This window comes from Lactuca sativa, chromosome 5 (assembly GCF_002870075.4).
Source record: "Lactuca sativa cultivar Salinas chromosome 5, Lsat_Salinas_v11, whole genome shotgun sequence".
Lineage (NCBI taxonomy): Eukaryota > Viridiplantae > Streptophyta > Magnoliopsida > Asterales > Asteraceae > Lactuca > Lactuca sativa.
Window position 1 is genome coordinate 161,434,566 of NC_056627.2, and position 72,089 is coordinate 161,506,654.

The following is a 72,089-nucleotide window of genomic DNA, read 5'->3' on the forward strand; positions in this document are numbered from 1 at the left end:
TAGTCGTGGAATTCAAGACTTAGGTACTCTCCTCCTCGATCGGATCGAAGCATCTTGATTTTCCTGCCCAATTGATTCTCCACTTCATTCTTGAACTCTTTGAACTTTTCAAACGTTTCTGACTTTTTCTTGATTAAGTAGATATACCCATATCTACTATAGTCATCGGTAAAAGTCACATAGAAGCGGTTCCCATCCTTAGTGGTTGATCTAAACGGTCCACATACATCGGTATGTATGAGGTCCAATAGACCCTCACCCCTTTCACATGTACTAGTGAAGGGTGACTTGGTCATCTTTCCAAGTAAACAAGACTCGCATGTGTCATCTTCCCTAAGGTCGAATGACTCCAACACTCCATCCTTTTGGAGTTGGGCTATGTGCTTCTTGTTGACATGTCCAAGACGACAATGCCACAAGGATGCTCTATCCATACCATTGGAAGAATCCATGCATAAAACATGATTTCCTAAGTTATCTACAATCATAACGGTTTCATAAATTCCATTACATGGTATAGCTTCAAAATATAAGACACCATTTAGATAAGAATAAATAGAACCATTCTCATTATTAAAAGAAAATCTAAAACCTTGTCTAAACAAACCATGAAATGAAATGATGTTTCTTGCCATTTCTGGCGAATAGCGACAATTGTTCAAATCTAAACATAAACCATTCCTAAGCACTAAAGAATACACTCCAATCTTGGTCACAGGCGACGATCTTCTGTTCCCCATGATTAGATTTATTCTTTCATGCTCCACATCCCTATTTCTTCTTAGTCCCTCAAATTCAGAACAAACATGGTAACCACAACCGGTATCAAGGACCTAAGAAATAGCATGAGATGAATCGTTAGATTTAATTGTGTATATACCTGCGAAAGATGGCTTGATCTTTCCTTCCCTTATGGCTTGCAGGTAGTCTGGGCAGCTTCTCTTCCAATGCCCTATTTTATGGCAATGATGGCACTCTGCCTCCATAGGTTTAGGGTTAGGCTTAGCGGGATCAACTTTGGTCCCACTAGAGGAGGAACCATCTCGGGACTTTCCCTTACGGTGGCTCTTAGACGGAGCCTTCCTCTTCTTGCCTCTTCCTTGCCCAATGGCCAAAACAGGAGCAGCGGGTGGATTGGGAGTGGGTGCAACAGACTTGTCCTTGAGGTTGCTTTCAGCAACCCTAAGGAGACCTTGGAGCTTACTCAGGGTGACCTCTTCTTTGTTCATGTGGTAGGTCATCCTAAATTGATTGTAACACGGAGGCAAAGAGTGAAGCACCATGTCGATCGCCAAGTCTTCCCCAAAGTCAACATTCAACTTGTGAAGACGATCGACATACCTTTGCATCTTTTGCAGGTGCACGGTAAGAGATTCTCCATGACCCATTTTGGCGGAAATCATGTTAGTGAAAATCTCGTAATGCTCTTGCCTCGCGTTTTGGTGGTATCTCTCCAGCAAGTCTTGGTGCATTTCGTATGGATACATGTCCTCATAGGACTTTTGGAATTCGGCATTCATGGTGGCTATCATGATGCAATGTACCTTCGTTGCATCACACTTGTGAGTTTCAAAATCAGTCATTTTAGCCGGAATAGCGATTTCAGGGTTGATTTTCTCGAGCTTCTCATCGAGGACATACTCCTTGTCCTCGTAGCGAGCAATTGTGCGAATGTATCTTATCCATTCGCTAAATTTCGTCCCATCCAAAGTCACCTTTTGACAAAGGCTCATGAATGTGAATGAACTAACAGCAGCGTTGTTAGCGTTCGACATCTACAAATAGAAAGGACAAAGATATATTAGAATTTGAATCCCTAATTATCACCCAATAAGAAAAATTAGGGCTAGGATCCAACAACAATATTTACATATTAGAAAAGGGATGTCGTAATCTAACATGCAAACAATTTGAAGGTAAGTGAATGACGATTCACTAATTCTCCACCATAAAAACATAACTTTAAGTTCTAAATGTATTGAGAATTCCTAGGTTTGGATGAGATTCATTGAAACTTTTCAATGGCATGTTTAAATCTCGATATGCCCCTCTCGTTTGTGACTGGGATATCGAGGATCACAAAGTGGGTGTGAATTGCCATGCAAATTCACATGGTGCCTTCATTGTAACGATCACCTATTCGATGTGCCGGTAAACCACACACGCTCCATCGAACTATGATAAACAATGAATCACCCTTTGCCACCTTTGCTTAGAACCAATTAGTGTGCCAGTAAACCACACACGCTCCACTAACTTCTTAGCAAGGGTGCAAAGTGTAATTTCATGGGATTGCATCAATTCACTTTTCTTAAAGTAACTAGGATTGGGAAATTTTGAAAAACATGTAGTTACTTTGTAATTCATATTATACTTTTAATGAAAAGATGAGGTTGCCCTATCCTACCCGTTCGGCTAACGACCCTCCACCGATCAAGCAAGCGGTGGGTGAGAGTGTTCACCCATTAAGCGCCATTTTATAGGCGGCAACCTTATACCCACCTTATAGATTGGCTTCGTAAATGAGGACTACTAACGGTAAGACTAACATTTTTAATTATACATACATATATATATATATATATATATATATATATATATATATATATATATATATTAATCTTGTAATATTATATTAGTATAGGGTTGAATTTTAAACTTGTAAAATTCTAGGGTTTGAAATTTAAATTGTCTAAATTAAACTTTTAATCACAAAATATAAATTTCAAAACTTGAGGGCAAGTTTTTAAACTTTTTAAAACATGAGGGATCAAATAACAAATAATCCAAATTAACATTTAATCACATAATTATCCATATTTGATTTATTTAATGATTTCTTGCAAAACAATTTACCAATTTAATAAAAATAATTAATCAATTATCACATAAGGAAATAAATATTTTATTAATTGATAAATATCTTCAATTAGGTCAAGAATATACTCATATATATCAAAAAATCGGATTTATATTGATCTAATATGATAAAGGCAAGTATCTCAAAGATAAACAGCAAGAAATCCCGAAGTTATCTCTTTCTGACGCTCGAACTCGCTGAGTACCCAGATGGACTCGTCGAGTTCATTAAGCAGAGGACAAAAAACAATTTTTCAAGCAACAAACAAGCAATCAATGTATCAATTCAATAGAAACCAATCTAGGCTCTGATACCACTGGTGGGTTTTAGCCATATGAACATTCCTATGTGCACATGCAACCCTAATGCTTGGATCTAGGTTTCTCTAATTGAACATACATTGAATCCAAGACTTCTAATAGCTAATAGAGTATAATAACGATATGAAATCAGAAATTAGAAGTTTACCTTGAATCACTTACTTGATCTTCTTGTCCTTGAGGCTTTAGAGTCACAATTGTCACTCCTCTAATGGCTTACAAACACCAACTAGCAAGAAGATGATTTAGGAGAGAGGAGAGGGGATCAAATCGGCCAGGGTTTCTTCTCAAAGCACAAGTGATGATTTCTCTTGACCCCTAGGATCTATTTATACTAGTTAGGCTCCTAGGGTTTCACCCTTAAACCCTAATTGGATAACTTAAGCCCTAATCAATCCTAATCCCTTCATGATAAGCCTTTGGACGATTTTAAGACCTATCCAAAGTCCTTAAAACCGGCCACCCTTTATCCATAAGGGATTTATAGCCCAAACTATAACTATCCAAAGTCACAATATATATATATATATATATATATATATATATATATATATATATCGTGACTTTTACGAGTTGACAACTATGATTACTAGGTAAATAATAAAGTACTTGCGAAATATGAAATACCACCCTGGTCATTAATGTGGTGTAAAGGACGTGAAAACAAAGCAGGCGAAATAGAAGATGATAATGTAAAACTCATGGCAGAAAACTAGTAAGTTATTGAAACTTTCTCATTGGTTATTTGATTACTATACTAAATGTGACTTGTTAAATAAATATTGACGATGCTATTTTGATATCTTTTTGTGTACAAGTGGAACATAAAAAACAAATTAAATATGGAGATGCGAAGCTTGATCCTAGGATGGATGCCATGTCATTAGTCTTTGGCAAGGATAATGGTGGATTCTTAAAAGGGGTTGGCACAGGTGTGACTGCTAGTAGATATTTCAATATTCCTAGAACCAAAGGATCTTCAAAAGAACAAATTGCGGACCTAAAGTTTGAACTACAGAATGAGAGACTTGAGCTTAAGAAAAAAGATGAAGAACTTAAAGCATTGTCAACAAAGGTAAGAGAACAAGATAAAACACTAAAGCTAGTTTTAGCTCATATTGGATCACAAGGAACAATGATACCAAATCTAACATCTCATCCGAATCAGTCTCCAACACAAGTAAGTGAATTATTATTGTTTTTGCAAAATGCATTTATTGCATAAATTGACCCTTTTCCTTCAATTTTGTAGGTCTTTTCAGTGGACAAGAATGTTAAATCTCATGGTACTCCTGTTACTAATACTATCATAGAGAAAACACTTATCACAGATAAAGCATTGACAAATGAACCAGTTACACGAGTAAGTAATTATTTGATAAGTTCATTGATTTTAATATTTTTTTTGTAGTACTTTATAAGTAATTATTTGACAAATTCATTGATTTTAATATTTTTTGTAGTATTTTCTGATTTCCATATATTATTGAATTATTGTTTTCTAGGTAATGACAAAAACCGGCAAAATAACTGTTGAATGTAAGAGTTTGACAACAAATTCACATCCAAAAAGAAAAGATACTCATTCACCAAAACTCCCACAGGTATGTATTTTAAAATGCAAATATAAATATGTGTTTATTCTTTTATATCTAAATATGTGCAATCATTGTAGACAATGAAGACGATGAAGTGCATTCTACAATATCCAGATAACAGATGCAACGTTGCTTATGGTACAATTTACATCTCTTCAGAAAGACAAGCCATTCATGGAGTTCCACTTCAAGACGACTGCTATAAAGTATCAACTAATGAAGTGATAAAGGGAGCTGCATTTTTACCATATCAAAACGGTGATATCAAAACAGTTGAGGAGGCACATAAAACTTTTGTTGCATGGCCAAAATACCTTGTCAAATGTGACAAAAATGTTTGTTTCTTCTATTAACTACTTTATGCATTAAAATTTTTTCCTTTGGAAAATAGTTTTTTAAATTATTAGTTATTCAAGTTTGGTTCAATGTTGCTACAGATACCATGAATCAGATCAACTCAAGATGATGAATGTAAAAGCTCCAAGAAGCAAAAAAAAAAAGTTTTATAACGAGAGATAGCATTGGCAAGCATACAATGAGCACTTTCAGCAAGACTAAACAAATCTAGTTTTTGGTTTATGCCTTTTTTCCTTTCTTTAGCATATTTAAGTAAACTTGTTTTGATTACAAGGATTTTTACCTTTTAACTAGGGAAATTATATATGAGAATTTTCATTTGTATTATTATTAATATTGATCTTTTTTTGTCGTTTCACATTGTCCATTTATGGTTATATTTATTTAACATTGTTTTTTATTCCTTGTGTTTGTAATAATTTTACCATCATGTTTTATTATGTTTTGTCACTAAAATGTAAATAATTGTTACTTTACAAAAAAATGTGCCGTGTGACTAAAGGGTTAACAATAGTCATGATAGAAACTCAATATGTGTCTACAAGTGTTTTACAGTCACTTTTAATTAAACATATGTGACTAAAAGTAAAAGAAATACAACATTGAAAATTTTTGTGTCTTGGAAAAGATAGACATTTCACTCTATTTAATAATCATGTGACTATAAGTAATATCACAATAGGGTAAATGTAGTCACGGTGAATGAATTTGAGTGTCGATACAACACTAATGGTTACGATTGTATTGATTCGCGATATCTAAATTATGATCAATAGCCACATTGAAAACTATAGGTGTGTCTAAAGGATAACAAATGTTATGGTTATGAAAAATTTGTGTGGCTAAACACTAAACAATAAGGACAATAAACATTAGTTGTGTATCTACAATGATTTTATAGTCATGCTTCAATTTAATATACATGACTAAAAACTAAATAGTATTGTCAATGTAGATAAATGTGTGTCAAAATCTTAACATATGTCACTTATTTCTACATTCATGTGGCTGTATGTTCTATAATAGTCATAGTTATAAAAACATTATGTAACTATACGACATTTACAACTATGGTTTAAGTATGTATATGTGACTATAATAAAAACAATAGTCACACTCTGTAATTTTTTAATGTCTAAATGATAAACCGGTCATACTTAAAACAAATTGTTATGTTCATAAGATGAATATTAGCCACTGTTATATATACTTTTGTGTCTATAAATCAATTACAGTCATGTTCAACTGATTTTCTATGTAGAAAACATATAAAATAGCCACACTTACAACTTTTTATATGTTTGAATCATAACAATGGTCATGATAAATTATACATATGTGGCTGAAAGTTATTGAATGAACATAATTAAAAAAAAAATAGTATGTCTTTAAAATACTTTTGGTCATTGAAATTATAAATTTATGTGACCATTTTGGGAACATGGTCATGATTTATTTTATTATGAGCGTGTCTAAAAGATTGTTAATAGTCATATTTTTTTTTTGTGTGACAAATTATTAGCAAAACGTGATAGTGCAAATAAATTCATGTGGCCATTCGTTGAATATGGTCATGTTTCGCTTAATTTTGTGTCTCTAAACAATAGTCAATAGTCATAATGAACATTTCTTTGTGTGATGAGTTATTATCAATACGCCACAGTGAAAATAACTTCATGTGACCATTCCATGAAAGATTGTCACTAAAATAACTAGAAGGTGTGTCTATAAAGGGTTTACAGTCACAATATTGGATAAAATGATAGATTACAACAACAAAAAACTTCACCCTATAGCCACACTTTTATGCTATGGTCACAGTTTTTCATATGATATAGCTACTAAACTTAAAAGTGGTTGTATGGTGCCTAAAATGGCATGGCCTTCGGTGACACTTTCAATGAAAAAAAAGTGTGACTATAGGCATATGGTCATAATTTTTTGGTGTGACCATAACCCATTTTTGTACTAGTGACAGTAGCATTAGATTTTTGCCTTTTTCAATTGATGAACATGATAGAGATTGCAATTGACTGTTTCAACTTTTAAGTACCAAGGTTTTGTTTTTTAGAAATGAGTAAAACATATCATTTGGTTATTTTATTTTCTTCCATAGTTTTATATATCTAATGTAAATTTATTTGATAATTTATTTATTTTATGTTAATAAATGTAAATCTATTTAGTTTACCATAAATTTAATTTTTATATATAATGTGAATTTATTTGGTAATTGATCGATTAAAGTATCAATGTTTTATATTAAAGACCACAAATAGATTTTTTTTTTCAAAATATAAAAACACTTCTCAAGACATTACTTGTATTTTATATTATGTCTTATCTTTGCTTAATAAAATTAATATTATACTTGTGTGAGATTATTGACAAGACGACCCATCAACCAAAAAGGTTTGACATGTTTGTTTTCTCATATCATTTAAGTGGACACAAGTGGACACATGTGAGTTTTAATTATAGATTAGTTACTTTATTAAAACTATGAGTTTTGTATATTAAGCTGTGATTTTTGTGTTTTAAACTGTAAATTGATTGCATTAAGCTGTGAATTTTCAGTTTAAATTATGAATTGACTATATTAAGCTGTAAATTTCATGTATGATGCTGTGAATTTATTGTATTAAACTGTGAATTTATTATGTTAACCTGTGAAGTTTATGTATTAAACTGTGAATTGAATGTATTAAGAGTTTTAAGTTGATAGTATGGCATTGAATTTATATATTTTGTGTATTAAATTGTGAGTTTATTGTATTAAGCTATAAATTTTGTATATTAAACTGTGATTTTTGCGTTTTAAGCTTTGAATTAACTATATTAAGCTATAAATTTTCTGTTTAAAATATGATTTGACTTTATGAAGTTGTGAATTTTATGTATTAACTTGTGATATTTGTGTTAAATTATGAATATTTTATGTATGAATTATATTAATTTCTTGTGAATATACTTAGTTTTTTGTTGTATAAAAATGTAAAAGGTATTAGGTTTTATAATAATTTTGCATTAAAATCTAAATAAGTAAACTAATGGGTTTATTAAATTGTGAATATATTATTTCAGCCGTGAATCAATAATCTATATACAAATTTGATTTGGAAGAAGAGATGATTGCGACGGTGGCACAGATGGTTGGTGGTGATGTTGGTAGTTGGTCATGGTGGTGGTGGGAGTGTTTGAGTTTGACTTCTTTAAATATGTGAATTAGTGTATAATGGAGTGTATTATGTTATGTTGTGAATTTTATGTATTAAACTAAAAATGGACTGTATTAAGATGTACATTTTATATAAATTTTATATTAAAATATGAAAGAAGGTATGCAACAAAATATTGAAATGTGTATTAGTGAATTATTATGTTTATTAAACTGTGAATATTTTTTATACACGATATATTTTTTTAAAGAAATATACAATTTAGAAAAAGAAAATTGATTTTTTCAAGACATAATTATTTTTTTTTTACTATAATTTTGTATATTTTAGCTAGAAAAATAAAAAGTATTACAAAAAATGGAACATATAATGTTTGTTCTATTAAGATGATAATACGACCAGAACAATGTCACTGAATTTAATGTTAGTCCGGCGTTGATCGGGCTATGGTCCGATGGTGGTCCAATTACATATGACAAGTAGTTTTGTAAAGTAGGGAATGAAAAAGTGTGCTTAATACAATAAAAATGTTGGATTTGTCCAAAATGCGCTTAATAAAGACATTTTAAAAAAAATGGTTCGTAGGGTTCTCACTCTTTTTGGTTTCTAATTTGAATACTATATATATATATATATATATACATATATATATATATATATATATATATATATATATATATATATATATATATATATATATATATATATATATATATATATATATGAATAAGCTCTAATAGAGGATGTAAGAATGATGGTAGAGATAGTTGATTGTAGAGATCTTGAGATTCAACCTAAGTCATACATTTCTCATCTGCCGCTCTAACGCTCCAGGGTACCAACAACAACAACAGTGTATGTGTAATCATAAATGATTATACATGTATGTTTGTTCACTGAGTAATCATATATGATTATCACAGTTGATGGCAGAAACAGTGGTGGTGACAGAGGTGGCAGTAGTATAAGCGACGGAGGTGACAGTGGTGGGGTCGGTTGGTGTCAGAGGTGGTGGTTGTGGTGGCAATGGCGGTTGTGGTGGTGGGGATGGTGGGGAAGGAGAAATGGACGGACGACGCTATATAATCATTTATGATTATAACAGACCTGTCACGCCGGTATGCCAGAGGGTTAGAGCGGCAGACTTGAAATATGTGGATGAGGTTGTATCTCAAAATCTCTATTTATTTTTAATCTCATCGGAACCTACCTATCTCTCTCTCTCTCTCTCTTTATATATATATATATATATATATATATATATATATATATATATATATATATATATATATATATATATATATATATATATAAAAGAAAACCATTGGTTTTTTTGCAACATATCCACGTCATCTAATTTTACTTGGGTTGGTACATTGGACTCCATACAATGGGCTATCTACGATACTTTATATCTTCTTTTTGGGCTATGGGATTGTCTTTTACTTTCTATTTTCGTTTAAATATTTCTTTTTTAATTTTTTTTACATATTTTCTACACTATTCTTCGATTCCACAAGCTATTTTATAGGCAGTTAATCCAAGACCATCTCCAAACCATTTTCATTCCCCCCCCCCCCCCCCCCCCTCCTAAAAAAAAAAAAATTGAGTAAAAAAATTGGGTAAATAGTGTTTCATCTCCAACTCTACTCTATTTTTTACCCCATTTTTACTCTCAAAAAGTATATTCTATTCTTAAATTGTCAAATACATCTATTCTATTAATTTGGTTTTAACAAATATATAATCTATATTTTTTTTCATTACAATAATATTAAATAAATAAGATTATATTTATAATACGTAATTATAAGCTTTTGTAAAACACATTATTGTGTTTTAAAATTTCAATATGTATTTAAATTTTAATATGAATTTGATAAACGAAAAAAATATATATTTATAATTAATTAATATAATTTAATATATAACACAATATTATAAGTGTTAAATATTACATTTAAATAATAATTAGTAGATAAAATAACTAGAAATGTATAAATATATAAAATGAGGGATTAAAACCGACAACTAAGAGTTCATCCCCATTTTGAGGGAAATGAATAGTATAACACCATATTTGGTGTTATACTAGTCATTTACCCCAAAATTGGGGAATAAATGGGGTAGAGTTGGAGAGGAAAGGGGAAAGAAATGGGAGGAAATAATAAAGAATGAGAGTGGGTTGGAGATGCTTTAACATACAAAATTTTTAGTACAGTCTTCTCATCTTAACCTTTATCTCACAAGAAATTGGCGACCTCTGCTTCCCATCCCAGAAGGAACCTTCTGGTATTCGACTATTACACTTGAAGAACAAGATGAAAACCTTTTGTTATTTGGCTATTACCCTTGAAAAACAAGACAGATACCTAAACCTTCCTCTTTGTTTGTCACGCACACCTTCTTCTTCTTTCTCTACAAACGAATTTATCCTATTCTTTGCCCAAAAAACAAAAATTCTAATCCATCTACCAGTTGTCTTGCTACAGTTGCTTTATGTACAACATCTAAAGCAGTTTTGATGCTACGCATCTACATCTTTTCCTCACCTAGAAAATCCATTTTCTGCTTTTCGTTGAAACATGTTTCTCTCTAATTTCTTTTTAAGGTATGTTTTCTTAATATCAACCTTCTCGATACGAGGTTATTCTGTAACAAATTTGTTTTCTTTTTTTAACCCTAATCGTTCCACCATTTGCATTTATCGTTCCGCTTGGTTCAGTTTTTTTCTTTATATACTTTTAAGGGATAATGACTTAAAAGGGTAACGAACTTTCGACTTTGTTCACATTTAGTCACTAAACTTTTTTTCGTTATCTATTTGTCACTGAACTATTGTTTTCTCACTAAACTTTCTTCCGAATTGAGTGTTTTCTCATTCCATTTTTGGTTTTATAATCATTTTTCGATTATAAAAAGGGGAGAGATTTAGATATGGAAATTCGAAAGTTGAATTTTTCATATTATGCGGACTTGAAGACCGAAGTGACCTCGAGTATTTGAATTTTATGAAATGATTCGATTGGAGATTCGGAAGTGATTTCGGTTCATGATAGGTTTGGACTTATTGAAGATTTTTGGAGTGTGTATAAATGCTGAAAATTTTGGTAATTTTTTGAAGAATGAGAAACTCCTAATTACCTTTTGATGCTCGGTTTGTATGGTCTCACATGTGTCATGGATGAATTGAAGATTTGATGCTCATCTCTACATGTGTCACATTTGAGGCTCGGTTCGTGAAGTTGCTCAAGTTTGGAAGATTTGAAGCAGGTCATCCATTCCTAACTTTGAGGGGGAGAATGTTGGGTACAGAGTTATCCATGTATGACTTTGTAAATGGTTTGACTTTTGTAAACTCACTTGCATGTGGTAAAGTAGCCTTATGACATGAGAGAGAGAGAGAGAGAGAGATAGAGAGATTGGTTTTTTTATTTCGGTTTTGTTTTTTTTTAATATATTTTTCGGGGTTTTTGTTTTTCTATTTCATAGATTTCTTCATCAACAAATGTTGCTAGAATTTAACAAAAAGAAATAATTTGCTAAAACATAATTCCAGAGGAAGTTTGTTCACATTTAGTCATTAAACTTTTTAGAGGGAAACGAACTTTCGACTTTGTTCATATATAGTCACTAAACTTTTTTTCATTATCTATTTGTCACTGAACTACTGAAACTGTTCACATTTTACCCTTATGACCATTTACAACCGGTCATTAGGGTAAAATATGAACAATTTCACTAGTTTAATGACAAATAGATAACGAAAAAAAGTTTAGTGACTAAATGTGAAAAAAAGTCGAAAGTTCGTTACCCTTTCAAGTCATTATCCCTATTTTTAATCAAAAGGGTCATCAATCAAAGTAAATCAAATTTGCATCGTCTGTCGGGTCTAAAAAAATGGAAAAAACTCGTGGATTCTATAATTTCTAAATAAGTCAATAAATATATATCTACTTTATAATTCCAGATCATTAATCAATCACTTGATGCGTTGTAGTCTCATATACTCGCCACGTTTTCTAATACGACTCTTTCACCGTCCTCTAACACCCCCTGTTCAAAAATTTAATTTATATCTTTCATTAGTTCATAACCCGTGAGAACCATGGTTATAAAATTAATTAAACTTTCATATTAAAAAATCAAAAATATTAATCAACTATTTTAAATAAATTATTACTTAAAAGATATTCGTTTTAGTTATATATAAAATTATAATAGTTGATTTAAATAAATACGTGAAGTTATATCACCTTATAATCCATATAATTTTTATTTTATTTTTAAATCTAATTTTATTAATTTAATATAATTAAATGAAAAAATTTTAAATTTGAAATTTAAAATTTAATGTAATGAGGGTGCAAATTTAAACTTTGAAATTGATAATTAATATGTTGACAAGTGTCATGATAGAGGACATATAATATTAATGAGGAGTTTTGATATAATAATACTTGTCATGAAAATAAATCTATTCATTTATTAGAATAGGGATATTTATTCTACCTTTCCATATACGCTCCAACCACTTGCATCTTTCAATTCATCTTCATGTCTCCCAACTTTCTTCCTCTTTCTCTCTCAGCCATTGTTCCTGCCATTGAAGACTCAGTCAATCTATCCTGTACTTCAAATAAAAAAGGCAAGTAGTTTTTTATTTATAAATTCAATGGGCCTTAATAACCTTGTCCTACTTTTTACTTGAAGGTTTCAGTTATTGTGAGAAGAATTTACTTTGTTTTTTAAGAATAATATATTGTTCAATCGATAATTGGAAGTTTACCATGGTTGGATATAAGAGAAAATTTACAAAATGTGATAAAATATACTCCGTATGTGACTAAAAAAGATGGTCAAAGTACTTTAAATTTTACTATCTCTGTTTATGTAGAGAATAATGATGCAACAAGATTTTATAAGAGTATGGGAGAAGAGCAATTCTAATATGGAAGGGTAAAAGAAGTAGATCCATATGTTAACATGTCCGGTTTACGTGAAACATTGACCGTTAGGTTAAAATAGTTGAATAATAGCACTAAAACTCATTCCAGTTCTTCAAGTGAAACATCAAAAAGTGTAAAAGGAAAACATAAATGTAAAAAAGGAAGAGAATTATTGAAGTTTATTCCTTCTGTTGCTGATAGACTTCGTAATGTTGCAAATTGTTGCTATTGTGGTGCTATAAAGTTTTATTCAAAAACAAATTACATCTGGCTCAGATGGTTCTATTGTTTTATCAAATAATGAACCACCGGTTGTTATGCACGACCTTTTATGTTCAATGTCATAGGAAGCAAAAATGTTTAGACCATATGTAAGATCGTACAATAATGTATTTTCATTTACTTCAATTCCTTTGGTGTTAAAGTAGACAAAGCTCTTGCTAAGAGAAACAAAGGAATTTCCACATTCAGGGTACAAGGCTAAGTATACCATTTCATAAATGACTTAGTGCCTTAGAATGATAGCTCAAAAAGTCTCCCGTTGTACTTTCACAATACTGAGCATGAAATAGAAAATCACATTTCCACTTGTCCATGTTTGTCGGAAGATTTGATTGGAAAATGTGTTAAATATCTTGATCAAAATCCTTATGCTCGCTTTTTCAGATATTTAAGAGATGTTCCTGTTTTGGATAATTATAAGATTATTCTTAAGACAATCCACGGTCAGGATCAACGAGTATATAAAAAACCATAGGTTTCACAAGTTGCAACGATCTGGATAAATGGAGAAGATAATGAGGATTATGGTACTAGAAGTATTGAGGTGAAAACACATAACAATGAATCTAAGAGCGTTCAATACTATTTTGGTTGTTATGACCCTTTACATTACCCTTTGATGTTCCCATTCGGAGAGCTAGGTTGGCATCAAGGTATTCTTAAGAGTTAAGAAGAGTGAAACTGACAAGAACAAATGAGGAAGAATTATTTCCGTAGCTAAGAAGGTTATTTCCCCCACAAAGTTTTGTAAATGCAGAAGATTTGCTAAGCATGGAAGAAAATAGTAAGATATATTCTCCTTAACTACATTAGTTGTATTTCACATAATTGTAAATTATTTTCTTTTTCTTTTGCAATATTAGCAAAGAAATCTTATAACCCAAAGTTCGTTTCAGTTAGAGAATATTATGCTTACAAATTAGAAATAAGTCCCCGTGACAAGTCTTGCTTTATGAAGAATGCTAGGGAAGTCATTCACCATCATAGCCAAATTTTGTAATCACTTCAATAGCTATGTATATTGGTATATATAGATATATACATCTAGCCTACTCATACGCTAATATATGTTTTGTGAAGCACCAAAAAACAACATTCTACTATGCAATGAATGTGAATATATATATATATATATATATATATATATATATATATATATGTGTGTGTGTGTGTGTGTGTGTTAGACCCGAGTAGAATACCCTTACTCTTGACACGTAACGCATCATGCAATATATATATATATATATATGTGTGTGTGTGTGTGTGTGTGTTAGACCCAAGTAGAATACCCTTACTCTTGACACGTAACGCATCATGCAATATATATATATATATATATATATATATATATATATATATATATATATATATATATATATATATATATATATACATATGTGTGTGCGTGTGTTAGACCCAAGTAGAATACCCTTACTCTTGACACGTACGCATCATGCAATATATATTAGACCCGAATAGAATACCCTTACTCTTGACACGTAATGCATCATGACAATGTGTTATCCTTTGGACGGCACTTGGAATTACCTAGTGTGTGTGTGTGTGTGTGTGTGTGTGTGTATATATATATATATATATATATATATATATATATATATATATATTAAAGGTTGTAAAAAACGTTCGACGTTAGCTAGTCGATGGCTGGGGTTAAGGGATTAATCAGTTATTCAGAGATTAATCGGTGACCATTAATTGGTAATTTGTTGAATTTTAAAAAATTAAATAGGAGTAATATCATATCAAAGTTTGTAAATACCAGTAATATGATAACAAAATAGGTTAATATGATTAATAAAACACTAATCATGCCTCAAATAGTTTCCATTGAGATAAAACTTTTTCAAAAGGTTTCACTCATTATGTATGCAAGAATTAATCGATAGGCGCCCTTTAATCACTCGAGTAGCGCCTAGGGATTAATCGGGACTTAGTCGTGATTTTTACAATAGTGATATATATATATATATATATATATATATATATATATATATATATATATATATATATATAGAGAGAGAGAGAGAGAGAGAGAGAGAGAGGAAGGATCATTTGAGAACTCATAGGTTCCTAAGAACCCGAGAGCTAAAAGTGGAACGTTAGATCAAAATTTTTAATGACCTAGATCAAAGATAGCATAATTGTAATTAAAAACAACTTCATTGGTAACTTAGACTTTTAAAATAAAATCACAGTTATATTGGGTATGAAAAATATAATTAGTAATTGTTTTAATTAATTTAGAAAACCATTTCTTTCATTATTCAACACCGATTCTTATCTTCTCTTTCTTTCTTTCTTTCTTTCTTTCTCTCTCTCTCTCTCACACACACACACAAGTCTTCATCGTTGTTGCTTCGTCTTCACGGTGGCGGTGCCTTCGCCAGGCAAAGCATCCACAAGAGATTGAGAGATCCTCCAACCTCTCCTTCGATGATCAGAACTACATCGGTGTGCCATTATCTCCGTCGATGATTCCCCAGCCTCCCTCCCCTCTCTGCTAACCATCGATAACAGAGATCTGATCCACCTATATCCCTTCGAATTGATTTCTACGTCTGCCTCTAGGCCTTCATTTTGACTTCAAGGTACGTCTCTCTTTTCCTCCGCCGCTACCCTTCGTCAACGCGTTTTCCATATATCCTCTAAAATATACGACTACAGAACTCATTAGGGTTCTAATTGAGAAATTTCGATTGTAGAATTACGTTTCGAGTTCTGATAATTACACAATTCCACATTATCACCTGAACTTCTATTTCTCTTTTTCACTGTGGTTAATTTGGAGTTATATGGACTGATTTTTTTTGTTAACATGATTTAGGTGAAGCCACTGTTCATAATTGAATCGATTTATGCGTAATAAACTGTGCTGAAACTTAAAATTTTAGAAATGAGTGTGGTTGGGTTTGATATTGGGAATGAAAACTGTGTAATCGTTGCAGCAAAAAACTGTGGGATTGATGTATTATTGAATGAAAAATCAAATCGCAAGACACCTGTTGTGGTGAGTTTTGGTGAGAAGCAAAAGTTTTTGGGTTCTGCTAGAGTTGCATCTGCTACTATGAAACCTAAATCTAATATTCTCAAGTTAAAAGGTTAATTGGAAGTGAATACAAGAATCCACTAGTGCAGGATGATCTTAAGTTACTACCTTTTGAAACCAGTGAAGCTTCTGATGGTGGTGTTTTGATTCTCGTACAATACTTGAATGAGAAACACACTTATAGACCTATGCAGATTTTGGGAACGTTGAAAACCATGTTACAAGCTGTGTGACCGGGATTCCATCATATTTCATAGACTTACAAAGGTGAGCTTATCTTGATGCTGCACATATTGCAGGTTTGAGATTAATGCACGATTGCACTGCAATTGCATCAAGTTATGGAATAATGCATGATTCCATCATATTTTATGACATTTATAAAATAGTTGGTAGTTTCTTTTAACTGAATATAAATTTAATTTTGTAGGAATCCACAAGTGGATTTGCAAGCTCAGGATCGTGCTCACAAAATTGGGCAGAAGAAAGAAGTTCAAGTGTTTCGATTTTGCACAAAGATTCCTTTAGCTTCTTTCCTTTCCATTTGATTAATAGTTGAAATGTTTGTTTGCTAATTTTAATCGACTATAAACAGTACACTATAGAGGATAAAAGTCATTGAAATTGTGGTATACTTACGCTATTATAGATGACAAGGCTGCTCGACATTCTAGAAGATTACTTGATGTTTCGTGGATATTTATACTATCGTATTGATGGAAACACTGGAGGTGAAGATTGTGATGCCTCTATTGACGCTTTTAATAAACCAGAAAGTGAAAAGTTTGTGTTTTTATTATCAACAAGAGCTGGAGGCCTTGGTATCAATCTTTCCACTGTAGATATTGTCATTTTGTATGATAATGACCGGTAAGACATGGATTTTCCGATTCACGAACTACAAATGTGATGTTTGTTGATATTGTAATTAAAAAAAGATTAATAAAACTACAAAGGAGCAAAATTTACATTATATTTTATCTATTAGCTAATTAACCACATATTATTTGTGGTAATTGCTTCTCAATTAAGCTTCATCTTGTGATTCACACGTGAATCACTTGTGATTCTTTATTCTTTATCTTGTGAATCACTTGTGATTCACATGTGAACCACTTGTGATTCTTTATTATTTATTTTAATTTGTTTCCTTTTAGCGATTCACATATAATTTACATGTAATTCACATGTGAATGACATATGATTCATATGTGAATCACATGTGATTCATATGTGAATCACATGTGATTTACATATGATGTCATAAGTAAATGTGATTCATATGTGAATCGGATGTGATTCATATGAGAATCGCATGTGATTCATATGTTAATCACATAAAAATCACATATATACTTTTGTGAGTGTTTTTGCATCAATCATTTTTTTTCTTGTAGATTTGGAAGAAATTTATGGTGAATATTGAAGAGGTGAAAAATGATAAATTGAAGAAAATAAGGAAATATCGACACGAAGACGAAAATGCTTTGAAATTTGTAGCATTTTTTATTTTTTTGTATTTTATTTTGTATCAAAAAAAATACTTGTACTATTATGTTTATAGATTAATTAAAAAAATGAGATTTTTTGTGATTTACTTACGAATATTATAGTATAAGAAATATACATATATGCATTTGAAAAAATATGTATATATTCACCTAAAAATTTACTATTTTTAATAAAAAAATGCAGTTTTTTTTGAAAAATTGTAGTTTTTTTTTTCAATGCAGTTTTTTTTGAAAAAAAAATGTAACTATTTTAGAAAAACTTGAAGTTTTTTTTGAAAAAATTGCAGTTTTTTTAATTAAAAATGCAGTTTTTTTTTTGAAAAAATTGTAGTTTTCATTAGAAAAATTGTAGGAAAATGTTTTTTTTTAATTGCAGTTTTTTGAAAAAATTGTAGTTTTTTTTAAAAGAATTTTTTTTTTCAAATATTCATGTTTTCTATAAAAAATTAAAAAATCTGCATTTTAAAAAAAATGAAAAATAATATATTTTAAAAAAATCTGAAAATTTGATTTATGATGTAAATTTTTGGACATTTATATTAATATATTAAATGACACAAAAAAAAATTAAACATTAAATAAAATTGGTAAGATAACGATCATGTCCTTAATGAATTACTTTTGATCCAACGCTCCACTTTTAGTTCTCGGGTTCTCGGGAAAATATGAGTTCTCAACCGATCTCAACCCTATATATATGCTTAGGTTATTTTGTTTCTACTAATTATTGTGTGCCTGAATGCATAGATCTTGACCATCGGATAGAATATAATCAAAAGTCATGATATAAGAGACTATGATATTACAATAGGGTAACATGCACCATATGATCACACAATGTTAAGCATAAGGGTATTTTAGTCAATTTACCTATATTAAAAAAGGAAATTTCTGGGATTTAAGGGATAATTAATTCCTTTATTTTTAAAAATTTCAATAATTTAAATTAATTCAAATTAAAAAATCCGATTTTAGTATATCAGAATGACAGAATGTCAACCATAAACTAGTAAATATATTTTTGGTTTTATTCTTGCAGAATACATTTCCAATGCACTTATATTTGATAATTTACCTGATTTAAGAATAAGATATTATTCATATACATCCAACTTGGGTCTATGATTTTATTCTTAATATTCATCCGAAGTTAAATACAAATTCATACATATTTTTACAAACTAATATACTTATACATTTTAATATAGTTATATAGATTCTAACAGAATATCATCAAAATGAATAAAATTCTTAAGTAATAGCATTCTTGAATATACAATTATTGAATAAATACACTTGGGCTGCTCATACACTTGATCCTCTTCAATAGTTCAAATAATCAACTTGATCTTCACATATATACTTGTTGTTGAACTCGATTCCAAATATTTCTCTAGTATGATCAATATTGAATTCCTTCTCCATGCAATTCTGAAAGAATAACATACATTAGTCGTTAGTATTACCAGTTAAACAAATATACTTGTTGTTAACAAACATTCTCAAAGACATTCTAACATAATTTATTTATATAAATAAATTCTAACAGAATACATTACATAATGCACTTAAATCATAGTCTTTTCTTCTATATCCATAAACATTCTAAAGCATGTATAAATGTATTCTGTCAGAATTACTAGCAACACATGTTTTGTGTAATATTTATATTCTCATAGAATGAACATGTGTTTGCATTCTGATATGAAAAAAATTAAAGAATAAAATTTCGAGTTCATTCTTAGAGAACAATCATTGTAAAAGAATAAAATTAAAGCTTCCCTACCTTTTTTGGTTGTCTAGGTTTGATCAATTTGCAGGATTACATGTGAAGAATATTTAACTTCTTCATTCTGAAAGAATAGTAGCCTTCCTCAAACTAAAGCCTTCTTTATTCTAAAAGAATATTGCCCTCATTCTGAAAGAATTTACAGGTCAATTCTTACGAAAATGACATTCTATGAGAATAACATCGGTAAGAAAGATTGAAATTACAAAAAACGCAATAAGCTAGTTTCTCAAAGAATACCTACAAAAAAAGCAATAAAACCTATTATACAAATATCACCTGGAAATAATTGAAATTACAATGTCTTTCACAATTGAGTGATAAGATAAAAAGTTGTAACTCCACCATCAAGTTATTTATTTTCTACAAATTGCTCATCATTGACTTGTAAAAAATGTAACAGTGGCCATGTTTTGATTGTTCATTGCATTGGTGTTGCACATACACACGAATTTACATAACATTTTGATTAAACTTAATGTCAAAAATAGGAATTAGTAAGAAATAATAGCATAGGTCCTTTTTTCATCGATTTGACTATGTAGAAACAAAGCATATTTAATCTAAGTCTAGTCTAGTATAAGAAGCTCTGTTGATTCTAAGTATACAAATATTAATATAAAGAGTCTAGTGGGGTTGTTTGTGATATATTCAAGAATTCACTCCTAAACATAAGAACCCATATTCCACCTCCTAAACATAAGAACTCATATTCAACATACAAAACTAATAAAGTCATTAAATCCAATAGCTTTCGTTCTATTTTCCCCAATCATACAATTGTGTTCAATACCAGAAAAGAATTTAAATGCAAATACAATATGCAATCAAGAAGGCCGTAAAGTACAGTGTACTCCGTAATGTATAGATCTGTAGAAAAGGCCAAAAGGGGCTTAAGACATAAATACTATAATACCCTGAAATGATTTATTTAATGATTTATTTTTTCCTAAATTCCTATTGGTGCATTCATGCACACAATAGTTGCTAGAAACATTTAAACCTAGCTCTCTCTCTCTCTGTCTCTGTCTCTCTCTCTCTCTCTTTATATATATATATATATATATATATATATATATATATATATATATATATATATATATGTGTGTGTGTGTGTGTGTGTGTGTATTAGTTATTCCAAAATTATCTATGGGCAGCTAACAACACTGACCCCATCCTAAGTCTCCCATATAACCACGCTTTCAAACATCCTAAACAAACATTTATAATGTATTCAAACATCCTAAACAAACATTTCTAATGTAAATCATAAATTTAAGGAATCAAATATCATTAGTCGAAACTAAAGGGCACCATATGTAAATAGTTGTAACCAACTATCTCATTAACTTTTGCAAGTGGATATTATAAGAATAATTGGAAGATATTTATTTTTTTAGAAAAATAAACTCATTACAATTGAAAATTTTGAGCCAAAGAAGGCTAAGTTTCATTATTAATAAAAGGTGAATGTACAATGGAAAAAGAAAAAGAAATTATATATAGAACAAAATTAGGATAATCAAATTAAGAAAATTTGTTGAAATTTCATTATAGAAAGTACAAAATAAGTGTGGATGCATACAACATAGAAATTAAACATTAACTATATGATTGTTACTTAAAGAATGCCATTATCAAGCCACCTCATAAGCATGCTTAAACATTCTTTAGGTTTATACTCCGGAGCTGTATGGCCTCCTCCCTTTAACAACATTAAAAATTGTCAACTATCAAGATCACATCAACTTATTTTTCTTTTGCCTCATGAAATTTTCAAAACATAGGTTCATAATGTTTTTTACTGCATAGTTGGTTTCAGGATAGTATACTTGCATTGGGTTGAAGTTTCAGTAGCTAACAAGTGTGGGAGTGATTCTTTGTGGGCACTCGGTGTTTATGCCAACCACCAATAGATTACTATTTTATGCTCTTTTGATGATATGATATGGTCAAGCTCAGTGTTGCTAGGAAAATAATCCTTTTGTATATTTTGTTGTAGTTGTCAAAGTCAACCTCTTTTAGTAAGTCAAACATTGAAATTTTCATGACGCAAGAGAAGCGGTGAGTGAGGAGAGGATATGAGGAAGATATCTCACCTTTACAGTAGCATATGTCAAGTTGTAGTTCTTGTTTGAGTATTTCATGGTGTATCTGTAACAAAATAAGATAACAACATATTTTTTAAAAACAAAATACTTCTATTTTTAACATTCTTAGATGATTAAAAGCCAATGAAAATACAACTAACCCGGCTACTTGTTCATCAACAAAAAAAGGTCTCCAATCATTCACAATTAATAGATTTAACGATTCAATCCAGTTAATCGTAGCCATATATGGAATAACCATGTCATGATCTCCACTGTAAATGTAAAGGTTTGCATTAAAGTTCTCAAAATACCACATTCTTCATGAAAAAGGTCGACAACAAGTGAACTCTAGTTTTATATATAAGTGTTATTGTTCCACCAACATGGCTTACACCAAATATCATGTGAGATATAAATCAAGTAAATAATGGCCCATTAGGTATGTGACATATTGTCAGGTATATAATACATATTACATGGGTACATAAAAGAGTCTAGTGCCCACAAGAAGTTAAATCTACATTAGAATTAAAACCCCCACATTGAAGTTGTTTTGACTCAAATCGTTAACTTTTTTTTTCCATAAATACCACTAGGGAACCAAGTTTTATGCATCATTCGGGGTCAAGTGACTCTAGTTTTAGGTTAAAAAGAATAGATATAAAATAATAGGAGAAAGAGATGGATGAAGAGTAACACCTATATACAAGAGCTCGACAATGTTTATCAATAAGCTTTTGATGATAAGAAACTGCACTTATGACATTGTGCGTGTAAGATATTGGTTCCGTATCAGTACTAAAAACCAAGGTTTCATTGCATCGTACCCACTCAATTCCATTTAACTCCTGGTGACCATGAAAAGTATCATATATGATCAAGTTGAATATAAGTAATAGAACTCGTTGTGAACTACAAACCTCAGGAATGTGAAGAGCCTCTTGCACATCTCTTCTATTAGCCCATATTGAGGAGTACACATAGTTGTCATCCTGCCACAAGTAAAAAAAAAATAAAAAGAATAAATGAATGATACTTGTGAATATCTCATATGTAAATGCATACTACCAAAAAAAAATTGCATCTTTTTCTTGTTAAAAAACAAGAAAAGAAAAGCGATAAAACGACACAAAGAATTAACGTGGATGTGACGTACAACGAGCAGGATCTAGATAACTCTTCAATTACTCTTGGCTATTTTCAAAGTGATTACATTGGAATCCATATCTATGAATACTTATAACCATAAAACCCAAAAAACTATTGCGACAAGCCAATAAACAAGAAATATAGAATAACTAAGCAGGTCCAAACATGTATCCCTTTGAAATCACCATTCGGATTTCTTCACTTTGTCTGGGATTGGGTTGCTTATTTCACTCATTAAAATCCAAGCCACACTCTAAAATCTTCACCGTGAATTGAAGTCTGCTTAACGATGAAGGATTCCAAATAGTCATCTCCTTCCTGCTGGTTTGCCTCAAAATGACTTATCTCTTGAGAATATTTGCAAATAGAACTAATACTTGAACTTATTCCTTGCTAGCGCCTTTGTTAACATATTTTTCAGGTTCTCTTTAGTAGCTATATTCAAAATAGAGAACCTATCTTCTTCAAGAACATCATGAATGAAATTCATCATGACATAAATATTCTTTGTTTTATTAGAATAAAATATATTCTTTTCCAGGACTAAAGCAGGATTAAAGCTGGTTGTTACAATACGAAGTATGATTCTCCAACTTCACATCAAGACTCCATGTAACCATGTATCCATATGCATTTTGTAATCCCTACGGTGAATGACATGTAATACACCTCAGTTGTTAACAAGGCAACCGTTAGCTGTAATGTTTCCTTCCAACTAATATCACACCCAAACAAGGTAACAATATAGAATGTAAATGATTGTATATTCATCAAGTGTCCACCACAATATGAGTCTACATAGACAATAAAACCATCACTACCTTTTCTAAGCTAGACATATATTAGGCATTCCTTTTTAGTATCACATAATCCATTGACTGCTTTCCAGGGAGTCTTCCCCAAATTACTCATAAACTTGTTACTTAGTGTATAAGCCATATCAAATCTAGTACAAACATATCATACATAAGGCTTCCAACAACATTGGAATATGGAACTTTTCTCATGTAACATTTCTTCTCATATGTATTTGGTATTGTGTTGTGGTCAAGTTTAAAGTGTGCCACTAAAGGTGTACATACTGATTTGGATAGGTCAATAAAATAATTTTAAGACTTCCTCAATATATGTTTGTTGAAAAACTTATAAGACTTCCTCAATCTATATTCTTATAACAACCATGCTCTTCTATCTATCCAAATATCTATGCCTAGTATCTTCTTTGTTGCATCTAAATCCTTCATCTTGAACGAATTTTATAGTAAAGTTTTCAAGTCATTAGTTGCATCTATATTGTTAATTGAAATTAACATGCCATCCACATATAGAAAAAATATATATATGAACCATCAATAATTTTTTTTTCATGTAGACACAATTATCATACTAGTTTCAATAATAGCCATGAGAAACCATTAATGAATCAAATATATGGTACCACTGTCTTAGGGACTATTTCATGTTGAAAGTTAATCTAGACTTAAGGGCATTTTGTAAACTAACTTAATTAGTAGTTATGGAGGTTATCTGAACCGCCAGAGTTAAAAGGGTGTTATCGTTCATCAAGAGTTGCAATGTTTCATGCTGTGTCTGTATAAATATTATGTCCATGTATCAATGTAAAAAGTGCCGATACTGTGATTAATAATAAAATCCTGTTTTTTTGCACAAGAGTTTTTTCTGTTTTATCTTTTGTCTTTAATGTTTCTCCAACATTTCAAACCATAACGATATTTCTGCAATAATCACACATTATCATTCTTGGTATCAATAAACTATTAAATGCGCCAACCATGGCCAATATAGCCTGAATTGTTCTTGTGCTATCAAATAGGTAAGAAAATTTCGTGATAGTTGATCCCTTCATTTTGTGAGAAATCCTTTACCACCAGACTTTCTTTTAATCTCGTTGATACAACACCCATAATTCATTCTTTCCTTTCAAGGACCTATTTGCATGCTACTGGTTATGCTCTATTTTTAACAATACTAGATCCCATGTTTGCTTTTTCTCTAACAGTTGTATTTATGTGTTCATTTCTACTAACCAATATGATGCTTCTTTACATAAAATAAAATCTTTACATGATCTCATCCCATCCGAATTGATATTACTTGCAACTGCCAATGCATATGCAATTGAATATGTCACAAGTATTGACACATCGTGTATATTTTGCAGGCTTCTAAATTTTCGTCTTTTGCTTCCTTTTCATTATAGATTCTGACTCATTTTCTTCATTCTCATCATCACCTGTGACTAGGCTCTCCCTCTTTATGTTCTTCTTGGGACTCTTCTTTCCTAGTATGTTCATCATGGAGTTGTTATTCATCATCTATCACAACCTTATTTGGAGTTCGTGTTTCAAACTTCACCTTTTACGTAGCACCATGGTCTTTTACCCATACAATATTTATAATTTCTGATCTCTAATCACACATAGAAGATTCATAAAACGCAACATCTATGCTAATTATAAATATTAGATATTTACCTTCTTCTGTATGTTATAGTCGATAACCTTTAACTCTAGCATCAAATCTTAGAAATATGCACTTCATAACTCTCAGCTCCAGTTTACCATCATTAAATGAGCATAAACAAGGAAAAAATATACATCGATGATAAGAACAAGGTCTAATTAATAGAGTAGAATATTCTAGATTTATGTATAATTGTTATTTATTTGTATAGATCCTATTATTTAGAATATCTTGTTGTAATATTCTTATATATATATATATATATATATATATATATATATATATATATATATATATATATATATATATATATAGATTAATGATATACACCGATCTCACGGTGATTCATTCTAAATCTCTCATGGTATCAGCCTAAAACACGATTCTGGCCGTACTCCCCCCCTCCTTCTTCTTCTTCCTCTGCTAATGTTCTCATGGCCACCGATGATGCGCCCCTCTCTCTTTCCACAATCATTCATATGCTCAACATTAAGCTAAACTCCACCAACTATCTGTTATGGAGTAAACAAATGTTGCCCTTATTAACCTATCAACAATTATTGCCCTATGTTGATGGTTCCTCACCTAAACCGGCGGCCACCATTGTTTCTGGCGACACCTCCACTGGAAATCCTTCCTATGCCAAATGGATCGCTGCTGATCAAAAAGCCTTAATTCTCCTTCAAGCTTCTCTAAAGAAGCTATGGCCGAAGCCCTAGGCCATAATACCTCTCATGCACTTTGGACTACCCTTGCCTCCACCTACAGTCATGATTCTCTCGAGCGCACTCACACCCCCAAGGATTCTCTCCGGCACTTAAAAAAGGTACTTCTACTGTTGCTGAGTACTCTCGTAAATTTAAAAGCATATGTGATCAGCTTACTTCTATCCGCCACTCTCTTGCTAATGATGACAAGTGTCACTGGTTCTTGTGTGGACTGGGTTCTTCCTTTGAGACATTCTCGACAACACAATGCCTCATCACACCTTGTCCAAATTTCCGTGATCTTGTCTCCCAAGCAGAAAGTCATGAATTGTTTCTTCAATCGGTGAGTGATTCCTCTGTCCCTCCTGTTGCCTTTAATACCACTTCCTCGTACAGCTCCAACAACTCTACCTCTTCACGAGGCCGAGGTCGCGGCTTCAACAACTCCTTTCGTGGCAATTCTCAACGTGGTAGAGGCAGAGGTAATAGAAGACCACCTCATTGCCAATTATGCAGGAAAGATGGACATTATGCGAATCAATGCCCCGATTTGCAAACCTTTGCTTCACGACCACCTTCTCTTGACGCAAATCCTGTTGAGGCTTTTCAATCCCAATGTAACACATCTACTTCGGATTGGTTTGTTGACACCGGTGCATCTGCCCACATGACACCAAATCCTTCCAATCTTGATGGCTCTACAGCTTATAAAGGTAATGCTTCTGTGTTTCTTGGCAATGATCAACATGCTTCTATTTCTCATATTGGAAAATCTTCAACTTTTCCTAATATATCATTACTTGATGTTCTTGTGGTTCCAAATATTACCAAAAGTTTGCTATCTGTTAGCAAATAACCGAAGACAATGAAGTTGATGTTGTATTTTCTAATCCAAATTTTCTGATTCAGAATCGTCATTCCTAGGAAACTCTAGCACAAGGAAGGCGTAAAAATGGCTTATATGTTTTAGATCGTGGTCACCTAGATTTTTTGGCAAAAATATCTTCTAGACGTTTACATGCATCTTTTGAACTTTGGCATTGTCGTTTGGGTCATGTTTCATATGACATTATTTCATGTTTAAATAAATTGGGTTGTTTGTCTCTTACATCTATTTTGCCACATACAAATGCATGCTCTCCTTGTCAATTGTCTAAAAATAAAAGGCTTTCATTTGATCTTAATGACCAACATTCCTTGCATGTCCTTGATTTGATTCATTGTGATCTTTGGGGACCTTCACCGGTTACATCTATGGATGGTTTTCGATATTATGTTATTTTTGTTGATGATTTTTCGAGATTCACATGGTTTTATCCGTTGAAGAAGAAATCAGATTTCTATGATGTCCTTGAAGTGTTCATTGTTTTTGTTCAAACACAATTTTCAAGCAAGATTAAGGTTTTTCAATCTGATGGCGGTACTGAATTTGTTAACAATAGGGTTTGATCTATATTTACCGCTAATGGTACACATCATCGTATGTCTTGTCCTTACACACCTCAGCAAAATGGACGAGCAGAACGTAAACATCGCCATATCACTGAAACTGGGCTAGCTATGATGTTTCATTCTCATATTCCTGCTACTTTATGGACACATGCCTTCAGCTCTACTACTTATATCATAAATCGACTGCCATCCAAGCTACTTGACACCAAATCTCCATATGAGCTGCTTTTTTCATCACAACCAAATTATGGTAATTTTCGTGTGTTTGGTTGTTGCGTATACCCTTATTTGCGGGATTACTCATCTCACAAGCTTGCTCATCGTAGTTCTCCATGTGTTTTCATTGGGTATCATACCCAACACAAGGGATATCAGTGTCTTGATCCCTCTACGTGGCATATTTATATTACTTGTCATGCTCAATTTGACGAAAAATTGTTCCCCTTCTCTAATAACAAAACAGCCTCTCCTCATGCGAGCCTCTTGCTGTCCACCTATTGCGATGACTATGTTTTTCCATATCCTCCTTCACAACCGGTCTCTCCTACCTCTAATTCGGTATCATCAGCAGCCCCGTGTCAACTATGTAGTGATCATCCGCAACCTCCTCCTGAACCTGATCATCAGCAGAAAAATCATCCATCATCGCCGATCCATACTCCACTTGCTTCGCCTCCACCCACGCCACCAGCTTCTCCGACTGCTGCTGCACCTCCACAAGGACATCCTATGATAACTCGAGCCAAATTTGGTATTTTTAAGCCTCGTCATCGTGCTGATTTGTCTTATGTTTTGTCATCTCCTATTCACCATGCCTTATTTGCTGCAAAAGAGCCTAAAGGTTTCAAAACGGTTGCCAAAGATCCCAAGTGGTTTTCAGCCATGTGTGATGAAATGCATGCATTAAAATTAAATTCCACATGGGATCCTGTACCTCGTCCATGACATACCAACATTGTTCGTTCCAAGTGGGTTTTTCGTGCCAAGTTTCATGCTGATGGTTCGATTGATAAGTTTAAAGCTCGTCTTGTTGCTCAAGGGTTTACTCGATCAGGTTCCAGGGCTCGATTATTCTGCCACCTTTAGTCCTGTTGTTAAAGCTTCTACTGTTTGTATTATCTTATCTCTTGCAGTTCTTAACAAATGGCCATTGCATCAACTTGATGTTAAAAATGCTTTTTTGCATGGTGATTTATCTAATACTGTCTTCATGGAGCAACCACCTGGGTTTGTTGACTCACGCTTTCCTAATCATGTTTGTCGTTTAAAAAAGGCTCTTTATGGCCTCAAGCAAGCACCTAGAGCCTGGTTTCAACGTCTCAGTGCTTTTCTCTTAAGTCTTGGATTCTCATGCAGTAGAGCTGATCCGTCGTTGTTCGTTTTTAAAAAGGATTCGACTCTTCTCTACTTATTAGTCTATGTTGAAGATATTATTCTCACCGGCATAATCCCTCTATTATACGAACTTTCATCAATCGTTTGAATAAGGAATTTCTTATCATTGATCTTGGAAAGCTTAATTACTTTCTTAGATGACACTGGTCTTTTTCTTAGCCAATCGAAGTATGCCCATGATATTCTATCTCGTGCTCACATGTTGGATGCTAAACCGGTTTCTACACCACTTTCTACTACGAATTATTTCACAAGTCAGGGTACTCCATTTTCTGATGCCACTTTATATCAGTCTCTAGTTGGTGCATTACAGTACCTCACAATCACTCGTCCTGACTTGTTTTATGCCGTTAATCAAGTGAGTCAATTCTTACATGCTCCTATGGTTGATCGCTTTAATGCTATCAAACGTATCTTACGTTATGTCAAAGGCACTCTCTCATATGGGCTTTCATTCTCTCATGCATCGTCTCCTTCTATTTTGGGGTATCTGATGCTGAGTGGGCACGTTGTATCGAGACACGACGATCTACTTATGGTTACTCTATCTTTTTTGGGGGAAATTTGGTTTCCTGGAGTGCTAAGAAACAACCCACCGTGTCTCGCTCTAGTTGTGAGTCGGAATATCGAGCTCTTGCCAACACTGCTTCAGAGGTTATTTGGATTATTCACTTACTTTATGAATTATATGTTCTGCCTTCTGAACGTCCAACAATTATGTGTGACAATCGCAGTGCTATTTTTCTTAGTCAAAATCCTGTTTCTCACAAACATGCCAAGCATATAGATATCGATTATCACTTTGTTCGTGAATTGGTTCTTTCTGGCAAGCTGCATACTAAGTATGTCTCTACTCATCTTCAACTTGCGGATATTTTCACGAAAAGCTTACCCAGACCTTTATTTGAGGATTTTCGTTCCAAGTTTTGGGTCGGTCCTTGCCCGACTTCGCTTGGGGGGGGGGGGGGGGGGGTAATAGAGTAGAATATTCTAGATTTATGTTTAATTGTTATTTATTTGTATAGATCCTATTATTTAGGATATCTTGTTGTAATCTTCTTTTATATATATTGATTAATGATATACACTGATATCACGGTGATTCATTCTAAATCTCTCACTAATGGACTAAACATCTTTAGGAGTCTTCCATCATTTGTAATTGATAGAGATCTATTTACTAGATATCAAGTAATATTCAATGCTTTGGCCCAAAAATATTTTGATATACCAATATATATATATATATATATATATATATATATATATATATATATATATATACGTATTCTATGTTGCGTTAGTGTTTTGTACCTTTGTTCTGCAACCCCATTTTGTTGTAGAGTGTATCGTACAATATAGTACCAGAATATACCTACCTTTTACACAAGTGATCAGTGCATTGTAAAACTCTAATCCATTATTTGTTTTGAGTGTCTTGACATGTTTCCCTATTCGTTTTTCAACCATGGTCTTCCGCTCCATGAACCGCCCAACACCTTATTTTTTGTTTTAGAAAATACAACCAAACATTTCTTGAGTAGTTATCAATAAAATTCATGAAATCTGAGCATCCACCACATGAATTCATTGGAGAAGTTCCATATAAATTTGAATGAATATTCTCAAGGATTTATTTGTCATATGCTTACCAGATCTGAAATTCACCATGTGTTGCTTTGCCGTGACACAAGCTTTATAGTATTTCATCTTCCCAGTTATGTCGACCAAGCAATTCATGTTTATCCGAAATTGAAATTCCCTTCTTGCTCATGTGACTCGTCGTTAATGCCATAATTTTGACTATCATCACACTTTTTCAAATATTAACAAACAACCACCTTTCATGTCACTAAGTTATCTTCCAGAAAGTAATCCCATGTTATAGTTTCCTTTTTCATCACCATGAGTGCACTTTTGTGAATTTTAACCGATCATCTTCATCATAATACCTGTGTACATGTTTGAATAAATATTCAACAGAAATCAAATTAATCAGAAGATCTGGAATACACTAGCAATCTAGGTTTTTGACCATACCGTTATGCATTTTAATCTTTAATATGCCATTGTTCTTGATACTCCATATCCCATCATCACCAAACTTTACTGTGCCAGTCTTTTTCTTGAAAGAAAAATAGATTGAGTGAGAAAGTCATATGATGAGATACATATTTGTCCAAAATCGAAGTGTCTGCAAAACCAACCATACATACAACTATAATGTCACTTAAGTCTCATTGTGTTGTGGACAATCCCTTTTGAAGTATCCTTATCTTTACATGATAACATTTAAATTCCATGGATACATTAGACTTAGATCGTGAATTTCCCCTGTTTCCACCCTCCCTGTTTTGTATTTTACTGTTGCCAACAAACAAAAATGAACTGAAACCCCCTCATTACCAAAAACCCCACGTTTCAGTTCCTTGGACAACAAGGTATCCTTCCGGTCAAAGGTAGTAATCTTTGTTCTACTATATAACATGGTATCAAGAAATTCTCATATAATTTCGACAAGAACACACAAAAAAGAAAGATCTTGATCCTCATTTTTGAAGTTACCATCACCACCTTGTATATCAAGAATAATATGACTAACATTGTCCTGATGATCTATTACATCAGTACTTTCTTTCATCGAATGGTATACAGATGTTTATGATACAACCAATCCGTGAGAGAGTTATTATAATACTTGTCCCAAAGTTTCTCCCAATGCCCAAAAGCAGTTGATTGGTCCACAACCTCCTATAGCACTTCATCAGTTGCACTATGTGCTTTTGCCAAAACATTTACTTCGCATCGGCCGTCATATCCTTCGGCAATTTTGCCTCTCCTTCCAATGTCACTGCACAACCCTATTGAATAAAGAGCCTTCATCCTCATCTTCCACATCATGTTCATTCGAACATATTTAGCCACTCGAACAACCGAGACTATGATACAAGTTGTGAAGAAAGCAAGCAAAGAAAGCAATAAAACGACATAAAGTATTAACATGGTTTCATTGATGTGACCTACATCCACACGTAGGAATCAGAGAAGTCTTTTATTCCTCATGATTGTTTTCAAAGTGATTACACTGGGATCCCTAGCTATGAATACCTATAGCCGTAAACCCTTAAAACTATAGCGCTGAGCCCATAGGATAAGTATTTTTTTAATGTACGGCTTCGAGCCTATTGACTCTTGGTCTACTCCAAACACTTATCCTTTTGAAAATAGCCATTCCTGTTTCTTCACTTTGTTCTAGGTGAGATTAATATCCAAGTCAAACTCTAACATTGGTCTCATTCTAAAAAACACATTTTCTCCTAAAAATAAATGAACCATTTAATTCACTAAATCTTTCTTTTAATTTGATCACTCTGACATATTCGAGTTTTGAATGTAAATGAGTTTTTCCTAAAAAAATTGAAATATTACTTTTTGAAAGGATAAAAATGTAAGTTGTTTTGATTTTAATATGTCACTAAAGCTATTGTGTTATTTTAAAAGTAAGTGTCTAATATGATGGTCACAAAACTGAATCACCTTTAATTTATTAGAGACAAAATTAAAAGTTTTTAGATAGAGTAATACACGACACCATTGTTTCTGAAGTCGAGGAACATCCGCAGAAGTTTTGTCAAGAGATCTTAAGTCCGTCTTGAAGAGATGAAATTTTAAGGCATTTGAAGTGTCACAAACTGGCTCTAAAATGTGGGGCATGCAAATTCCTTCAAGGAACTGCAAATCGAAATAATAAAGCTTAATTAAACAGAAATATAAAGATTGTGAAACATTAGGTAACAGATAGTATACGATCCATGTTCAAGTCTACTCTGGCACCTTATCTACCACTTGAAGATCATGTACACATCGAGTATTGTTGGGATCCACATTTAAGTACTCTCCATGACAAGTTTCTTTAGTTGACTGCAAAAACATGCACTTTACTTAATTCCTTGATGTATTCAATTATGTATGGGCAGACAACTCAAGTGTATTTATTTACATTGTAGATTGCATCTGATAAAAGTGCCATACGATGAGCAAATGGTATTCTTGAATTGTAGTCACCATTTGTGTCTGCTAGAGGATTACCAATCACATACCCCTATGTTTGAAAACATACATAAATATATCAGGCAAAGCATTTTCAAATCAAGTCATGCACACCAACATTTTTTCAAATGATTGATCGATCAATTCGTACTTTGATGTTGATCTGTGGCCCTTCTCCAACTTCATTACCTACAAAATAGGGAAACAAGAAAGACTTTATTTAGTCAAAAAAATGCTTTAGCAGAATAAACAAGATGGCTGTAAAATTTAGTGAATCATATACTTGTGTTTTTGAAACCATCTTTATAGCAAGTATTTGAATATACCGTTATATATTTCCAAAAGAATCATTGGCACCACTAGGCCAGAGTAGGAATCGGCACAAATATATAATGGATTTTTCAGAAATGTAGGATGGTCCACAAGCCACTGTTAATTTGAATAGACATAGCAAGCAAACATTAATGATCTTAGTTCGTATCTAAAACAAATTTCAAAGACACAAATCGAACATGTGAGTATGCCTTTAAATATGTAAAAGTAATCCTTTAGATTCATCAGGAAATTAACTACCTTATCCTTACCTTCCTTAGAAAATGGTAAATCTGCACTGTTGATAATGTATCATTTGTTATATAAGCTTCGGGAGTTTTTGCATAGGAGAATCCAGACCCGGCAGGTTGATCAAGAAATATAATGTTGGCAGCCTAAAATGTAATACTTGTTTCATTAGTTATATCATGAAGAAACTTGTACTCATTGGCTTGTTGACATCAAACATATTAGAAATTTTAAAACGAAATCAACAAGTAAAAGGATACCTTTGTCCAACTGTGAGGGTTTATCTCGAGCATTACGTTCTCCACAGTGGAATTTACATAGTTAATAGTGAACGGGCCTACAACCAACAAGAAGTTAAATAAAATCTATCTAAATTTATGATGGAAATACACATAATTTGGCATTAGTTTATGATATTGGCATATTAAGTTAACAGAGAGTATGTGAAACCTTACACATTACTTGCCATGAACTTTTAAATAAAATCTACCATGACACACATGAATTAAGTAACAAACAAAATTAACAACACCGATTTGTTCTCCATCACTTCTAAGGCATATGACAAATCATTTTTGACTAAATCATGGGATTGTCATCTTAAAAAATGCACTGAAGAACCTTTTGAATGATGGTGAATGGAAATTTTACTCTTTGTTTGCAAATAATGTAAATAACCCGCACACTTCACAGTAATATCAAATTCAAAAATAAATATTTTTAGTGTATATATATATATATATATATATATATATATATATATATATATATATATATATATATATATATATAACAACTTCAGATCTTAGAAGTACCTATTTCATACAAAAGGCCAGAAAGACCAGAACAGCCAGGCCCTCCTGTAAGCCAAAGCATGAGAGGGTCGTCTTTTGGGTTTCCTTCTGACTCAACGAAATAGTAAAATAGTTGCACCTCATCATATTCTCCTACCCCAATGTAACTTGAACCATATTGTTGTCTTAAGAGTTAGTATATCTTTCATACTAAATAAAGGATAATAATAACAACAATAACAATATGCACAAAGGTTAAATGCAAGAAATAGCAACGGCATAAATGAATATGTTCATTATAACATTCTACTTCCATATTTTCCTATAATATGGTACTTTGAAAAATCTATCCGGTTATTAAAAGGTCATAAAAAAAACAATTTATGTTTAGTAAGAAAATGATTAAAGGTACAAAGTTAAATTGGTGTAGATTTTTCAGAATATAATGACTTAATAAAATTGAATTAAAGCATAGTTTTATACTAAATTAGAAATATGTTATTTCTTGCATTTAGTCATATATAATGAAACCTTAGTAAATTAAATCAACACATTTTTATTTCAAAGGACAGGGTCTTACCCAGTTTCGAGTGTGAAAGGAAGATCGCCAGGCAAACCTGGCAGAGTCTTAACCAAGAACTGTGATTCAGTAACCTCCAAGAAAACTAGCAGCAATAAAAACACGACACTGCTCCAGTTGTTAAAGCGGATCCATTGTTGAAGATAAGATAGTGACTGTGGTTTCATATTGCTTCTAAGCAAACAGTAAAAATAAATAAATTATATACACAGGTTAATTTCCATACAACGAGATTTATAAGTTAGAACCATGACTAGCACATTGGTAATAATTTGTCATCAACCACCACCCATTACATGCACAAATGAAGAAATTGCAGTGATCCAATTTCCAAAATATGGGCCCTATTTATGAAAGCTGACATGTTCGTCAAGTTTAAATCTGGATCATGAATTCTGGACAAAAATGGACAGTATAATGTCGCATTTAATATAAATGATACTTTCCACCTATTATCTTTCTTAGGAACTAATAACAAAATCTTATGGTGGAAGCTTGGGAATGTAAATTGTATACCTTATGAATTGAATTGAAGTGTATGCCATGAACAAAATGAAACAGGTTCCCGCTGATGATCGGACGACTTCCGGCTGACTAGTGTTGTTACTTGTGCAATCTAGTGTTAAACCGACCATAAGAGTTTCTGGATATAGTCTCTAATCGTTAAAGTTGATATAAGAAGTTGTGGACAAAAGAGTCCTATAGCACGTTAATTTTTCAATAGATTCCACGTAGGTATCCACGTTTTAATTGTTATCATTCATTTCCATTTTATAAATACGAAATATGTCACAAATTTCAAATATTTCAATGATCAAAAGCAAAATTGTAAATTAGATGAAATTACCTGAATGGTCGCCATAGTTTAGTGTGAACATTTTGTCCCTTACGAAAATATCTCCCTTTTAATTAAAAGATTAAATCTTTTTAAAACCTTTATTATTCTTTTAAAATAATTATTTGTGCAAAAACACGGTCACATAGTCTTAGTATTTGATATGTTTTTTTAAACAAAAGATTTAAGTAGGAGTGTTGTTCAATTTTAATATCATTACTGTAAATGGTTATCATTCTCATGACCTACTTAATACACATACACGATAATATATATATATATATATATATATATATATATATATATATATATATATATATATATATATATATATATATATATATATATATATATATATATATATATATATATATTCAGGTTAATTTGAAACCATACTAATTTTGTAAGACCGTGAGACCAAATCTAAAAATAATATTAAAATACAAAATAAAACCAAAAATTCTTTTTTTTATTATTATTTTCGGAATTTTATTTAACTAAAAAATAAATAAAAAAATTACCGTTTTTTTTTAATAATACGTGAAATATTATAATAGAATATTACAATATACATATTGTAATATGAATTTTAGAATGTTTAGAATATTCTATTAGATTTGCCAGATATATAGAATATTCTAAATATTCTACTAAAATATGTAAGAAAAATGTATTTATTTTTTTTATTTTTTTGGTATTTTTTTTATTTTTTTTGTTGGAAAATATATATTCCTAAACTAATATTGGAAAAAAAATTTCGAAAATTTTCAATTATGTTGCATTTTAAAAATGTTTTTGTTTTATTTAATAAATGAGTGGCTTAGATTGCGTCTCACGGTCTTACAAAATTAGGTCGTCTCACATGAACCTAACCCTATATATATATATATATATATATATATATATATATATATATATATATATATATATATATATATATATGGAGGATCAATTATTTGGATGGCTTAGATGATTTGTGGCATAATATGTAAATACGCTCAAATCTGATGGGTTTTTGTGTTTAAAATTGAAGGATGTGAGGGTAATCTGGGTAAAATATAATTTGAATAAGATACTGATTATCTAAAGTTATCTCTCTCACGCACAGAAATTCTATGTCCCCCCAAATATCTATGCCTCACATATTTATCGCCTTCCTCGGTTCCTCCTGCCTCCATCAATTGTCATCGTTGCAGATTTTCTGATCAGACAGGTAAACGAAGATGAAGAAAGAGAAAGTCGGATGGCTGTGATGGTGGCATTTGTTCTGAGTTATGACGTCTTCCAATCCATAATACCTAATCTTCAAATCATCGATAGCTAATCGGTGAATAAACAAATCGCATCATTCCACAAATCAATATATCTAATATATGCTCGAATCTCCTTCACTACCTTCAACGAACCGATATTTCCATTGTTATGACAAGTCTTTCCTCTGTCGACAAGGGACATTGCTGGCTATGAAATTATCGCTTCTATTTCTGGATGATTTTCCAATCAGACGACCAACAACGACTTCCAATCCACAATCGTCAGTCTCTAATCATTGACAACAAATCCATAAATCAACAGATCGACATCGTTCCATAGATCCTGATCTAATTCACGTGTAAGTCTTCATTCTCCCCTGTCCACTAAAAGTATTTTTCAGAGATGTGAATTAAAAAACAGTTTGATTCCTTCTTCAGATCGCCAGATGTATGCTTGAATTTCGTCTTCATTCATGTTACTTGTCAGTACCTATTTTCTAAAATGAGAACAAACTTCTTAAAATTGTTAACAATTAATCTGATCGTTGAAATATGTTGATGATGCGTTTTTTTTTTATGAATTTGAGTTTAAAGGAAAATAGGAACCAAATCATTGACTTGAAATTGTAATGGCCTTGAATAAACATAAGTTTTGTCGAATCAAATCAAATATGAATATGAGAAACCATAATTTGCATAAACTTATTGCCTTAAGGACAAAGATTCAATGAAATCTAATTACGTTAACCTAAATTGAGGAGATCTGTGGCTTTATATTGCATTTCCGTATACATTTTTAATCAATGATTCTTTTTGAGATGATGAAATCATCTCGTATACTCACTGAATTTATAATGAATGGTGGTTATATTTGATCTGATGGTGAAACACTATGATACTCATACTTAACAAAATAAGCTATTAATTTGCACAACTGTCATTTCATTCATAGCTCTCTGAAATATATTGTTTTGATGATAGTAGTCTATGAAAAAAAATTCATAAATATGTTGCATGTTATTCTCTGTTTTAGGAGATTTATATCTCTTCTTTGGGTAATATTTGTTTTTTATGGTCAGTCACTTATTTGTTATTTAGTCAGCAAGTGATGATAATGAATGAACAAGTTTGTATAAATATTAGATAAATAAAGTACCTTTACAGAGATGTAAAAGTTTGTGTTTGTGGTAAATAGCCATAATGCAACATCAGGGCAATAAGAGCCTAAGTAGACTTTTAAAGACCTCTTAATAATATAAAAGTCAATCATGATATTATAAGTCACATCATCTGGATGATACCCATGTGACATGAATTTTTTGAATTCATTTATCGCTTTTTGACCTTATATTTAATGCAGGATAACATGTTATTAATAACATACAACAAGTAGCAACCTAATTTTATGTATCTATTTATTGCATATTTTATCGTTTGTTTTCTTTATATTATTTTGTTTCTCATTTGTGATGTTTGCAGTAAAAATCATGAATCTTTTACTTTATATTAATTTGGTTCTTATGGATCATTTATGTGTTTTTGATGTTAATTTGCAGGATGGATCAGTGTCGAGGGTAATTTGGTCATTTTTTATGTTAATTTTCATGTTGAACTAGCATTACATGGGCAATTTGGTCATTTTTGGAAAGTAATTCACGTATGAATCACATTTACATATGACATCATATGCGATTCACATGTAAATCACAAATGATTTACATATGAATCACATTTGATTCACATGTAAATCAAATGTGATTCACATGTAAATCACATGTGATTCACATATGAATCACATTTACATATGACATCATATGTGATTCACATGTGAATCACATATGATTCACATATTAATCGCATGTGATTCACATGTCAATTGTTAGAAATCAGGCCCTCTCTACTGCTATAAATCTGCACACAAACGAAATAGAGAGATAGAGAAATATAAGAAGGAAAAAGTATCTGCAAAAGTTACTCTTATTATTTCTTCATGCTATCACTTAAAGGCTATATATAAGCCTTCCATACATCACGTGGGAGCTACAAAAGAAAACAATCAAACTACTATTCTTTCCTAAAACCCTGGTAAGTGGAGTGACTTCTTCTACCACTCAATACACTCCCTAAGACTCGGTTATAGCTTTACCATATCCTTTTATTCAAAAATAAACATGCATAATAAACCTACATGACCCATGAACCAAATGAACTTGACCCATCTGGATTACCCAATTAACCTGACTTGAAACTGCATCAAGATTAACCCAACATTCACCCCCTTAATCTTGATAATTTTGATCTTGCTTTTCTTGCTATTTGAATCTTTTGATTCAATCTTGCTATTTGCTTTAAGAACACACAGTTCTTCTATCTTGCTCAAGAAGTATACTTCTTGATGCCTCATGCATTATGTTTCTTATTTGCTACTTGCTACAAACCTGAAACTATCTTCTTGCTATTGCCTGCTACTTGCTACAAACTTCTTCTGGTTTGCTACTTGCTACAAATCTATTGCTTGATATCTTTCTTTTCTTGTGATCAACAAAGCATGATCAACCTTGCTACTTGCTTCTTTTTTCTTGCTACTTCTTTCTTTTCTTCTTTCTTCTTGCTACTTGCTTTCTTGCTTTATTGCTGACTGAATCTTGCTAACATATAACAACCTTCAGCTGCTGCATCTTTCTTCCTCTGCACCTGCTTGCTATCTTCGGGATTACACCATCCCAGCCGGACTGTCAACACCACTGTGAGCCATTAACTCCACAGCAGAGCCGGAACACACCATAGTAAAAAAACACCCTGATTTGATCCTCCTTTCTGTGTTTCTTTCTTTCTTCTTGCTTCTTTTGTTTTCCACCTTCTTCTTTCTGCCTTTCTGTCTTTCTTCTTTCTTCTTTCTTCTTTCTTCATTCTTCATTCTTCTTTCTAATTTGCTGCTGTGCAGCGGTCTTTCTTCTTTCTGCTACAAAATAGTTATGACCCTTCCTCTTGGTTGTGACTGAGTACATCTTGGTCTTCAAAACTTCTGGGGTTTTCACTTGACTCAACCCCTTCATCTTCTTCTTCTTCTGCTTCTTCTCTCCCTTCACCATTTTATCTGCTGATCTCACATGCTTCTTCTTTTTCGTTCTTAGCCCTACAGCCAAGGGCTGCTCCTCCTTTCTCTACACCGACTCTCAAACCTGCAGCTTCAACCCGCTCTGATACCAAATGTTAGAAATCAGGTCCTCTCTATTGCTATAAATCTGCACACAAACGAAATAGAGAGATAGAGAAATATAAGAAGGAAAAAGTATTTGCAAAAGTTACTCTTATTATTTCTTAATGCTATCACTTAAAGGCTATATATAAGCCTTCCATACATCACGTGGGAGCTACAAAAGATAACAATCAAACTACTATTCTTTCCTAAAAACCTGGTAAGTGGAGTGACTTCTTCTACCACTCAATACACTCCCTAAGACTCGGTCATAGCTTTACCATATCCTTTTATTCAAAAATAAACATGCATAATAAACCTACATGACCCATGAACCAAATGAACTTGACCCATCTGGATTACCCAATTAACCTGACTTGAAACTGCATCAAGATTAACCCAACATTCAACATGTCAATCACATGTGATTTACATGTAAATCATATATGATTCACATATGAACCCCATGTGAATCACATGTGATTTATATGTAAATCATATTGATTCGCATGTGAATCACATATGATGTCATAGTTAAATGTGATTCATATGTGAATCACATGTGATTCATATGTTAATCACATATGTATTTTTGTGAGTGTTTTTACGTCAATAATTTTTTTTAATTTTCTTGTAGATTTGGAAGAAATTGTGGTGAATATTGAAGAGGTGAAAATGATAAATTGAAGAAAATATGGAAATATTGACACGAAGACATGAAAACACTATGAAATTTTGTAGCATTTTTTTGTTTTTTATATTTTTTGTATCGAATAAAATACTTATTCTATTGTGTTTAGAGATTAGTAAATAAAATGAGTTTTCTTATGATTTCCTTACAAATATTATAATATATGGAATATGCATATATGCATTTGTAAAAAAATATGCATATATGTATTTAAAATGTTGATTTTTTTGCTTAAAATTTATAGTATTTTTTAAATATTCCATTTTTTTTAAATATTGATTTTTAAATGCTTTTAAAAAATTGCAGTGTTTTTTAAAAAAAAAAAAATTTTCAATTTTTTTTAAAAAAAATTCATGTTTTCGATAAAAAAAATAAAAAATCTACACTTTTTTATAAAAAATCAAAAATACTATTTACAAAAAAAATTCAAAAATTTGATTTATTATGTAAATTTTTAGACATTTCTATTAATATTGCATATAACACAAAAAAATTAAACATTAAATGAGATTGGTTAGATGATGATCATGTCCTTAATGAATTAATTTTGATCTAAAGCTCCACTTTTAATTCTCGGGTTGTCGGGAATCTTTGATTTCTCAACCGATCTGACCCATATATATATATATATATATATATATATATATATATATATATATATATATATATATATATATATATATATATATATATATATATATATATATAACTAGCTAGTTGGTCATATGGTCATATAATGAATCTTTCATCAAACAAAAGTCACACGAGAAAAAAGTAATTGAACTAAAAATCTGAGTATCAGAGAATACTTTCGTTTTATTTCATTTATGTTCTAAAATTTAAATAAATAAACAACAATTTTCAGTCATGTAATATAATAAAAACCCGTCCTAAAACTTCTTAGTTGTCAAAAGTGGTAACAATTTAATCTCTATTAGGCGGGACCGACTGCAAGATTTCGGAGGCTCTGTCCAATTTAACAAAAAAAAGACCCTAAAACTTAAAGAATCTAAAAAAATAACCAAAAACAATTATAATTTTCATTTTATAGTGCAAAATACATAAATTAAATTTTCATTAAAAATAATACACGAAAAAATATTTCTACTTAAAACAACTATCCTTTTATTTGGAGACATACATCCACACTCCAAAGAAATTTAATTCCGAAACTTCTTAACGTGAAACTTGTTCTGGATTCAAGAAAATATGAATAAAAAAGAATGAAAGAAAACAACACTGTTTTACGTCTTATAAGCAAATTTTGAGGACAAAGAATACCTTCTGATTTTTGAATTCTGATTTCTGAATTACAGCCTATAACAAATAATTTGAATTCTAGAAAAAAAAAAAAGAATGATAAATTACACCACAGAAACTCTAAACAATATCACAAATGTTTCGTGTGTGTGTGTGCATATATATATATATATATATATATATATATATATATATATATATATATATATATATATATATATATATATATATATATATATATATATATATATAATACCTTTTAATTTTCTCTGAGACAGATTTTGATTTTCCAAACCTTGCCCTAGTTTCAATTTCCTTAAGATCTTTGAAGGTTTCAAGATTCAAGGTTTCTGATTTGATTGTAATTTAATACTTTGAATAATTGTGAAGAGAAAAGTAAGAATGAAGAAGTATGAACTCAAAGCTTTGATATCCTTCTGATTTTCGAGTATCAAAGCTTTTGATTTCTTTCTTCAAAAATTTTGATTTTTAGAAAATACGAAGTAAAAAGACCGTTGCTTCTAAGCATCATTAATTCGTAATAAGTATACGCTAGAATGAAGGAACATCGTTTTCCTTTTCCTAAAAATTTTTGATTCCTGTAACAATCGGCAAAAATAGGAACTATTGTACAATGTCATATATTGTTTATAAGCAATTGAAGTATATTATCAAAAATTGTTTAAGAAATTAATCATGTTCATTTGAATAATAGAAAAGCTTTATGAAAACAAGAAGTGTGATTATATATTCTATTCATGTCCGTGTTAATTTGAATTGGAAACGGTTTCGCAAAAATCATCAAATAAAGAACAGTTGAACGCAAAATTCTAATCGTTCGTCAACACCGCCTCGAACATCGGAGAAATGTGATTCCGTGATTCTATTTGGAATTATTACGTTTGATTCCATAAACGAACTTATATACGGCATTATGAAAAATCCAATCGAACTATTTATGAACTAAGACGACGGAAAATAATAACAATATTATAAAACGTTTATGACAACTTAACAATAAATTTAGACATTTCTTTTATATATGTACTATAAAAAATAATATAATATAAGTTAGTTATGTTGTATAAATAAAAATTATATATATATATATATATATATATATATATATATATATATATATATATATATATATATTTATTGATAGAAATCTAACTACTTATATACATATATGTATATACATGAAAAATATTAAAAATAAAGGAGTTTTGTGCAAATGAAAACATGTGAGAATAAAATGTCAAGTATATTATAATGTTTCCTAAATAACCATTTGAAAAATTACTAGTTATTTTCTATAGCCTCATACCTTCACCCAAATTTCATCCATCAATACATACACATGCATAAAACAACTATAGATGCTAAGAGTACCACCAAATATATGAGAATATAATGAGGCACATGGGCATAACTAGCAACAAACTAATCCTAAAACTAGATCCTACAATCTCATTAGTTGACTTTCTCTCATACTCTCTCAAATCTAGTTTATTAAATCCAACCTACACATGCACAAGTAACTATTAGTAAAAAGCAAATCTTAGATAAATCTTGAAGTACCACAAGTTGATCTTTAAAAATATTTACTAGCTTCCTTCCTTTTTCCTTCCTATCAAAAACTCACGATATATCCCTCTATATTCCTCTATTTCTATCTCTTTCCAGCACTATCAGATAGACTCTATCATTCACTCAAACCCATTCACCTTTCCAACCCCTCCCTCACTACGAAACTGACTAGAAATTGGGAGAAAAAGAGGAGCTTTTGCCCTCTGGGTTCAAGCAAAGGATCCAAGGTAGCCATAGCTGCTGCCCTCTTCCTTTTTTTGCTTTCGGTTCAACTGCACTTCCCATCGTTTTGAACAGATCCACAAGCCACGAAAGTAACTTCCATCGCCACTCCTTTCTACTTACTTATGACTCAACAAAAACCATTCAAACGTCCCCTTTCTTTCTGAGATTTTGAGAACCAAACCACCCAAAACAGTGGCTACATCAAGTGAACTAAAATGACCAAGAAACCTTCTATTTTTACTTCCATGATCAATGTAACAATTGGCAAAAATATAGACTTTTGTAAGATAATATATATTGATATTTAATAACGAATGGTGTATTATCCAAGGACTCGGAGAGAATTTGGTGCAATTTAGATAATAACTTGAGAAATTTTCCTAAAGATCTAAGTTTACAACTAATAACACAGTCTATCTTCTTTTATAATAAATTGTCTTGACTAGAAATGGTTCCATGAAAACAATTGAATAAAAACCATTTGTTCAAATTATTTGTGACATCCCCATTTTCACGGCCAGAAAAGACCGATTTCTTTATGCTTTGTCTTATAAAATCAGAGTAATATCTTTTAAAGAAAACGGTTGCGGAATTTGTTCCCAAAACAAGATATGATAATAACTTATCAAAACATTTCTCAAAGAGAATGTATTTTCATTTAATAATAAAACCTCGGGATGTCATGTTCCGATACAGACATATAAGCATAAACAGAACTTACATTCAATTACACTAATGATTTATATCTCGTTTAAATCTCTCTGTGAAATATGTATTCATATCAATACCTGTGAAACAAAGAAAACTGAGTGGGTCAGGCTTGGGAGCCTGGTGAGCATATAGGGTTTTCATCCCACAATGTTATATCATATATTTATAAATATAGAACATTCAAACTTGTACAATTTCACCATATAAAGGCAACTCTTATCCCACCCCATCGATCCTCACAACGACACGATCTAAACTCTCGTATCTAAAATTTTCCTCTTTAACTGATCCCTACTCACGGATCTAAAACTATCCTCTTCACCAGATCCATACTCACGGATCTAAAATTAACCTTTTTCACCTGATCCATACTCACGGATCTAAAACTAACCTTTTCCCTTGATCCATACTCACAGATCTAAAACTACCTGATCCATACTCACAGATCTAAAACTAACCTCCTGATCTGATCCATACTCCCGGATCAATAATTGTATCCAATCCATACTCCCGGAATAAGGACAATTAACTATACCCTAATCCTGATCTGATCCATACTCCCGGATCAATAACTGTGCCCAATCCATACTCCCGGACTAGGGACAATTAACTTAGTCTTAATCCATACTCCCGGACTAATAACAAGTTTTATCTCTTTACCTGATCCATACTCCCAGATCTAAAACTAATCTCTTGATCTGATCCATACTCACGGATCTAAAACTAACCTCTTGATCTGATCCATACTCACAGATCTCATCTACCCATGTCCTACCCAACATATTTGTAGATATAAATTACATATATAGTTTAACTCATTAAAACCTATATAGTTCATCCATTCCACCAATATCTCAAATAAACAACAATATATAAACACATAACACGTATTTCATAGTAAATACTTCATACTTATGTGTTAGAAGAAAGTAACCACACACTCACCCAAACATATACTTAATACATTCAAACAATACTTGTATTATTATCGTGTTTATGAAAAGGAGTATACACTCACACATATAAACAAGTTTATATTATAAACATAGCACGTATTTCATAGCAAATACTTAATATTTATGCGTTAGAAGAAAGTAACTACACACTCACTTGATTAGAAGATGATCGGATAGCACTACAACTTGTAGAAGTAGTATTCTTCGGTAGATCTGGAAGATCTTCACAAAAACCGGACTCCTCGCGGGCAGAGCTTCGGCTCGGGAATCGCACTTCTCGGGATCTTCAGGGCCTCGAGACTTTCTTTGGGGCTCGAGAATGATACCGGGGCTTCGAGATAATTCTTGCACGAAAAACGATGCAAAAACGCGAGAAAAAGGGGAGAAATGAGCAAAGAACTCGGTTGCAATCAAATTCCTTTTATAGGTGGCTGGAACAACGAATTACGTTGGGCGTAATTCTATATTACGCTGAGCGTAATGTGGATCAGCTAGCTGACTCCCCCCATGGATAATATCGATTATTTTATATTTAAATTAAATATCGAAAATATTTAATAAACTTCAAAAATTCATATCTTCCTCATACGAACTCCGTTTTTGATGTTCTTTATATCCCCGCGTAGGTGAGACTACGCTCTACAACTTTCATTTAGACTCTGTCGGCTAATTTTGACTTTGTTTGTATTATTTATTTTTAGTAGGCCGGGACAGGAAAACTCCGTTATAAATTCATAACTTTTTCATCCGACGTCCGTTTTCGTCTATCTTTTTATCGTTTTACTACTATTAACGAGATCTTCGATTCTCGTTTAGAATGTTTCGGCTAAACACCGCTCGATCTCAAATCGAGTATTCGGGCTGCATACTACTAAGCTGAAACTTAGAAAAATCATAACTTCCTCATACGAAGTCAGATTTGGACGTTCTTTTTATGCACGATCATGGTTTAATGAACTCTACGACTTTCGTTTAGTTTGCTAAGGCTAAATATCGCTCTAACGTAAATTCACTATTTACGTCGCGTTGTGTCGTGCCGGTTCTGTCGCGAAACTTCGACAGGTCATAACTTCTTCGTTATAACTCGGATTTCGGCGTTCTCTATATTCACGGAAACCTTGTGACACATACTACAACTTAGTTAAGATTAATACTTCTAAATAATCTTCCATCAAAAGTTCATTTTTGATATTTATCGTCTCTAATTGACTAGCCCGGATCTACGGGCGTTACATTATTACATTTACACGACTCCAGATAACGGAAAATGTTGATCTTGTAAACTTACTTACAATGGTTACAAGTGATGCCATCAACAGACTTATATACGAAATTGAAATTTAATTAAATTAAGTCGTTCATGAACAAACACGACGGAAAACAAATAACATCTCTACGAAACACTTAGACACACATAATTGTGCTTTAGACCATAAACCTTACTATTATTTTATAAAAATATTATGTGGTCTTATACAAGGGGGTAATGAAAATTGTTTTAACATCCATTAAACATACAAACTAGTATAAGCATTTAAATAATAAATACATATAATCACTATTGCTATTTATGCAAGTTGTCATGCAATAAAAATGAAATAAAATAAATAAATAAAAGAATGAGTAAATAAAGATGACAAACATGAAGAAGTTACATGAGCATGATTCGTGTACATCTAAAGAGATAAGGAAATAAAAATTTAAAATAGGCTAGGATGGCTATAAGCTAGAAGAAAGAAATCCCCTGATTCAATATTTAAATCTTTTCTTTTTCTTCCCCTTCCATTTGTTACCCTCCCCCTCCCTCACAATCCTTTTATTTATTTATTTTTCTAACTAAATCATTTGAAAGACAACTAGAACTAGCAAGTGGGATGGTGGAACTTGCAAATTGCAAGGTAAAAAAAATTATATAAATTTTTTATCCTATCCAATCTAGTAGAAATTTAGCAATCTTCTCAGCCTCCTTTTTTCCCCTATAAATGTCAATCATTCTCCTTCATTTCTCCCTTACAAGTGCAGCCAAATATTCTCTATATTACACTTAAACAACCATTAAAACTTAGCCAAAATTCTGCACTTTTCCTCACCTTACGAAACAACAAAACAGAAGCCAAAAAGAGGGTGTTATCCCTCCATTTCCATCCACAATTCCAGCCCCTTTTTCACATTCCTTTTGCTTAACATTCTTACCCTAAAGTACCTCTAAAAGTTAGTTATTTTGCTGCACTAAAATAAGTATTCAAAACAATAGCCAAACTACTTTTTTTTGTATAATTGTTGTGATCTTCAAGCCATATACTTCCTAAAAGCATTCAAATCTCAAGCCTCAGTGGAACCGGAAACATCCCGACTTCCTCGAACTAAAATACCGTCACGCGACAAAAGTGAGTATCTACAGCCTCATTTAAACTATTTTAAATCATATAGAGGGGGGGGGGGGGGGAATACACACAACAAAATATGATATTTAAACTTATTTACACTTATTGGAGTTTATGTGCATCCATGTTATTTAAAGTCTATGTTTCATCTTATATTGACAATATACACTTGCAGTTATATTCTTAAAAATATCATGACCATGTTATAAATAAATTCCATGTCAAAAATCTATATGAAATGATTTATAAAGTAATATTTTCATGGTTACGATATAAATAACTAGAAATTTACAATCGTTATTTGTCACAACTGGAAATTTTGGGTCATGTAATCTATATATTCAAGCTAATGTGAATCAAAAACTTCAATCAAATACATTATACAAGTGCTACAAGTAGTCATCAAACAATTGGAAAACCCTAGAAGTTCTTGTTAAGTCTATTTTGGACTAGAACTTCCTTATTGGATCCAAATGGACCAATAAGCTTCCAATTAGACTATCATGGGCTTAGAACCCTAATTGGGCTCTATTTGGACCCACACTAATTTATTCCAATATTATGGGCCATATTGAGCCTAGAATGAAATAAATTGAAAGCTTTGATCCATAATTGACCTAATTTGACCCTAACAAGTTATAAAAATCACCTTTATATTTATTTGGACCAAAAATCACTCAACTTAACCATGAGAATTGGGCTTAAGCATTTAAGCCCCAAATTTTTCTTTTCCCTTCCAAAATCTCGGCCCAAGGCCCAAATCCAAGAAAGAGTTGACTATTTGCTTGCCACCTCACTATTACCCATAGGACTTCCATGCATTATTTCCCATTCTTCCATGCAAATCACTTCAAGATCACATCTCTTCTTCTCTCCTCTCTCATTCTCGGCCGAGAGCAACACCACACACACACAAAACACTCACAAACTCTCTCTAAAATTCACTCAAGACTTCTTCCTCTTCTCCATCCAAAATCTCGAAAATTAGGAAGCATCCAAGGAAGTTCTTCCACAAAATCATCATCTAAGGTAAGGTTTTGCTTGGATCTATGACTTGTATTCCTTATTTATCAAAAATCTCTTCCTAATCTATGCAAAAAAATCGTGATCTTGCATCCTAGAACCATCTCAAAACTCGAGATCTTCATCAAAGGGAGCTAAGGCCAAAAACACTTCATTTTCCTTCCATTTTCTTTGCAAAACCGAGCCCCCACACCCAAGGTGAGCTTCATACCCCCTATTTTCTGTTTTTATGAGTTTTGTGGGGGGGGGGGAATACAAGTGAAAGTGTAGATCTATATGTGTTTATATGCCTTGTATGATTTCCATGCTTATATGTATGCTTTTATGTGTTTTAATGTTGGATCTAGCCATAAAACTCCTCAAAACCGAGATATAACTTATGTTTTATGATTTTAGCATGAAATGTATTTCTACATACAAAGTGTTTCAAGAAAGATAGCTAAATGGTTTAGTAGCAATTTTCTTTAAGCTAAAAACACCAATTTTGGGCCAAAAATGTGAAAAATACAAAATTAAGGGCCCAAATTGACATTTCACAGATTCTGAAGGATGAAGTGTGCCAAAACAGTTTCCATAAAACTATTTCTGGAATTATACTCAATTAGAGGATTAAAAACATAAATTTCAAGCTTAATGGGCTAAAAATGAAAATTTCGGCCCAATGAGGCCCATTATGCGAATTTTTCTGTTTTGGAGGGCCAAAACTGTGATTTTCTGTAAAACAGTGGACCATAAGTGATCCAAGTTCTTTTCAAAGGTTTAAAATGATTTCTAAATTTAAAAAGGACCAAAGTTGCAAAAATTTTACAATTTGGGCCAAAATTGTCAAAATTGCGAAAAGAAGGGTATTAACCGAGAAAACTGAAATTTCAGGGACTTAAGCTGTTTTCTATGAAAAATATGCTGGAAAATGTTTATTTCAATAATTTTTGGTGTTAAAATGTCAAGAAAATTGATTTAAGGACCAAACCGGCTAATAGACTAGTCGTTTGTGTACCTTTTTATCCCCAACCGGCTAATGGAGTCGTCGAGGCCTTCGTGTCCTCCTTCTCTTCGGATGTGGGACTACAGGACGGTTGGATAACGTGATTAGTACGGACGACGCCTTGGGGATCGTTAGTATTGCTATAGACTAGTCGTTTGTGTAACGCGTGTTTGTAGCGGATAATCATGCTCAAAAATAATCCAATGTCGTCTGGAATGATAACTTCATGCGTTGCAATGGTTTCAAGTAATTTCATGGAATTCAAAGAATTAGGAAAACATCGGGTTTTCCTAGGGTTTTCAATACATACAATTTCAGAATACATACGATTTCAACAAACAATATTTTACAAGTATAGAAAACAAACAAGCATACTTATGGATCTTCACACTTTTTTTACTATACTATTTTCAGAAAATATCGGATTTTCTGGCGGTTTTCAAAAGACACGAAACGTTCTTTTTTTTAATACAACTTATGAACTCACCAACATTTCATATGTTGAATCAAAGGAAATCTTATTCAGTGATGGCTTGTAGTTTACTTATGTACGAATCGAACAATTTATTGTGGAATGTAATGTTTAAACAATGTATTTCATGTAAACTCTACTGGTTGTACAATACTAATGCATGGTGACGAATGTTGTTATGTTTCATATATATTCAATGTTATGGTATTCAATTGAGTCACGACAGCCCCCGGACGTTTCCGCCGTCTGGTTCGGGGGTGTGACAGGTTGGTATCAGAGCTTTGTTTATAGTGAACTAGCATGTCGAGCCATACATTGATATGCAACTATAAACCAAAAAGAGGGACTAACATAACTCTGAACAAAACAAGTAAATAAAACACACTTGCTTGCATTAGGGATAAGAACCTAACGCCGAATCAAACACAATAACACTGGTATCTCGGTTAATTCGGGACTGTTCTTAGTGATACCAAGGAGTGAATGTAGCCTGATCAACTACATTCTCTCCAAAGTAAAACTAACACACGTCTTGATGAGATCGGGATAGCTAGGTAACCTAAAACTATACCCTTTATCATCAACAAGAGAACGTTTGCTTGGTCTGTACAATAGTCATAGAACCTAGGAATAATGTTAGCATATTCACGTACTCGCGCAGACAGCATGGCTGGTTTTCATCACCCTGGAGACCCCTACTTCCCTAATCAGGGAAACAACGGGTGGCTAGAGGAGGAGGAGCCTGAGGAAGAGCCTGAAGAGGAACCTAAGGAGGACCCCGAAGAAGAATCTGACGGAGAACCGGAGGCAGAAGCCGAGGACGAGCCTGCCGAACCCGAAGAAGACGAAGAGCAATTCGAAGAGGAGCTCGAGGGCAGCGAAGGGGGTGATTCGGACGCGGAGTCCGAGGTCATCGACCCCCCTTACCCGATCAGGGTGCCTGCTTATCGTGTGGGTCCCACTGGACCTACCCCTCCTTGGGGCATCGATCTTTGGAGATGGAGCAGACATCAGGGACAGCGACCCCCGTTTGGCAGGTCGCGGGAGTTCTTTGATCTGAGGGACGGAGGACCGGCCGACCGAGCCCTACCGGTCATGGTGAGACGGTTACGGGACACCGGCGACCTTGCTCAGGGCACTGCTGATCAAGTACACCAGTTGTGGACTAGGGTCGAGCGTGCGGAACAGGAGACGCGTGACGTCCTTCGGGAGTTTCACATGAGGCAGGTAAGGTGGGAGTCTCGACTTCAGGACGCAGAACACCTAGTGGCTCGTCTTCAGGGAGCATCCACATCTTCGGCACCACCTCCTGACGCAGCTCATCGCAATTAGGGACAGACTTACCATGGTAGAACATTAGGAACTATATTATGTACTTCGGCTCTATGTTTAAGTGACTACACTACTCATGGAGCCGTTACGCTGTCAGATTAGTGTTACTTATGTATGCTCTTACGAGCAAATTTTCTTGTACTAAACTCGGATAATATTAAATAAACTTTTATATGTTTTGCTATGATATTACAAGATGCTATGCGTTGAGAAGTATTGATTGTATGCTTGATGATAGTAATGTTTAGGTTCGTACCATACATCTAGTTAGTAGGATCACGACCTCACAGAGACCACATACACTCAACATCTTTCCGTTTCATGACAGAAAGATGCCTCGCCCAGCTACTCGCGGAAATCCCGAACCAACCCCGCCCGAAGTTGACTCCACTGCTTTCCAGGCAGCCGTGTCCGCTGCAGTCACCGCAGCTATGGCACAACTTCACCGAGGGAACAACGGAGGAGGCAATGGTCAAGGCTCCGGAAGTTCGAACAACGGGACGAACCAAGGACTCACTAAAACGTGCACCTACAAGGACTTTGCGAACGCTAAACCCCGAACTTTCAACGGCACGGGAGGGGTGATTTCCTTGAAGAGATGGATCGAGAAAGTAGAGTCGGTGTTTGAGATATGCGAATGCCCCGAGCAGATGAAGGTGAAGTTCGCGGCCTGCACTTTCGTGGACCAAGCCCTCACTTGGTGGAATGGACATGTGGAAGCTATGACACTTCCTGTCGCCAACTCTATCCCATGGGCAGAAATGAAAGAAATGTTAATGGCTGAGTACTGCCCCCGGGGCGAAATTCAAAGGATGGAGCAGGAGCTATGGAATCTCACGGTGCAGAATGCTAACATCGACGCATACATCTCGAGATTCAGCGAATTATCCCTATTGTGCCCGGGTATGATCATGTCAGAAGGGAAGAAGGTTGAACGATTCATTTGGGGACTGACATCCCCTATTCAAGGGAATGTGATAGCTGCGAACCCTGAAACTTTTGACAGTGCGAAGAGATTGGCAAAGAGGCTGTACGATCATAACAACAAAAGAGGCGAGAAACCATTAGAGACTGAGAAGAAAAAGGAGGTTGATGGAAGGAGAGGGAAGAACCCCAAGAGGAAGGGGCGTCAGGGCCCCGAGACCTCTAAAAGGCAGCAAACAGTGGCAATTAACGCTGTCACCGCACCGGTTCCAGTCACCCCACATGCTCCAGCCTCAGCTGCTTCAAATGCTTCAAGACCCTACTCCGGTAATCTTCCTGGTTGCAATAAGTTCGGCCTCCACCATCACGGCGAATGCAGGGAACTCCATTGCACCAGTTGCAACCGAAGGGGACACACTGCAAGGTTCTGCAGAACGTACCCTCCTAGGAACCAGAGTCAGGGGAACAACCAGAACAACAACAACAACAACAACTACCGCAATAACAACAACACCAATGCCGGCGGCAATAATGCAGGGCCTAGCCACACCTGCTACGGGTGTGGAAGGGCGGGACATTTTCGCCGAGATTGCCCTAACAACAACTCAGGAAACAGAGGAGCAGGAAGAATGCTGACTATGGGACAGAGTGATGCAGTCCAGGATCCCGCAGTTGTGACCGGTACGTTCCTCCTAAACCACACCTATGCATGCATCTTATTTGATACCGGAGCGGAACGAAGTTTCGTAAGCGAGAAGTTTAAGCATTTATTAAAACAACAACCCCAGAGGCTAGATGAAGCATATACGGTAGAAATGGCCAATGGGAAAACCGAATCCACTGAGGAGATTTACACTGGATGTACCCTAACCCTTAACCAGCACGTCTTTCAAATAGACCTAATGCCAGTATCAATTAGGAGTTTCGATGTAATTATCGGCATGGATTGGTTAAGCCCCCACCATGCTGAGATTTTGTGCCACGAGAAGGCCGTTCGCCTTCTTCTTCCGAATCACGAAACCGTAGTGATCTACGGAGACAAACCCAGTACGGTGGAACGCAAAGCGTGGGCCAGAATTCACTTGGGAACGCGAAGACCAAATGAAGCAAAAGTACCCTCACCTATTCTAACAAGCTCAAATCTAGCTTTCAAACAGAATTTCGGGACGAAATTCCCTCTAACGGGGGGATGATGTCACAACTGGAAATTTTGGGTCATGTAATCTATACATTCAAGCTAATGTGAATCAAAAACTTCAATCAAATACATTATACAAGTGCTACAAGTAGTCATCAAACAATTGGAAAACCCTAGAAGTTCTTGTTAAGTCTATTTTGGACTAGAACTTCCTTATTGGATCCAAATGGACCAATAAGCTTCCAATTAGACTATCATGGGCTTAGAACCCTAATTGGGCTCTATTTGGACCCACACTAATTTATTCCAATATTATGGGCCATATTGAGCCTAGAATGAAATAAATTGAAAGCTTTGATCCATAATTGACCTAATTTGACCCTAACAAGTTATAAAAATCACCTTTATATTTATTTGGACCAAAAATCACTCAACTTAACCATGAGAATTGGGCTTAAGCATTTAAGCCCCAAATTTTTCTTTTCCCTTCCAAAATCTCGGCCCAAGGCCCAAATCCAAGAAAGAGTTGACTATTTGCTTGCCACCTCACTATTACCCATAGGACTTCCATGCATTATTTCCCATTCTTCCATGCAAATCACTTCAAGATCACATCTCTTCTTCTCTCCTCTCTCATTCTCGGCCGAGAGCAACACCACACACACACAAAACACTCACAAACTCTCTCTAAAATTCACTCAAGACTTCTTCCTCTTCTCCATCCAAAATCTCGAAAATTAGGAAGCATCCAAGGAAGTTCTTCCACAAAATCATCATCTAAGGTAAGGTTTTGCTTGGATCTATGACTTGTATTCCTTATTTATCAAAAATCTCTTCCTAATCTATGCAAAAAAATCGTGATCTTGCATCCTAGAACCATCTCAAAACTCGAGATCTTCATCAAAGGGAGCTAAGGCCAAAAACACTTCATTTTCCTTCCATTTTCTTTGCAAAACCGAGCCCCCACACCCAAGGTGAGCTTCATACCCCCTATTTTCTGTTTTTATGAGTTTTGTGGGGGGGGGGGGAATACAAGTGAAAGTGTAGATCTATATGTGTTTATATGCCTTGTATGATTTCCATGCTTATATGTATGCTTTTATGTGTTTTAATGTTGGATCTAGCCATAAAACTCCTCAAAACCGAGATATAACTTATGTTTTATGATTTTAGCATGAAATGTATTTCTACATACAAAGTGTTTCAAGAAAGATAGCTAAATGGTTTAGTAGCAATTTTCTTTAAGCTAAAAACACCAATTTTGGGCCAAAAATGTGAAAAATACAAAATTAAGGGCCCAAATTGACATTTCACAGATTCTGAAGGATGAAGTGTGCCAAAACAGTTTCCATAAAACTATTTCTGGAATTATACTCAATTAGAGGATTAAAAACATAAATTTCAAGCTTAATGGGCTAAAAATGAAAATTTCGGCCCAATGAGGCCCATTATGCGAATTTTTCTGTTTTGGAGGGCCAAAACTGTGATTTTCTGTAAAACAGTGGACCATAAGTGATCCAAGTTCTTTTCAAAGGTTTAAAATGATTTCTAAATTTAAAAAGGACCAAAGTTGCAAAAATTTTACAATTTGGGCCAAAATTGTCAAAATTGCGAAAAGAAGGGTATTAACCGAGAAAACTGAAATTTCAGGGACTTAAGCTGTTTTCTATGAAAAATATGCTGGAAAATGTTTATTTCAATAATTTTTGGTGTTAAAATGTCAAGAAAATTGATTTAAGGACCAAACCGGCTAATAGACTAGTCGTTTGTGTACCTTTTTATCCCCAACCGGCTAATGGAGTCGTCGAGGCCTTCGTGTCCTCCTTCTCTTCGGATGTGGGACTACAGGACGGTTGGATAACGTGATTAGTACGGACGACGCCTTGGGGATCGTTAGTATTGCTATAGACTAGTCGTTTGTGTAACGCGTGTTTGTAGCGGATAATCATGCTCAAAAATAATCCAATGTCGTCTGGAATGATAACTTCATGCGTTGCAATGGTTTCAAGTAATTTCATGGAATTCAAAGAATTAGGAAAACATCGGGTTTTCCTAGGGTTTTCAATACATACAATTTCAGAATACATACGATTTCAACAAACAATATTTTACAAGTATAGAAAACAAACAAGCATACTTATGGATCTTCACACTTTTTTTACTATACTATTTTCAGAAAATATCGGATTTTCTGGCGGTTTTCAAAAGACACGAAACGTTCTTTTTTTTAATACAACTTATGAACTCACCAACATTTCATATGTTGAATCAAAGGAAATCTTATTCAGTGATGGCTTGTAGTTTACTTATGTACGAATCGAACAATTTATTGTGGAATGTAATGTTTAAACAATGTATTTCATGTAAACTCTACTGGTTGTACAATACTAATGCATGGTGACGAATGTTGTTATGTTTCATATATATTCAATGTTATGGTATTCAATTGAGTCACGACAGCCCCCGGACGTTTCCGCCGTCTGGTTCGGGGGTGTGACAGGTTGGTATCAGAGCTTTGTTTATAGTGAACTAGCATGTCGAGCCATACATTGATATGCAACTATAAACCAAAAAGAGGGACTAACATAACTCTGAACAAAACAAGTAAATAAAACACACTTGCTTGCATTAGGGATAAGAACCTAACGCCGAATCAAACACAATAACACTGGTATCTCGGTTAATTCGGGACTGTTCTTAGTGATACCAAGGAGTGAATGTAGCCTGATCAACTACATTCTCTCCAAAGTAAAACTAACACACGTCTTGATGAGATCGGGATAGCTAGGTAACCTAAAACTATACCCTTTATCATCAACAAGAGAACGTTTGCTTGGTCTGTACAATAGTCATAGAACCTAGGAATAATGTTAGCATATTCACGTACTCGCGCAGACAGCATGGCTGGTTTTCATCACCCTGGAGACCCCTACTTCCCTAATCAGGGAAACAACGGGTGGCTAGAGGAGGAGGAGCCTGAGGAAGAGCCTGAAGAGGAACCTAAGGAGGACCCCGAAGAAGAATCTGACGGAGAACCGGAGGCAGAAGCCGAGGACGAGCCTGCCGAACCCGAAGAAGACGAAGAGCAATTCGAAGAGGAGCTCGAGGGCAGCGAAGGGGGTGATTCGGACGCGGAGTCCGAGGTCATCGACCCCCCTTACCCGATCAGGGTGCCTGCTTATCGTGTGGGTCCCACTGGACCTACCCCTCCTTGGGGCATCGATCTTTGGAGATGGAGCAGACATCAGGGACAGCGACCCCCGTTTGGCAGGTCGCGGGAGTTCTTTGATCTGAGGGACGGAGGACCGGCCGACCGAGCCCTACCGGTCATGGTGAGACGGTTACGGGACACCGGCGACCTTGCTCAGGGCACTGCTGATCAAGTACACCAGTTGTGGACTAGGGTCGAGCGTGCGGAACAGGAGACGCGTGACGTCCTTCGGGAGTTTCACATGAGGCAGGTAAGGTGGGAGTCTCGACTTCAGGACGCAGAACACCTAGTGGCTCGTCTTCAGGGAGCATCCACATCTTCGGCACCACCTCCTGACGCAGCTCATCGCAATTAGGGACAGACTTACCATGGTAGAACATTAGGAACTATATTATGTACTTCGGCTCTATGTTTAAGTGACTACACTACTCATGGAGCCGTTACGCTGTCAGATTAGTGTTACTTATGTATGCTCTTACGAGCAAATTTTCTTGTACTAAACTCGGATAATATTAAATAAACTTTTATATGTTTTGCTATGATATTACAAGATGCTATGCGTTGAGAAGTATTGATTGTATGCTTGATGATAGTAATGTTTAGGTTCGTACCATACATCTAGTTAGTAGGATCACGACCTCACAGAGACCACATACACTCAACATCTTTCCGTTTCATGACAGAAAGATGCCTCGCCCAGCTACTCGCGGAAATCCCGAACCAACCCCGCCCGAAGTTGACTCCACTGCTTTCCAGGCAGCCGTGTCCGCTGCAGTCACCGCAGCTATGGCACAACTTCACCGAGGGAACAACGGAGGAGGCAATGGTCAAGGCTCCGGAAGTTCGAACAACGGGACGAACCAAGGACTCACTAAAACGTGCACCTACAAGGACTTTGCGAACGCTAAACCCCGAACTTTCAACGGCACGGGAGGGGTGATTTCCTTGAAGAGATGGATCGAGAAAGTAGAGTCGGTGTTTGAGATATGCGAATGCCCCGAGCAGATGAAGGTGAAGTTCGCGGCCTGCACTTTCGTGGACCAAGCCCTCACTTGGTGGAATGGACATGTGGAAGCTATGACACTTCCTGTCGCCAACTCTATCCCATGGGCAGAAATGAAAGAAATGTTAATGGCTGAGTACTGCCCCCGGGGCGAAATTCAAAGGATGGAGCAGGAGCTATGGAATCTCACGGTGCAGAATGCTAACATCGACGCATACATCTCGAGATTCAGCGAATTATCCCTATTGTGCCCGGGTATGATCATGTCAGAAGGGAAGAAGGTTGAACGATTCATTTGGGGACTGACATCCCCTATTCAAGGGAATGTGATAGCTGCGAACCCTGAAACTTTTGACAGTGCGAAGAGATTGGCAAAGAGGCTGTACGATCATAACAACAAAAGAGGCGAGAAACCATTAGAGACTGAGAAGAAAAAGGAGGTTGATGGAAGGAGAGGGAAGAACCCCAAGAGGAAGGGGCGTCAGGGCCCCGAGACCTCTAAAAGGCAGCAAACAGTGGCAATTAACGCTGTCACCGCACCGGTTCCAGTCACCCCACATGCTCCAGCCTCAGCTGCTTCAAATGCTTCAAGACCCTACTCCGGTAATCTTCCTGGTTGCAATAAGTTCGGCCTCCACCATCACGGCGAATGCAGGGAACTCCATTGCACCAGTTGCAACCGAAGGGGACACACTGCAAGGTTCTGCAGAACGTACCCTCCTAGGAACCAGAGTCAGGGGAACAACCAGAACAACAACAACAACAACAACTACCGCAATAACAACAACACCAATGCCGGCGGCAATAATGCAGGGCCTAGCCACACCTGCTACGGGTGTGGAAGGGCGGGACATTTTCGCCGAGATTGCCCTAACAACAACTCAGGAAACAGAGGAGCAGGAAGAATGCTGACTATGGGACAGAGTGATGCAGTCCAGGATCCCGCAGTTGTGACCGGTACGTTCCTCCTAAACCACACCTATGCATGCATCTTATTTGATACCGGAGCGGAACGAAGTTTCGTAAGCGAGAAGTTTAAGCATTTATTAAAACAACAACCCCAGAGGCTAGATGAAGCATATACGGTAGAAATGGCCAATGGGAAAACCGAATCCACTGAGGAGATTTACACTGGATGTACCCTAACCCTTAACCAGCACGTCTTTCAAATAGACCTAATGCCAGTATCAATTAGGAGTTTCGATGTAATTATCGGCATGGATTGGTTAAGCCCCCACCATGCTGAGATTTTGTGCCGCGAGAAGGCCGTTCGCCTTCTTCTTCCGAATCACGAAACCGTAGTGATCTACGGAGACAAACCCAGTACGAATCTCCGTCTCATCTCGTGCATCAAAGCACAAAAACACCTGCGAAAGAACAATTTGGCGTTCCTGGCTCACATAGTGGACAGGACCAAAGAAGAAACTAACATCCAAGACATTCCGGTAGCGTGTGAATTCCCGGACATGTTTCCTGAAGATCTTCCGGGAGTACCCCCAGAGAGACAGGTTGAGTTCCGAATCGACCTCGTTCCAGGAGCGACTCCGCTCGCTAAATCACCATATCGGCTGGCTCCTGCTGAAATGCAGGAACTGTCCAGCCAACTCAGTGAGCTTCTGGACAAGGGATTTATCCGACCTAGCTACTCGCCGTGGGGAGCCCCAGTGCTCTTTGTCAAAAAGAAGGACGGATCTTTCAGAATGTGCATCGATTACAGAGAGTTGAATAAACTCACTGTTAAAAACCGCTACCCACTCCCCCGAATCGATGATCTATTCGACCAACTCCAAGGAGCTAGTTATTTCTCCAAAATAGATCTACGGTCCGGATACCACCAACTCAAGGTCCGAGAAGAGGATATTCCCAAAACTGCTTTCCGAACCTGCTATGGACATTATGAATTCGTCGTAATGCCCTTCGGTCTAACAAATGCACCTGCCGCATTTATGGACCTAATGAATCGAATCTGACGACCGTTCCTTGACAACTTCGTCATTGTGTTTATCGATGACATTCTCGTCTATTCACGAAGCAAGGAGGAGCACGGCCAGCATCTACGACAAATTCTAGACACTCTGCGATCGGAAAAGCTTTACGCCAAACTCTCCAAGTGTGAGTTCTGGCTTCGGAGTGTGAATTTCCTAGGCCACGTGGTTAGCCAAGACGGAATTCATGTGGACCCCTCTAAGGTCAAAGCTGTGGAAGGATGGGCAACTCCGACTACACCCACAGAAATTCGTCAGTTTTTAGGCCTGGCAGGCTACTATAGGAGATTCATCCAAAACTTCTCTAAAATCGCCAAGCCGCTTACCTTGCTTACGCAAAAGAGCGTGCCATTCAAGTGGACAGACCGGCAAGAGATTGCGTTTCAAACCTTGAAGCGAGCTCTCTGTAGCGCTCCTGTACTATCACTACCTGAAGGAACAGAAGATTTTGTAGTCTACTGTGACGCGTCAAATCAGGGCCTAGGCTGCGTTCTCATGCAACGTGGAAGAGTGATAGCATATGCGTCCCGCCAACTAAAGACGCATGAGGTAAATTATACGACCCATGACCTAGAACTGGGAGCTGTGGTTTTTGCTCTAAAGATTTGGAGGCACTACCTATACGGTACCAAGTGCACCATCTTCACAGACCACAAGAGCCTCCAGCATATCTTGAATCAAAAGGAGCTGAACATGAGACAACGACGATGGGTGGAATTACTAAATGACTATGAATGCGAGATCAAGTACCATCCAGGCAAGGCCAACGTGGTAGCTGACGCATTAAGTCGGAAGGAGTACACAAATCGCCGTACGAAAATGCACTCGATAACCGTTCGGTCTCATCTGGCCACTCAAATTGCATCAGCCCAGGCAGAGGCTATGGAAGCGGAAAATAGGAATAGTGAGGCATTGCGCGGGATGGAGAAGAATCTAGAAGTCAAGGAGAATGGGGTATACTACTTCATGAACCGTATTTGGGTCCCAAAAATCGGAGGATTTAGAGAGACCGTTATGAAGGAAGCCCACAAGACACGATACTCCATTCACCCTGGTTCGGACAAGATGTATTTGGACATTAAGCAGCACTATTGGTGGCCTAACATGAAGGCGGAAATCGCAACTTATGTTAGTAAGTGCCTTACGTGCGCCAGGGTAAAGGTGGAATACCAAAAACCTTCAGGATTGTTACAACAACCGGCAATCCCTGAGTGGAAATGGGAGGGGATATCTATGGACTTCGTGACCAAGCTGCCCAAGACGTCGGACGGACTGGACACCATATGGGTAATAATCGACCGACTGACGAAATCTGCCCATTTCCTACCAATCAAAGAGTCCTACAAGATGGAGAGACTGACGCGTTTGTACCTATGAGAGATTGTAAGACTTCATGGAGTGCCAAAATCTATCATCTCGGATAGGGATAGTAGATTCACGTCGCGCTTTTGGCAGTCGCTCCACAAGGCCATGGGAACTCATCTTGATATGAGCACTGCGTATCACCCACAAACGGACGGTCAGAGCGAACGAACCATCCAGACGCTCGAGGACATGCTTCGTGCATGTGTGATAGACTTTGGAAAGTCTTGGGATACCCACCTACCGTTGATCGAGTTTTCATATAACAATAGTTATCATTCGAGCATCAAGGTGGCTCCTTTCGAAGCACTGTACGGGCGTAAATGTAGATCACCGTTATGTTGGGCTGAAGTAGGTGACACCCAGCTAGCAAGAACACATACGTCAAACAGGGCATTAACGGGACCGGAAATCATTCGCGAGACCACAGAAAAGATTGTCCAGATCAAAGCTCGATTACAAGCATCGCGTGACCGACAAAAGAGCTACGCTGATAAACGGCGAAAGCCCTTAGAATTCCAGGTCGGTGATCGAGTATTGTTGAAGGTCTCACCATAGAAAGGGGTTATACGTTTCGGAAAACGGGGAAAGCTGAACCCGCGATACATTGGACCTTTCGAAATCGTCGCCCGAATAGGTCCAGTAGCATACAGACTACAACTACCCGCGGAGCTCAACAGTGTACACCCCGTGTTCCATGTCTCAAACCTAAAGAAGTGCCTATCAGACGAAACCCTTGTCATTCCTCTTGACGAAATCGAAATCAACGAGAATCTCCTGTTTGTCGAAGAACCAGTCGAAATCATGGACAGGGAGGTGAAGCGCACTAAACAGAGCCGCATCCCGATCGTGAAAGTACGGTGGAACGCAAAGCGTGGGCCAGAATTCACTTGGGAACGCGAAGACCAAATGAAGCAAAAGTACCCTCACCTATTCTAACAAGCTCAAATCTAGCTTTCAAACAGAATTTCGGGACGAAATTCCCTCTAACGGGGGGATGATGTCACAACTGGAAATTTTGGGTCATGTAATCTATACATTCAAGCTAATGTGAATCAAAAACTTCAATCAAATACATTATACAAGTGCTACAAGTAGTCATCAAACAATTGGAAAACCCTAGAAGTTCTTGTTAAGTCTATTTTGGACTAGAACTTCCTTATTGGATCCAAATGGACCAATAAGCTTCCAATTAGACTATCATGGGCTTAGAACCCTAATTGGGCTCTATTTGGACCCACACTAATTTATTCCAATATTATGGGCCATATTGAGCCTAGAATGAAATAAATTGAAAGCTTTGATCCATAATTGACCTAATTTGACCCTAACAAGTTATAAAAATCACCTTTATATTTATTTGGACCAAAAATCACTCAACTTAACCATGAGAATTGGGCTTAAGCATTTAAGCCCCAAATTTTTCTTTTCCCTTCCAAAATCTCGGCCCAAGGCCCAAATCCAAGAAAGAGTTGACTATTTGCTTGCCACCTCACTATTACCCATAGGACTTCCATGCATTATTTCCCATTCTTCCATGCAAATCACTTCAAGATCACATCTCTTCTTCTCTCCTCTCTCATTCTCGGCCGAGAGCAACACCACACACACACAAAACACTCACAAACTCTCTCTAAAATTCACTCAAGACTTCTTCCTCTTCTCCATCCAAAATCTCGAAAATTAGGAAGCATCCAAGGAAGTTCTTCCACAAAATCATCATCTAAGGTAAGGTTTTGCTTGGATCTATGACTTGTATTCCTTATTTATCAAAAATCTCTTCCTAATCTATGCAAAAAAATCGTGATCTTGCATCCTAGAACCATCTCAAAACTCGAGATCTTCATCAAAGGGAGCTAAGGCCAAAAACACTTCATTTTCCTTCCATTTTCTTTGCAAAACCGAGCCCCCACACCCAAGGTGAGCTTCATACCCCCTATTTTCTGTTTTTATGAGTTTTGTGGGGGGGGGGGGGAATACAAGTGAAAGTGTAGATCTATATGTGTTTATATGCCTTGTATGATTTCCATGCTTATATGTATGCTTTTATGTGTTTTAATGTTGGATCTAGCCATAAAACTCCTCAAAACCGAGATATAACTTATGTTTTATGATTTTAGCATGAAATGTATTTCTACATACAAAGTGTTTCAAGAAAGATAGCTAAATGGTTTAGTAGCAATTTTCTTTAAGCTAAAAACACCAATTTTGGGCCAAAAATGTGAAAAATACAAAATTAAGGGCCCAAATTGACATTTCACAGATTCTGAAGGATGAATTGTGCCAAAACAGTTTCCATAAAACTATTTCTGGAATTATACTCAATTAGAGGATTAAAAACATAAATTTCAAGCTTAATGGGCTAAAAATGAAAATTTCGGCCCAATGAGGCCCATTATGCGAATTTTTCTGTTTTGGAGGGCCAAAACTGTGATTTTCTGTAAAACAGTGGACCATAAGTGATCCAAGTTCTTTTCAAAGGTTTAAAATGATTTCTAAATTTAAAAAGGACCAAAGTTGCAAAAATTTTACAATTTGGGCCAAAATTGTCAAAATTGCGAAAAGAAGGGTATTAACCGAGAAAACTGAAATTTCAGGGACTTAAGCTGTTTTCTATGAAAAATATGCTGGAAAATGTTTATTTCAATAATTTTTGGTGTTAAAATGTCAAGAAAATTGATTTAAGGACCAAACCGGAAAATATTTTAAATAAAGGGTTGAAAAAGTAAATTTTACAAACAAGGAGGGACTGAAAACAGAAAATTTTCATGACTAATTCAATACATACAATTTGACCAAGTAATGGTACTACAACTATCGACAAGATACAATACACTACAACACCAAAAGTCGTTGTTAAACGAATTGGTTCGGTCTCGAACCAATAAAAATCCGAAACCACTAACACAACGATACTATGATACTACAATACTATGATTCATACAAATAACGATTCAGAATTCATTATACATGTGCACAGACGTCTACGCACTATCTTTGGGCCCCACAAGTGTAAAATCTTGTTCGTTGAGCCTAGCTAGCCCGACGACCTGATCTTAAGGCCCAAAGACTTCATCTTACGATGTGTTGGGTTTTACCAATCCGACACGACGTAACCGGACTTTCAATGGCTGTAGACTACTGGTCCCCAAGGGTCCTTTAGTGTCGCTAGTAGAGTCTGCCTTTTTGCGAGGCGGGTCTGGGACCCCTCGTACCTTTTTATCCCCAACCGGCTAATGGAGTCGTCGAGGCCTTCATGTCCTCCTTCTCTTCGGATGTGGGACTACAGGACGGTTGGATAACGTGATTAGTACGGACGACGCCTTCGGGATCGTTAGTATTGCTATAGACTAGTCGTTTGTGTAACGCGTGTTTGTAGCGGATAATCATGCTCAAAAATAATCCAATGTTGTCTGGAATGATAACTTCATGCGTTGCAATGGTTTCAAGTAATTTCATGGAATTCAAAGAATTAGGAAAACATCGGGTTTTCCTAGGGTTTTCAATACATACAATTTCAGAATACATACGATTTCAACAAACAATATTTTACAAGTATAGAAAACAAACAAGCATACTTATGGATCTTCACACCTTTTTTACTATACTATTTTCAGAAAATATCGGATTTTCTGGCGGTTTTCAAAAGACACGAAACGTTCTTTTTTTTAATACAACTTATGAACTCACCAACATTTCATATGTTGACGTTTTTCAAAATACTTGTATTCTCAGGGAACCAGTGAATCAAAGGAAATCTTATTCAGTGATGGCTTGCAGTTTACTTATATACGAATCGAACAATTTATTGTGGAATGTAATGTTTAAACAATGTATTTCATGTAAACTCTACTGGTTGTACAATACTAATGCATGGTGACGAATGTTGTTATGTTTCATATATATTCAATGTTATGGTATTCAATTGAGTCACGACAGCCCCCGGACGTTTCAGCCGTCTGGTTCGAGGGTGTGACAGGTTGGTATCAGAGCTTTGTTTATAGTGAACTAGCATGTCGAGCCATACATTGATATGCAACTATAAACCAAAAAGAGGGACTAACATAACTCTGAACAAAACAAGTAAATAAAACACACTTGCTTGCATTAGGGATAAGAACCTAACGCCGAATCAAACACAATAACACTGGTATCTCGGTTAATTCGGGACTGTTCTTAGTGATACCAAGGAGTGAATGTAGCCTGATCAACTACATTCTCTCCAAAGTAAAACTAACACACGTCTTGATGAGATCGGGATAGCTAGGTAACCTAAAACTATACCCTTTATCATCAACAAGAGAACGTTTGCTTGGTCTGTACAATAGTCATAGAACCTAGGAATAATGTTAGCATATTCACGTACTCGCGCAGACAGCATGGCTGGTTTTCATCACCCTGGAGACCCCTACTTCCCTAATCAGGGAAACAACGGGTGGCTAGAGGAGGAGGAGCCTGAGGAAGAGCCTGAAGAGGAACCTGAGGAGGACCCCGAAGAAGAATCTGACGGAGAACCGGAGGCAGAAGCCGAGGACGAGCCTGCCGAACCCGAAGAAGACGAAGAGCAATTCGAAGAGGAGCTCGAGGGCAGCGAAGGGGGTGATTCGGACGCGGAGTCCGAGGTCATCGACCCCCCTTACCCGATCAGGGTGCCTTCTTATCGTGTGGGTCCCACTGGACCTACCCCTCCTTGGGGCATCGATCTTTGGAGATGGAGCAGACATCAGGGACAGCGACCCCCGTTTGGCAGGTCGCGGGAGTTCTTTGATCTGAGGGACGGAGGACCGGCCGACCGAGCCCTACCGGTCATGGTGAGACGGTTACGGGACACCGGCGACCTTGCTCAGGGCACTGCTGATCAAGTACACCAGTTGTGGACTAGGGTCGAGCGTGCGGAACAGGAGACGCGTGACGTCCTTCGGGAGTTTCACATGAGGCAGGTAAGGTGGGAGTCTCGACTTCAGGACGCAGAACACCTAGTGGCTCGTCTTCAGGGAGCATCCACATCTTCGGCACCACCTCCTGACGCAGCTCATCGCAATTAGGGACAGACTTACCATGGTAGAACATTAGGAACTATATTATGTACTTCGGCTCTATGTTTAAGTGACTACACTACTCATGGAGCCGTTACGCTGTCAGATTAGTGTTACTTATGTATGCTCTTACGAGCAAATTTTCTTGTACTAAACTCGGATAATATTAAATAAACTTTTATATGTTTTGCTATGATATTACAAGATGCTATGCGTTGAGAAGTATTGATTGTATGCTTGATGATAGTAATGTTTAGGTTCGTACCATACATCTAGTTAGTAGGATCACGACCTCACAGAGACCACATACACTCAACATCTTTCCGTTTCATGACAGAAAGATGCCTCGCCCAGCTACTCGCGGAAATCCCGAACCAACCCCGCCCGAAGTTGACTCCACTGCTTTCCAGGCAGCCGTGTCCGCTGCAGTCACCGCAGCTATGGCACAACTTCACCGAGGGAACAACGGAGGAGGCAATGGTCAAGGCTCCGGAAGTTCGAACAACGGGACGAACCAAGGACTCACTAAAACGTGCACCTACAAGGACTTTGCGAACGCTAAACCCCGAACTTTCAACGGCACGGGAGGGGTGATTTCCTTGAAGAGATGGATCGAGAAAGTAGAGTCGGTGATTGAGATATGCGAATGCCCCGAGCAGATGAAGGTGAAGTTCGCGGCCTGCACTTTCGTGGACCAAGCCCTCACTTGGTGGAATGGACATGTGGAAGCTATGACACTTCCTGTCGCCAACTCTATCCCATGGGCAGAAATGAAAGAAATGTTAATGGCTGAGTACTGCCCCCGGGGCGAAATTCAAAGGATGGAGCAGGAGCTATGGAATCTCACGGTGCAGAATGCTAACATCGACGCATACATCTCGAGATTCAGCGAATTATCCCTATTGTGCCCGGGTATGATCACGTCAGAAGGGAAGAAGGTTGAACGATTCATTTGGGGACTGACATCCCCTATTCAAGGGAATGTGATAGCTGCGAACCCTGAAACTTTTGACAGTGCGAAGAGATTGGCAAAGAGGCTGTACGATCATAACAACAAAAGAGGCGAGAAACCATTAGAGACTGAGAAGAAAAAGGAGGGTGATGGCAGGAGAGGGAAGAACCCCAAGAGGAAGGGGCGTCAGGGCCCCGAGACCTCTAAAAGGCAGCAAACAGTGGCAATTAACGCTGTCACCGCACCGGTTCCAGTCACCCCACATGCTCCAGCCTCAGCTGCTTCAAATGCTTCAAGACCCTACTCCGGTAATCTTCCTGGTTGCAATAAGTGCGGCCTCCACCATCACGGCGAATGCAGGGAACTCCATTGCACCAGTTGCAACCGAAGGGGACACACTGCAAGGTTCTGCAGAACGTACCCTCCTAGGAACCAGAGTCAGGGGAACAACCAGAACAACAACAACAACAACAACTACCGCAATAACAACAACACCAATGCCGGCGGCAATAATGCAGGGCCTAGCCACACCTGCTACGGGTGTGGAAGGGCGGGACATTTTCGCCGAGATTGCCCTAACAACAACTCAGGAAACAGAGGAGCAGGAAGAATGCTGACTATGGGACAGAGTGATGCAGTCCAGGATCCCGCAGTTGTGACCGGTACGTTCCTCCTAAACCACACCTATGCATGCATCTTATTTGATACCGGAGCGGAACGAAGTTTCGTAAGCGAGAAGTTTAAGCATTTATTAAAACAACAACCCCAGAGGCTAGATGAAGCATATACGGTAGAAATGGCCAATGGGAAAACCGAATCCACTGAGGAGATTTACACTGGATGTACCCTAACCCTTAACCAGCACGTCTTTCGAATAGACCTAATGCCAGTATCAATTAGGAGTTTCGATGTAATTATCGGCATGGATTGGTTAAGCCCCCACCATGCTGAGATTTTGTGCCGCGAGAAGGCCGTTCGCCTTCGTCTTCCGAATCACGAAACCGTAGTGATCTACGAAGACAAACCCAGTACGAATCTCCGTCTCATCTCGTGCATCAAAGCACAAAAACACCTGCGAAAGAACAATTTGGCGTTCCTGGCTCACATAGTGGACAGGACCAAAGAAGAAACTAACATCCAAGACATTCCGGTAGCGTGTGAATTCCCGGACGTGTTTCCTGAAGATCTTCCGGGAGTACCCCCAGAGAGACAGGTTGAGTTCCGAATCGACCTCGTTCCAGGAGCGACTCCCCTCGCTAAATCACCATATCGGCTGGCTCATGCTGAAATGCAGGAACTGTCCAGCCAACTCAGTGAGCTTCTGGACAAGGGATTTATCCGACCTAGCTACTCGCCGTTGGGAGCCCCAGTGCTCTTTGTCAAAAGGAAGGACGGATCTTTCAGAATGTGCATCGATTACAGAGAGTTGAATAAACTCACTGTTAAAAACCGCTACCCACTCCCCCGAATCGATGATCTATTCGACCAACTCCAAGGAGCTAGTTATTTCTCCAAAATAGATCTACGGTCCGGATACCACCAACTCAAGGTCCGAGAAGAGGATATTCCCAAAACTGCTTTCCGAACCTGCTATGGACATTATGAATTCGTCGTAATGCCCTTCGGTCTAACAAATGCACCTGCCGCATTTATGGACCTAATGAATCGAATCTGTCGACCGTTCCTTGACAACTTCGTCATTGTGTTTATCGATGACATTCTCGTCTATTCACGAAGCAAGGAGGAGCACGGCCAGCATCTACGACAAATTCTAGACACTCTGCGATCGGAAAAGCTTTACGCCAAACTCTCCAAGTGTGAGTTCTGGCTTCGGAGTGTGAATTTCCTAGGCCACGTGGTTAGCCAAGACGGAATTCATGTGGACCCCTCTAAGGTCAAAGCTGTGGAAGGATGGGCAACTCCGACTACGCCCACAGAAATTCGTCAGTTTTTAGGCCTGGCAGGCTACTATAGGAGATTCATCCAAAACTTCTCTAAAATCGCCAAGCCGCTTACCTTGCTTACGCAAAAGAGCGTGCCATTCAAGTGGACAGACCGGCAAGAGATTGCGTTTCAAACCTTGAAGCGAGCTCTCTGTAGCGCTCCTGTACTATCACTACCTGAAGGAACAGAAGATTTTGTAGTCTACTGTGACGCGTCAAATCAGGGCCTAGGCTGCGTTCTCATGCAACGTGGAAGAGTGATAGCATATGCGTCCCGCCAACTAAAGACGCATGAGGTAAATTATACGACCCATGACCTAGAACTGGGAGCTGTGGTTTTTGCTCTAAAGATTTGGAGGCACTACCTATACGGTACCAAGTGCACCATCTTCACAGACCACAAGAGCCTCCAGCATATCTTGAATCAAAAGGAGCTGAACATGAGACAACGACGATGGGTGGAATTACTAAATGACTATGAATGCGAGATCAAGTACCATCCAGGCAAGGCCAACGTGGTAGCTGACGCATTAAGTCGGAAGGAGTACACAAATCGCCGTACGAAAATGCACTCGATAACCGTTCGGTCTCATCTGGCCACTCAAATTGCATCAGCCCAGGCAGAGGCTATGGAAGCGGAAAATAGGAATAGTGAGGCATTGCGCGGGATGGAGAAGAATCTAGAAGTCAAGGAGAATGGGGTATACTACTTCATGAACCGTATTTGGGTCCCAAAAATCGGAGGATTTAGAGAGACCGTTATGAAGGAAGCCCACAAGACACGATACTCCATTCACCCTGGTTCGGACAAGATGTATTTGGACATTAAGCAGCACTATTGGTGGCCTAACATGAAGGCGGAAATCGCAACTTATGTTAGTAAGTGCCTTACGTGCGCCAGGGTAAAGGTGGAATACCAAAAACCTTCAGGATTGTTACAACAACCGGCAATCCCTGAGTGGAAATGGGAGGGGATATCTATGGACTTCGTGACCAAGCTGCCCAAGACGTCGGACGGACTGGACACCATATGGGTAATAATCGACCGACTGACGAAATCTGCCCATTTCCTACCAATCAAAGAGTCCTACAAGATGGAGAGACTGACGCGTTTGTACCTATGAGAGATTGTAAGACTTCATGGAGTGCCAAAATCTATCATCTCGGATAGGGATAGTAGATTCACGTCGCGCTTTTGGCAGTCGCTCCACAAGGCCATGGGAACTCATCTTGATATGAGCACTGCGTATCACCCACAAACGGACGGTCAGAGCGAACGAACCATCCAGACGCTCGAGGACATGCTTCGTGCATGTGTGATAGACTTTGGAAAGTCTTGGGATACCCACCTACCGTTGATCGAGTTTTCATATAACAATAGTTATCATTCGAGCATCAAGGTGGCTCCTTTCGAAGCACTGTACGGGCGTAAATGTAGATCACCGTTATGTTGGGCTGAAGTAGGTGACACCCAGCTAGCAAGAACACATACGTCAAACAGGGCATTAACGGGACCGGAAATCATTCGCGAGACCACAGAAAAGATTGTCCAGATCAAAGCTCGATTACAAGCATCGCGTGACCGACAAAAGAGCTACGCTGATAAACGGCGAAAGCCCTTAGAATTCTAGGTCGGTGATCGAGTATTGTTGAAGGTCTCACCCTGGAAAGGGGTTATACGTTTCGGAAAACGGGGAAAGCTGAACCCGCGATACATTGGACCTTTCGAAATCGTCGCCCGAATAGGTCCAGTAGCATACAGACTACAACTACCCGCGGAGCTCAACAGTGTACACCCCGTGTTCCATGTCTCAAACCTAAAGAAGTGCCTATCAGACGAAACCCTTGTCATTCCTCTTGACGAAATCGAAATCAATGAGAATCTCCTGTTTGTCGAAGAACCAGTCGAAATCATGGGCAGGGAGGTGAAGCGCACTAAACAGAGCCGCATCCCGATCGTGAAAGTACGGTGGAACGCAAAGCGTGGGCCAGAATTCACTTGGGAACGCGAAGACCAAATGAAGCAAAAGTACCCTCACCTATTCTAACAAGCTCAAATCTAGCTTTCAAACAGAATTTCGGGACGAAATTCCCTCTAACGGGGGGATGATGTCACAAATGGAAATTTTGGGTCATGTAATCTATACATTCAAGCTAATGTGAATCAAAAACTTCAATCAAATACATTATACAAGTGCTACAAGTAGTCATCAAACAATTGGAAAACCCTAGAAGTTCTTGTTAAGTCTATTTTGGACTAGAACTTCCTTATTGGATCCAAATGGACCAATAAGCTTCCAATTAGACTATCATGGGCTTAGAACCCTAATTGGGCTCTATTTGGACCCACACTAATTTATTCCAATATTATGGGCCATATTGAGCCTAGAATGAAATAAATTGAAAGCTTTGATCCATAATTGACCTAATTTGACCCTAACA

General features: G+C 35.8%; 1 protein-coding gene and 1 long non-coding RNA gene across 3 annotated transcripts; one reads left to right on the forward strand and one right to left on the reverse strand.

The window, feature by feature from the left end:
* Positions 1-15,815: 15,815 nt before the first annotated feature.
* Positions 15,816-18,209, forward strand: LOC111891878 (uncharacterized). The gene is made up of 4 exons (XR_002850385.3): positions 15,816-16,154; positions 16,391-16,879; positions 17,043-17,482; positions 18,010-18,209. It is a non-coding gene; the product is annotated as an uncharacterized LOC111891878 (long non-coding RNA).
* Positions 18,210-21,431: 3,222 nt separating this feature from the next.
* Positions 21,432-35,834, reverse strand: LOC111891885 (serine carboxypeptidase-like 10). Of its 2 annotated transcripts, none has more exons than XM_023887950.3 (15): positions 35,694-35,834; positions 35,178-35,348; positions 34,619-34,764; positions 34,064-34,140; positions 33,827-33,949; positions 33,569-33,671; positions 33,394-33,431; positions 33,193-33,294; positions 33,027-33,113; positions 32,778-32,924; positions 22,926-22,997; positions 22,705-22,853; positions 22,164-22,277; positions 22,012-22,066; positions 21,432-21,617 (listed from the first exon to the last, which is right to left on the reverse strand). In XM_023887950.3, the coding sequence occupies exons 1-15, from the start codon at positions 35,810-35,812 to the stop codon at positions 21,534-21,536; spliced, it is 1,587 nt and encodes a 528-aa protein (XP_023743718.1). In that variant the 5' UTR covers positions 35,813-35,834; the 3' UTR covers positions 21,432-21,533. The 2 variants fall into 2 exon arrangements, with proteins under 2 accessions (XP_023743718.1, XP_023743717.1); XM_023887949.3 differs by having other exon boundaries at positions 35,178-35,351.
* Positions 35,835-72,089: the final 36,255 nt, after the last annotated feature.

Bases quoted from the DNA above. Each gene is read 5' to 3' on its own strand.
- LOC111891885 (XM_023887949.3), bottom strand. From the start codon at position 35,812: ATGGTCGGTTTAACACTAGATTGCACAAGTAACAACACTAGTCAGCCG. The intron at 35,352-35,693 runs GTATACAATTTA...CTGTTTGCTTAG, and splicing joins ACTTCAATTCAATTCATAAG to AAGCAATATGAAACCACAGT. The intron at 33,950-34,063 runs GTATCCTTTTAC...ATTACATTTTAG, and splicing joins ACCCTCACAGTTGGACAAAG to GCTGCCAACATTATATTTCT.